At 37.7% G+C, this 72089-nt stretch overlaps 3 protein-coding genes and 1 long non-coding RNA gene across 10 annotated transcripts; 1 reads left to right on the top strand and 3 right to left on the bottom strand.

Annotated features, from left to right (window-relative positions):
• Positions 1-47038: 47038 nt before the first annotated feature.
• Positions 47039-51904, bottom strand: LOC111893797 (disease resistance protein RPV1). The gene is made up of 5 exons (XM_023889881.3): positions 51133-51904; positions 49799-50900; positions 49412-49729; positions 47778-48790; positions 47039-47392 (listed from the first exon to the last, which is right to left on the bottom strand). The coding sequence occupies exons 1-5, from the start codon at positions 51609-51611 to the stop codon at positions 47299-47301; spliced, it is 3006 nt and encodes a 1001-aa protein (XP_023745649.1). The 5' UTR covers positions 51612-51904; the 3' UTR covers positions 47039-47298.
• A 1748-nt stretch (positions 51905-53652) lies between these two features.
• Positions 53653-55102, bottom strand: LOC111893809 (uncharacterized). 2 transcript variants are annotated; one of them, XR_002850960.3, is made up of 3 exons: positions 54372-55099; positions 54148-54264; positions 53653-54074 (listed from the first exon to the last, which is right to left on the bottom strand). XR_002850960.3 is itself a non-coding variant. In XM_023889893.3 (3 exons), exons 1-3 carry the CDS (start codon positions 55016-55018, stop codon positions 54150-54152), a joined length of 342 nt encoding a protein of 113 aa, XP_023745661.1. In that variant the 5' UTR covers positions 55019-55102; the 3' UTR covers positions 53653-54149. The 2 variants fall into 2 exon arrangements, 1 of the variants encoding a protein (XP_023745661.1); XM_023889893.3 differs by having other exon boundaries at positions 53653-54264; positions 54372-54489; positions 54910-55102.
• A 7171-nt stretch (positions 55103-62273) lies between these two features.
• On the top strand, positions 62274-64963 carry LOC111893808 (uncharacterized). Of its 6 annotated transcripts, XR_006187890.2 has the most exons (8): positions 62274-62696; positions 62908-63006; positions 63121-63241; positions 63331-63711; positions 63789-63993; positions 64144-64316; positions 64440-64517; positions 64661-64963. It is a non-coding gene; the product is annotated as an uncharacterized LOC111893808 (long non-coding RNA). The 6 variants fall into 6 exon arrangements; XR_006187889.2 differs by lacking the exon at positions 64440-64517 and having other exon boundaries at positions 62274-62808; positions 64586-64963; XR_002850959.3 differs by lacking the exon at positions 64440-64517 and having other exon boundaries at positions 62275-62696.
• Positions 64964-67167: 2204 nt separating this feature from the next.
• On the bottom strand, positions 67168-70845 carry LOC111893804 (delta(14)-sterol reductase). Its single transcript, XM_023889888.2, has 13 exons — positions 70732-70845; positions 70304-70421; positions 70002-70072; positions 69649-69705; positions 69412-69503; positions 69200-69247; positions 68976-69096; positions 68844-68890; positions 68636-68717; positions 68487-68563; positions 68245-68364; positions 67783-67857; positions 67168-67640 (listed from the first exon to the last, which is right to left on the bottom strand). The coding sequence occupies exons 1-13, from the start codon at positions 70777-70779 to the stop codon at positions 67487-67489; spliced, it is 1110 nt and encodes a 369-aa protein (XP_023745656.1). The 5' UTR covers positions 70780-70845; the 3' UTR covers positions 67168-67486.
• Positions 70846-72089: the final 1244 nt, after the last annotated feature.

Below are 72089 nucleotides of genomic sequence, written 5' to 3'. Positions count from 1 at the left end.
TATCGCCAAGGCGCCATACCGACTGGCACCGCCTGAGATGCAGGAGCTATCATCTCAGTTGCAGGAGCTGCTGGGCAAGCAGTTTATTCGTCCGAGTAGTTCACCCTGGGGAGCACCGATTATTTTCGTCAGGAAGAAGGACGGCTCGCACAGGATGTGCATTGACTATAGGGAGCTGAACAAGTTGACGGTTAAGAACCGTTATCCACTCCTGAGGATAGACAATCTTTTCGATCAACTGCATGGTGCATCTTGGTTTTCCAAGATTGATTTGAGATCAGGATATCACCAGGTCAGGGTGAGGGAGGAGGACTTGGAGAAGACTGCATTTTGGACTCGTTATGGTCATTACGAGTTCATGGTGATGCCGTTTGGGCTCACCAACGCGCCAGTAGTGTTCATGGATTTGATGAACCGAGTCTGCAGACCGATGCTTGATCGCTCAGTCATTGTGTTCATAGATGATATCTTGGTGTATTCCAAGACTCAAGAGCAGCATGAGGAGCATCTTAGGGAGCTGCTAGAGGTTCTGAGGTGAGAACGACTATATGCCAAGTTCTCGAAATGCCAGTTTTGGTTACGAGAGGTCCAGTTCCTCGAACATCTTGTTAACCAGGAGGGGATTTTGGTCGATCCGACCAAGGTGGAGGCGGTAATGCAGTGGGAGACTCCGAAATCTCCCTCAGACATCAAGAGTTTCTTGGGTTTAGCAGGGTATTATCGAAGATTCATTCGTGATTTCTCCAAGATTGTCGTACCCCTCACTCGTCTAATGAGGAAGATGGTGGATTTTCGGTGGGGCCCTGAGCAGCAGAGGACGTTTGAGACCCTCCGGCAGTGTTTATGCAAGGCGCTGGTGTTAACACTCCCCGAGGGAGTGGAGGATTTTGTGGTATTCTATGATGCATCCATCACAGGCTTGGGGGTAGTCCTCATGCAGAGAGGACGAGTGGTAGCCTATGCATCACGATAGCTGAAGCCGCATGAGACGAGATACCCTACACACGATCTTGAGCTGGGAGCGGTGGTCTTCGCTCTCAAGATTTGGAGGCACTATTAGTACGAGATCCGTTGTACTATATACACGGATCACAAGAGTTTGAGACACATCATGGATCAGCCGAACCTGAACATGAGGCAGAGCAGGTGGTTGGATGTGATCAAGGACTATGATTGCGAGATCCTATACCATCCTGGTAAAGCGAATGCAGTTGCGGATGCTCTGAGCCGCAAGTCAGCTGGGTCCTCGACCCCAGCCAGATGTATGAGGATAGCAGTGGCTTCCCCACTGGTGGATTTGATCAGAGATGCTCAGATTGAGGGCATGAGGCCAGAGAACTGGAAGTTAGAGAGGATTAAGGGCGAAAGCGCCCGGTTTGTTCAGGATAGTCGCAGATTGTTGACCCGTTACGGTCGGGTTTGGGTTCCGATGTCTGGAGGGGTCCGGAAGACGGTGATGGAGGAGGCTCATAAGTTTTGTTTTTCGATTCACCCGGGAGCCACCAAGATGTACCGTGATTTGAGTTCGAGTTATTGGTGGCCTGGCATGAAGCGAGATATCACTTGGTTTGTTGAAAGGTGCTTGACCTCTAGGATGGTCAAGGCCGAGCATCAGAGGCTGCATGGTAAGCTGCAGCCTCTGGAGATTCCCATGTGGAAATGGGAATGAATCGCAATGGATTTCATCACGAAATTGACGAAGACGGTAAGGGGGGTCGATGCAATATGGGTCATCGTGGATCGATTGACCACGAGTGCCCATTTCCTAGCTATACGGGAGAGTTCGTCGGCAGAGAAGTTGGCCGACCTGTACGTCAGAGAGATTGTCTCTCGCCATGGGGTTCCAGTTTCTATCGTTTCCGATCGAGATGTCAGGTTTACTTCCCGTTTTTGGCAAAAGTTCCACGAGGAATTGGGTACGAGACTGCATTTTAGCACGGCGTTCCATCCGCAGACTGATGGGCAGAGTGAGCGGTCCATTCAGACCCTCGAGGACATGTTGAGGGCGTGCATCATTGATTTCGGTGGGAGTTGGGATTCCCAGCTACCGCTTGCAGAATTCGCCTACAACAATAGCTATCATTCCAATATCGGCGCCCACCTTTCGAGTTGTTGTATGGGCGGAAGTGCAGGACCCCAGTATGCTGGGATGAGGTTGGGCATAGAGTGATGGGTCGGACAGAGGTAGTTCTGCAAACTACCGAGATGACACATCAGATTAGATAGTGGCTACAGACCGCTCAGAACCGGCAGAAAAGTTATGCTGACCGACGCTGATCTAAGCTGGAATTTTAGGTGGGTGACATGGTTCTTCTGAAGGTCTCACCCTGAAAGGGTGTGATCTGTTTCAGGAAGAGGGTAAAATTGGGTCCCCGTTTCATTGGGCCGTTCAGGATTGTTGCCAGGGTTGGCAGGGTGGCTTATAGGCTAGAGCTTTCGGAGGAGATCAACTGGATCTACAACACATTTCATGTTTCGCAATTGCAAAAATGCATTATTGATCAGGAGGCAGTGGTATCGTTGGATGACATTCAGGTCGATGAGCGCCTAAACTATGTGGAGAGGTCTGTGGCTATTTTGGAAAGGAAGAAGAAGATTCTGCAGAACAAGGAAATATCTTTAGTAAAGGTACAGTGGGAACATCGGAAGGGATCTGAGTGGACATGGGAGCCGGAGGCGGAGATGCACGAGCATTACCCGACATTGTTTATTCTAGCGGACTTCGAGGACGAAGTCTAGTTCAAGTGGGGGAGAGTTGTAACGCCCCGATTCTCAAGTATTGCTTAAATAAGATTTATTGGCTTAAGCTCTACTCGACGAGTTGGTTGACCTACTCGTCGAGTAGCAGCGGGGTGAGATCGCGTGTTAAGTGACCTACTCGACGAGTCCATGTTGGGACTCGGCGAGTAGGAGCTGGCAGTGGAAACCTTAAATCCCAGGGTTTGCACCTCTATTTAAAGGAGTCGTAGCCTCCTTTGTCCTCTTTACAGTCTTTGAGAGCCCCTTAAAACCCTAATCCGTGTGTGTGTGCCTTGGTGTGGTGTTGAAGCTTGGAAAAGAGAATATTGGAGGAAGAAAACTAAGAGTGCAAAGGAAATTGAAGAAAGGAAGGAGTGGGAAGCAGGATTTACCTCAGCTAGCATCCTTTGGAGGTATCAAAGTGCCATCCTTACTTCCCTTTTTCCCCTTTTGTTGAGTTTCTAGGGTTTTTATGGATTTTCAAGTTGGTATGATGAGCTATGGGCTAGATCTGAAGTTGTAACTTCAGATCTGGACCCTCCTTGAATTCTAGAAGCATAAAGTCATAGTCTTGGTTGTGATTAAGGTCCTTCTTGAGCATGGAGTTCCATTAAGAACTTAAAATAGGCATTTGGAACCTTTATAGCCATGCATGCACGTAAAGTTTGCAACTTTACGTGATAAGCATGCCCTAGAAGCTTGGATCTATGAGTTGTAACCATTGCATGGCTCAAAACAAGTCTGTGTGGTAAAAGGACTGAATGGACTCGGCGAGTCGCAAGGTTGACTTGGCGAGTCACATGAAGATGGTCGTGAACTCGACAAGTTGGATGAACAACTCGGTGAGTCCGATGAAGATCACCATCAGACTCGACGAGTTGAAGAACAACTCGGCGAGTCGGATGAATTTTATTTTGGATGTATACGAAGGTGTATCCGTCGAATTACAAGGAAGGAACTCGACGGGTGGCCTTAATGCTTGATCGAGAATCAAAGGAACTCGACGAGTCACTCCGATGACTCGGCGAGTTGGAATGTACTCAGGAAACTCGGTGAGTAGTCGAGGGTACTCGGCGAGTTAAGGTCAACATGGACTATTGACCTTCACTGAGGGCTTTGGCTTTGACCAGGGGTTGACTAGTGGGTTGTGGAGTGCCTTATAAGGTTAAGGACTTATGAGTATGACGTACTATGATGATAGGTGGTGGAGCCTGTGTCAAGTGATCCGAGAGTTGGAGTTTACCTTTCGTGTCGACATCTGCAAGGTGAGTTATCTCACTATATCGATAGGGTCTACGGAACCAAGGCCGACCCTTTAGTTATTATTGTTATGGTATGCTACATGTGGTTATGATATGTTAGAGCGGTATCTAGATAGACAGTATATTGTCATGCTCTTATGATCCGTTAGGATTGATATGTTAGTGACCTGGTTAGGTCGGTGTTTTGGTTATAGGAGATCACTATGATCGTTGATCTGTGAGATAGTTATATCTGATATTTGTATATGTACGGGTTGATGTGCTTATTGATCTGATTAGACCGGCGTCCTGGTAATTAGGACAGTATTATGTTAGTGACCTGGTTTAGGTCGGTATCCTGGTATATTGGATGATGCTATGTTAGTGACCGGTTAGGTCGATATCCTGGTTAGGATGTTGCTATGCCTTATGACCTGCTAGATCGATTTGTTTGTCTATGGATTGTTATGTGATTATTTGTTATATGTGCACATGGTTATTTGCTTGTGGTGGGGTTGAGGTGGTCCTGCTTTGTGCTGAAGGCCAATATACCCTATGAGTGGACCGAGGAGACTGTAGGCCCACATGGCAGACCAGTCATGCCGAAGGCTCGGGATAGATTCAGACAGACTGTAGGCCCGATAGGGCGGTCCAGTTAGGCCAATGGCCCAGTATGCATGTTGATTGATTGATTATTACTGATATGGTATTGTCAGCATGGTATTGGTATTTTGAGGGTAGCTCACTAAGCCCTCGGGCTTACAGTTTTCAGTTTACTGTTTCAGGTACTTCAGGAGGTCATGGAAAGGCGAAGGCGTGACCGTACTACTCCTCATCCTTATGTTATGATTTTTAAGACACTCTAATGGGAAATGATTTGAAAACATTTGTAAACAATGCTATTTGGTTTTTATTTATGAATTAAAAAGTTTAAATTTGGCGTAAAATTTATGGTTGTTACACCAGGCTACCGAGCCGGTACGTTGCACGTATTGACCCCGGACGGATTACACTTAGCGTACGAGCTGAGTACACCCCGCATACTCAACTGACGGATGTTTGGGCTTGGCATTCTAGGATTAGTCTTGGATGTATTAATGGGTTAAGAAGTTTGGGTTTTGGATGTTGAAGACTTAATAGCCATACAAGACCATAAAGTTGGAAACTTTATGGCTAAGGATATTATTTTAGGGTTAGATATGGATTTTGGACGAAAGAGCTTAAAGAATTAAGCTCATAATGGCTTGGGAGGATGGCACCCAATTAAAAATAAGAATTCAATCTATATCATTCAATCCATACTTAGGGTAAAAAGACCATTTTATCCCTTATCTAGTTTGGCCCAAGACTGTAACACCTGTAAATCCGGGCTAATCAATTTAGAGACAATGAGCATCAAAAATGAGTTTTCGATGGAAGATTATTTAGAGGGAATAATCTTAACCAAGTTGTAGAATACGTCACAAGGGTTCCATACATATAAAGAATGTCGAAATCTGAGTTATAATGAAGAAGTTATGACCCGTCGAAGTTTCGCGACGGAACCGACACAACACTGGGAAACGTAAATAGTGAATTTACGATAAAGCGATTTTTAGCCTTAGTGATTATAACACCCATAGATTTTACGCCAAATTTAAACTTTTTAATCATAAATAAAATCAAATAGCATTGTTTACAAAAATGTTTTCAAATCAATATCCATCAGATGTCCCAAAATCATATCATAAGGATGAGGAGCGGTACGGTCACACCTTCGCCTTGCCATGATCTCCTGAAGTACCTGAAACAATAAACTGAAAACTATAAGCCCGAGGGCTTAGTGAGCTACCCCCAAAACACCAATACCACACTGACAGTACCATATCAGTAATAACTAATCAATCAATCAACATGCATACTGGGCCATCCGCCTGACTGGACCGCCGTACCAGGCCTACAGTCTTTCTGGATCTATCCTGAGCCTTCAGCATGACTGGTCCGCCACGTGGGCCTACAATCTCCCCGGACCGCTCATTAGGAATGGCAAAAGAAACTGAACCCGATGGTAAAAACCAAAAACCGACATATTAGGTTCGGGATTGGGGTCGGTTAATCAAGGCCGAGATCGGGTTTGGTAAGCTTTTAGAAAATTTTTGTGGGTTTGGTTACGGGGATGGTAAACAAAATACCCGTCCCAATTACCCAAAACCAAAACCGAAACGGAAACCGAAACCCGTTACCTGAAACCGTTTACATGATTATATATATATATATATATATATATATATATATATATATATATATATATACACATATTTATATATACATATATATATATATATATATATATATATATATATATATATATTTCCTTGAGTTATCTTCTTTGTTGTGAACGATTTAAAGATCATTTCTTGAGATAGCATCCTGTTTATTTGTAGTGCTAGTGTTTTGACATTTTTTTTATTCATAGTACTTAGAGTAAAAATGATATTAGGGTTTATGAATGCTAGTGTCTTTATTTTTTTTTTTTGCCACTAGTAACCACTTACGTATCAGAATTATCAAAATTATTTAGATGGTTTTGTAAATTATTAAAATTATTTTGGATATAAATTTATGCTTGCATCACTAAGTCTAATGGTTTTGTATTCTCATTGAATCAAAATTATTCTTAATTTGAATGTTAAACGGGGATCTCCGTTACCCCATTGGGATACCCACAGACCCGATAGTGTTTGGTAAACGGCTACTCGTTGGTAATCGGGTCAGTGATGGGATCGGTTTTCATATTCGGGGACGGGGGCGGGATTACTAAAACCCGTCCCAAACCCGCCCCATTGCCATCCCTACCGCTCATAGGGTATGTTGGCCTTCAGCACAAAGGAGGACCACATCAACCCAACCAACAAGCAAATAACCATGTTCGCATAACTATCATATACAGGTGTACACAAACATCAAACATATCTATCTCGCTGATCATCAATCATAGAATTCTCCTATAACTATAGTACCGACCTAGTAGGTCACTAACATACCAATCCCTATGGATTTTAAGAGCATAACATACTGTCTACCCTGATTCCGATCTAACAGATCATATCCACATGTGGCGTACCATAACAATAACAACTAAAGGGCTGGCCTTGGTGTCGCAGACCCTATCGATATAGTGAGGATAACTCACCTTGCAGATGTTGACTCGAAAGGCAGACTCCAACTCTCAGATCACTTGACACATGCTCCACCACCTATTATCATAGTACAACGTACTCATAAGTCCTTAACCTTTGAAGGTACTCCACAGCCCACTAGTCAACCCCTGGTCAAAGTCAAAGTCCTTAGTCAAGGTCAACAGTCCATGTTGACCTCAACTCGTCGAGTACCCTTGGCAACTCACCGATTTCCTTGAAGCACATTCCAACTCATCGAGTCATCGGGTGATTCGTCGAGTCCCTTCGATTCTTGATCAAACTTTAAGGTCACCCGTCGAGTTTCCTCCTTGCAACTCGACGGATACACACACATACAAGCCCGGGAGAAAACTCATCCGACTCGCCGAGTTGTTCTTCAACTCGTCGAGCCTTATGGAAATCTTCATCGGACTCGCCGAGTTGTTCATCCAACTCGTCGAGTTCACAACCATTGATATGTGCATATTTAGTGTGTATTTAGTATAGTTTTTTATTCATATATTAGCTAAATATCGCATATTATGGACAAAAGGTACTTAAAAGTGTTAAATTATGTTTTTCAGTCCAAAGATGAAGCTCGGAAGCAAAAGGAAGCAAGAGAAGCGGTTAGGAGCTCGAGAGTGGAATGAAGAAGGAAAAACACTAAAAAAAGCTTCTACTCGTCGAGTCAGATAGCTACTTGACGAGTCCGGTCGAGGAATCAGAAGGATAATGACTCGGGATCCCAGATAGTTATCGCAATACGGGGAATGTGAGAGGGACTCGACGAGTCACCAATTGACTCGACGAGTCGGACCGCTTATTTATAGATAATTCCACAGATCGATGAGAAGGAGTTCTGGGACGATTCAGAAGTATCTTGCTACGATTGAGAACCCTGAAAAACCCTAGAAGACGAAGAAGGAAGCTAGAATTCAATTCCGGAGAGTAATTAAGGCAAAATTTCATCATTCCATTTATTCTTTTGTTTATTCATCATGACTAAGCAATTTGACTTTGATTGTTTGCTGTTATTTACTTTAATGATGAGCTAAACCCTTTAAACTTCTATTTGGGGATACGAAATTGGTAGTATGGTTTGATTCTTGGTAGGATTAATTCTATGTTGGTTAATTTAGTTATTTTAGCTTGCTAAAGAACCTTGTGTGTGAATGATAATTGATTTTCTGTTAATAGGGAGATAATTAATTAGCATGAACATCTATTAGTTATCAATCTCATATGCTTAGTGAACACTTTTTGTCATATGTCTAGTGTAGTGAACATGAAACTAGGATTAATAAGAAAATCAAGTAAATTTATGTGCAAGCTTGTGAGATGACCATTAAACAAGAAGTTAATTAAAAGGATAAATTAATTAGCTATTGCAAGTCTAACTTAACCCGAATATTATATCTAGTAAATTTAATTGAAATAGACAACTGGACATTGTTTAAATTGATTTATTTGCTAAGGATTAATGAAGTGAATACGGAACTAATCAATTGAATCGGTAACTAGCAAAAGAATTAATCCATTGCACTTTTACCTTGAAATCAACCATAGGACCAATTAAGTTGAACTAAATAGAAGTACTTCTCCGTTATTGAATCTAGTCAAAGTCTTTATTTTCTAGCTTAAATTAGTAATAATTAGTAAGTTTCTAGTCTTGTAAAACTAGAGAACAACCCCTGCTTTTTAATTAACTTAGATTAAATTAGTTTTTAGTTTAATTTGCCGTTCCCTGTGTTCGATACCCTGCTTATTTAGCTATACCACAATTGATAGGTTCACTGCCTTTTGTGTGTTATTTGATAATTAAAAGTAGGTTTAAAACTAGTGGGTTTTACACACATCAAGTTTTTGGCGCCGTTGCCGGGGAACGGTTCTAAAATTAATATTAAAATCTAGTTTAATCGATCCTTTTTGTGGGATTTATCTTACACAAAGTTATTTACAAACCAAATCAGTAAGTAGATTTAGTTTTAATAAATTCCGTTTTTAGAATAACTAGAAAATTTTCTTTTTTGTTTTGGCCTTGAACTCGCCGAGTGCATTCGAGCAGACTCGGCGAGTCCATCGCAGTTTTAGTCCCTATTTATTATTTCATTTTTATTCCTTTTACGCGTTTCGTTTCTTTTGTTTCGTTTTTTTTCAGCTGTTTCATGACCCGAGGATCGGACACACCTCTAGTACCACCTTTGGAAGACCCGGAATCCGCACTAAAGAGAAGCAAGGGAAAAGCCGTAGGAGAAACCGCAACTTCAAAGAACTCACCACTCAAGAACTTGAAATCCGTTTTCAGCAAGAAGAAAGGCAGCAAATCAGGAGCATCCAGTGCCTCATTAACAATTGAAGAACCAATTCACAAAGATATCGAGTACGAGACCGAGGAAGAAGAAGAGCATATTTCCGAGCACGAAACCGATTCCGAAGAAGAGTTAGCTATCACTATGGCTAACATCGATGAAGTCCCCATGGGGGAGTGGAAGAAAAGGATGCGTGATGACACCGGGCCGGGACTTGTGCAACCCGCAATTCCCGCAACCGCTACGTTTGAACTAAAGGGCCATATTCTCGCTCAACTCAAGGAGATCCCTTTTTATGGGAGAGATCATGAAGACGCTTACAAGCATTTGGACGAAGTAAATGATGTGGCCGATTACTTCAACGTGCCCAATGTGCCTCACGAGATCCAACTTCTTCGCATGCTTCCTGTCACATTTAAGGGAGCTGCAAAAGATTGGTTGAAGTCACTCCCTCCCGGATCGGTCACCACATGGGCCAAGATGAAAGAAGAGTTCATTGACCATTTCTGCCCACCTTCCAAGATAGCCAAGCTAAAGAAAGCCATTGCCAACTTCGAGCAACAACCCGGTGAATCTCTTTATGAAGCTTGGGAAAGGTACAAGAGCCTACTTAGAAATTGCCCACACCATGATCTTAATAGCCAACAAGAGGTCTCCATCTTTTATGATGGAGTTAATGTCACCACAAGGCAACTACTCGATTCACAAGGCCCGCTCACCCGAAAGCCACCTCCGGAAATAAAGGAATTAATTGAAGAATTCTCTAAGCATTCTAGAGAATACCACAATCCGAGGAATGAAGTGAGTCGTGGAGCAGTAAACTCGGTGAACGATGGCATGGCAGCGGTAATAGCTAAACTCGATAGCCTAGACCGAAGAATGACGAAAATGGATCAAACGATCCATGCTATTAGAGTAGGATGCGAAAATTGTGGCGGCCCCCATCTTACCAAGGATTGTGATCGAGACGATAATGGAAATAAAAAGGCTCAAATATTCTATTCCAGTGGCGATAGATACGATGAAGACTGGAGGAAACCAAAGAAGGAATGGCTCCCATACGAAGAGTATAAAAAGGCTAAGGAGGAGAAATACAAACAGAGGGAGAGGGGATTCTATCAAAAGGAAGAGCTGGTGACGGAAAAGAAGGCAAATTTAGAAGATATACTCACAAGGTTCATAACCGCGTCCGAGAAAAGACATAATGATCACGATGTAGCAATGCAAGAAACCAGAAACATGTTGAGGAATCAGCAAGCTTCCATTCTCAACATTGAGAAACAGCTGGGACAGCTTGCACATCAAGTGAATGAAAGAAGACCGGGTCAACTTCCGAGCAACACCGAGCCCAATCCAAGAACGGAGAACGTGAGCGTAATAACCTCCAGCGGTGAAGAAAAATTTACAGAAACACTAAGAGTCTCCAAGAAGAAGGCAGAAAAGGAAGAAAAACCAGAACCAGAAAAACCCGACCAGACTCGCCGAGTCACTCTCATGGACTCGACGAGTCCAGTCGGGAATGAAGATACTGCCAGTTTTCTAAAGCCATACAATCCTCCTTTGCCATACCCAACCAGAGCCATGCCTGCAGAAAAAGTTCAAGCCTATAGAACCTTCATGGAGCATGTTAAAGCTTGACAAGTCAATATGCCATTTGTGGAAACAATGCTCCAAACTCCTAAATACTTTAACTTGCTTAAAGGCCTTTTTGCTGCTAGGAAAGATCTGGCTGAAGTCGCGGAGATATTGATGAGTGAGCTGCCTGAGAAGAAGGGTGATCCGGGTAACATAGTAATTCCGTGCCAATTTGGTAATGAAGTTTCTACACGAGCATTGGCTGATTCAGGTGCAAGCATTAATTTGATGCCCTACTCATTCTTTAAGAAGCTGAATTTACCAGCACCAAGGCCGGTAAATATGAGAATCCATTTGGCAAACAAAACAATAATTCATCCACAAGGCATTTGTGAAGATCTCCTTATCAAAGTGGACAAGTTTATTTTTCCAGTAGACTTCGTGGTGGTGGAAATGAAAGAAGACCCCGAAATACCAATTATTTTGGGAAGATCATTCTTAAACACCGCGTATGCCCTAATTGACATATGTGAGTCTACATTGACATTAAGAGTGGGTGATGAGTCGGTGATGTTTAAAGCTAATCCAGAAGTCAAGCAAGAAGAAGAAAAGAGAGAAGAAATCTCATTTATCCAATTGGATGATGAGGTATTACAAAAAGAGCTTGAAATTTTACTAAAAGAAGACCCAAGTAAGTTCACGCTACATTCTGAAGGAGTTGAAGATGCTAACAAAGACTTGGAGGAGCTAGAAAAGCTACTGGAAGGAGCCAGCTCAGAAAACACTCCAGGATTGATGGACCCCGATCAGACTCGCCGAGTCACCATAATGGACTCGACGAGTCCAGTCAATTTGGATAAAAACTTGACCAAAGCTGATTTGTTTGTTGATAGTTCTTCACATACCCTGGGTTCAGTTACTGTTTTTGATTCTTTGGAAGAACAATCGGCAGAAGAAGTAAAAAGAATGGAGGTCCAACACGCCGATGTGGCATGCCTTGATACGATGCCATTTGGAGAAGAGTTGAGCACAAAAGAGGATGAAGACATAAAGGGAAGCAGAGTGGAAGCTGATCACCAATTCACCACTAAACCTAGAGCACGGACCATTATGAAATATGAAGTTATTAAATTTAAAGAGAAGGAGGTTCAAGAGTTGGTGAAAAAGAATGGGTTGAAAAAGAAGAAGAGGAAAAGAGAAGCCCAAACAGCTGAGGATGATACTGAGAAAAAGAGAAGAGACGAATTGAAGAGGGCTTACAAGAAAAAGATTCACGCCTACAAGACCAAGTATAAACCACAAAAAGTGAGGCGTACATTCCCGATGCTTGAAGATGACAAAACGTAAATGGGAAGGAGTCTAGCTAATGACTCCTTAAAAAGAAGCGCTTGGCGGGAGGCAACCCGTCGTTAGAGTTTGCTTTCTTTAAGTCTTTAGTTTTTTTTTAGTTTTTGTTTCGTGTCACAATTTTAATCTTCCAAATCATCGGACATGTCTGCTTGAGAGTGTGCCTAGCTTAAGGGTGGGGTGAAAAGATTTTGAATAAATAACAAAATTTTGAAAATCAGTAATGTTTTACAAGAGACTCGCCGAGTCTGCCCCTGACTCGACGAGTCGGTTTTATTTACAGAAAAAATAATTTCGAAATTACTTTTACATCTGGTAAATAGGGTTTTAACCCTAAAAATTCAGTTTCCACACCACACTCGCCGGGTACCTCTTTCTCAAACTCTCTCTCAAGCATTCAAGTTTTCTTCAAATTTTCTTCCAATTTCTCAAGGTTTAAACTCAAAAGGTAACAACTTTCTTCTTGATTTCTAGAAAGAATGTGATTATAAGGTCATCTATACCTGCAATTGCATGAAAAAAACCCGTTTTTGAAAAGTAATGAAATTCTAGGGTTTCGATTTTTCATGAATATTGTTGTTTTGAACGTTTATTTTGGCCTTATTACTTAGTAGGAAGTCCCTGAACAAAACCCTTGACAGAAATTACAGGTTTTATGGTCCAATTTACTGCGACCCGTCGACTGACTCGTGCAGGTTGCGAGACTCGTCGAGTCGGGCATCGACTCGACGAGTCCAATCGATTTACAAATACAATCCAGTTTTTAATTATATTCTGTGTTTCTGGGTTTTGTTTACATGTTTTGCAGAAATCATGTTCAGAAGAGGACAATCTTCAAGTGGTAGCCAAGGGGAGTTTCCATGGCTAAACTTCCCGCAAATTGAATCCGCTTCAACAATGAGGAAGTGGAAGAAGAAGCTCGCCGAGATTAAGAAGAAGGAGGTGTATGTGTCGAACAGAATTGATTGGGAATGGCTGCAAGGTGTTAGATATGAAGAAGAACTAGCTCATTACCTTTTGAAGGAGTTCCAACATGAAGGCGAGACAATGATCTGCGATGGGTGGAGCCGGGTCTTCCGCATACAAGAGCCGGTCTATTTAGAGCTTTGCTTGGAGTTTTTCTCTACGGTATCTTTTACCGGGGGAGTGGATGTCTTTCACCCAACAAGCTTCAGTTTTTGCCTTGGTGGAAAATTTCGTCAATGCTCGGTAGTGGATCTTGCCTGCCGACTAGGGATTTACGATCAACCCTTGGTTTCAACAAACATCTTTCGGGCCTTTTTAGCACAAGCACATATGGCATTTCCCGATGGAGTTACAAGCACGGGTTGGTGGAATACCATTGGAAATAAAGTTTACATCCCGAAGTCTGCACAGGAAGGGAGCATCCGATCCCCAACTCACCGCCTCATTCACCGCCTTATTTCCTCCACCATCAACCAAAGGAAAGACGATGACAAGGTCTCCAACCTTGACGTTTTATACTTATGGAGCATAATAACACCCGGCGTCTTTTGCAACATCCCATGGTGTATTGCTTCATACCTTTCCGAGGGTGCGGTCAAAGATCGCAAAACCTCCCATATCAATGGAGGAATGTTTGTCACTCGATTGGCTAATTCATTCGGGTTGATGAACCGCGGTGCCTGGAACTTAATGACATTGATCCCGACGCCCCCGTTTAATCCCATTCTTTTCCGAAGAGCACGGATAATTGAAGACTATGGTGGTGGCCATTATGCCATTCCAAATGATGACCCCGTTGTTGGTCCCGAAGCACCGAGAAGGAGGGTAAGATCAAGAAGAGAGCGGGATGTGGAGGACGAGCCGCCAGTGATTCCGGTCGAGAATGAAGACGTACCAATGGATTGGTACAATGTGGAGATGAGGCGGATGCAGGATCAAATGGCGAGGGGGCTGAACTTTAGCAACCAATCCCACATACGACTTTTTGACCACTTCAATATTCCACATATTGATGGTGGGAATTACCCATTCATTCCATCTTGGGATGAGAGGATTGGTGCGCGACGAAGCGGAGCCGGGAGAAGTGGAGCCGCCAATGATGATGAGGAGGATGAAGATTGATTTTGATGTTTTTGTGTTGTTAATCAAACAATTTTAATTTTTTGTTTTGTTTTATTTTTATTTGGTGTGTATGCTTTGAGATTTTATTATGTTTAATGGTTGTTTGCTTTAGTTATTTTTCAGGATTGAATTATGATTGCTTGCTTAGGATGGTTTAGAGATGTAAAGCATGGATGTTTTTGCGAGTGAGAGCGAGTCAAGGAAGCGGGTTTTTAAAGTCAAAGTGTCGAGTCCGGTCCTAGGGGTATGAGCAATTGAGTCCAAATGTGGGGAACAGTTAGAGAAGTTTTTAGAGGCTAAAACAGTTGCAAAATACCAAGTTTTTTTCGTTCAGTGGCCTACTCGACGAGTGCACTAAGCTGACTCGACGAGTCGCCTTGTATTTCTAAAAATTCTGAGAAGGCGCGCTGGTACTCGACGAGTCCACCATAAGACTCGACGAGTCGTTCAAATGTTATACCGACAGACTGCTGATTTGATGCTGCTACTTGTCCCATTTGCTCACTTATTCTTCCATATCCATTCTTGAAGATCTTACACTGATTTCCGCATATTTGGGAGCGACCCGCACGAGACGAGACACCCAAGGCATGGATGAGATGTTACCATGTCTAAAGTTGATTGAAGTTGGAGCTTAAATGAGTGTGATCGGCCTATCCACTACTATCCCAGGGGAGTTTGTTCCAATTCCCTCTTTAGTTTCTTTTTATGTTTTTATGCATAATATGGAATGAGGGCATTGCATCACATAAGTGTGGGGTAGGGGGTTGGTTACATAATAGTTAATTTTTAAAAAAATATATTGCATACCAAAAGTATTATTTAGGACTTAATTAGAAAACTTTGGTAAAAAATTAGGATTCGATGTTAGGATTGTGTTAATAATTGCATGATAACCCAAATGTTTAGTTGAGCCTATATACGTTCTAGTGCATTTGTGGCTTCCTTATTTCAGTGAAATCATGAGACAAAAACACGACCTTGCTTAGTTTGAGGGATGCAATATGTTTAGCAGCCTAAACCTGAAATGTATCCAGGAAAATTTTTATCTTTAACCAATAAAGGTTGAGATTGAGCGCCCCTGCTTAAGCATGTAGGGTTTTGAGTGAAAAAAAAAAGGTGAGTTACATGTAAAAAAAAACAGAGAGAGAATTACAAGAAAAGTTATAAGAATTTTGGAGAAAATAAAGTGAAGATCAAAAGATCAAAATTCCATGAAATCAAAAAAAGTTGAAGATGCCAAAAGTCAATACAAATTGGTGAATTCAAAGATATCAAATATCAAATTATCAAGGAAGTGAAGAATTCAAAGAATTCCATAGTGGTATCAAAAAATTGTAATTTTCTAGAATATGTATGCTTGGGTTGCTCAATTAAAAATACCTTGAGGGTAAAGAGGTTTTCTGCGGATGGATTCGGAGGGTTGCATAAAATGAGCATAGTTCGGGGTGAGTGGGCGAATGTTTATGAGGATTGTAAGTATTTGGAATATGGGGGGTTCTTTAGGAAAAATTTTAGACACAAATGCATGCGTTGCGGTCTTGGCATAATGGCTGGGTTAGATTGGGGTTGTTATACATAATTCTAATGTGTTAAAATTCAGTTTTGCTTGAGGGCAAGCAAAAGACAAGTGTGGGGTATTTTGATATGTGCATATTTAGTGTGTATTTAGTATAGTTTTTTATTCATATATTAGCTAAATTATCGCATATTATGGACAAAAGCTACTTAAAAGTGTTAAATTATGTTTTTCAGTCCAAAGATGAAGCTCGGAAGCAAAAGGAAGCAAGAGAAGCGGTTAGGAGCTCGAGAGTGGAATGAAGAAGGAAAAACACTAAAAAAAGCTTCTACTCGTCGAGTCAGATAGCTACTTGACGAGTCCGGTCTAGGAATCAGAAGGATAATGACTCGGGATCCCAGATAGTTATCGCAATACGGGGAATGTGAGAGGGACTCGACGAGTCACCAATTGACTCGACGAGTCGGACCGCTTATTTATAGATAATTCCACAGATCGATGAGAAGGAGTTCTGGGACGATTCAGAAGTATCTTGCTACGATTGAGAACCCTGAAAAACCATAGAAGACGAAGAAGGAAGCTAGAATTCAATTCCGGAGAGTAATTAAGGCAAAATTTCATCATTCCATTTATTCTTTTGTTTATTCATCATGACTAAGCAATTTGACTTTGATTGTTTGCTGTTATTTACTTTAATGATGAGCTAAACCCTTTGAACTTCTATTTGGGGATACGAAATTGGTAGTATGGTTTGATTCTTGGTAGGATTAATTCTATGTTGGTTAATTTAGTTATTTTAGCTTGCTAAAGAACCTTGTGTGTGAATGATAATTGATTTTCTGTTAATAGGGAGATAATTAATTAGCATGAACATCTATTAGTTATCAATCTCATATGCTTAGTGAACACTTTTTGTCATATGTCTAGTGTAGTGAACATGAAACTAGGATTAATAAGAAAATCAAGTAAATTTATGTGCAAGCTTGTGAGATGACCATTAAACAAGAAGTTAATTAAAAGGATAAATTAATTAGCTATTGCAAGTCTAACTTAACCCGAATATTATATCTAGTAAATTTAATTGAAATAGACAACTGGCCATTGTTTAAATTGATTTATTTGCTAAGGATTAATCAAGTGAATACGGAACTAATCAATTGAATCGGTAACTAGCAAAAGAATTAATCCATTGCACTTTTACCTTGAAATCAACCATAGGACCAATTAAGTTGAACTAAATAGAAGTACTTCTCCGTTATTGAATCTAGTCAAAGTCTTTATTTTCTAGCTTAAATTAGTAATAATTAGTAAGTTTCTAGTCTTGTAAAACTAGAGAACAACCCCTGCTTTTTAATTAATTTAGATTAAATTAGTTTTTAGTTTAATTTGCCGTTCCCTGTGTTCGATACCCTGCTTATTTAGCTATACCACAATTGATAGGTTCACTGCCTTTTGTGTGTTATTTGATAATTAAAAGTAGGTTTAAAACTAGTGGGTTTTACACACATCAACCATCTTCATATGACTCGCCGAGTCAGCCTTTCGACTCGCCGAGTCCATTCAGTCCTTTTTCCATTCAGACTTGCTTTGGGCCATGCAGCGGCTCCAAATCACAGATCTAAGCTTCTAGGGCATGCTTATCACGTAAAGTTGCAAACTTTACGTGCATGCATGGCTATAAAGGCTCTAAATTCCTATTTTAAGTTCTTAATGGAGCTTCATGCTCAAGAGGGACCTTAATCATGACCAAAACTGAAACTTTATGCTTTTAGAATCCAAGGAGGGTCCAGATCTGAAGTTACTACCTCAGATCTAGCCCATAACTCCTCTTTCCAACTTAGTATTCCCACAAAACCCTAAAACTCAACCAATAGAAGAGATCCACACGGAAAAAGGTGATTTGGTTACTTCCAGAAGATGATTACTGTGATAGGTGTTGATTCCCACACTCTACTTGCTCCAATCTCCTTCTTCTCCAAGCCTTCTCCCTCCAAAGATCCTCTTTTCAAGTTTCAACACACAATAGGCACATACATGCGTATTAGGGTTCTCAAGGGATCTCTAGCACTGTAAAGAGGCCCAAGGGAGGCTAAGGTTCCTTTAAATAGGGTGAAAAACCCCAGGATTTAGGGTTTCATCTGCCAAATCCTACTCGCCGAGTTCCAATATGGACTCGTTGAGTAGGTCACTTAACACGCGACCCCACCCGGCTGCTACTCGACGAGTAGGGCAACCAACTCGTCGAGTAGAGTTTAACCCAATAAATCTTATTTAACCAATACCTGAGAATCGAGGTGTTACAATTATCCCCCACTTAAACTAGACTTCGCCCTCGAAGTCCATTGGAATAAACAATGTCGGGTAATGCTCACACATCTCCACCTCCGGCTCCCATGTCCACTCGGATCCCCTCCGATGCTCCCACTGTACCCTTACTAAAGGTATTTCCTTATTCCGCATAATCTTCTCTTTCCTTTCCAAAATAACCACAGGATTCTCCACATAGTTCCGGCGCTCATCGACCTGAATATCATCCAACGATACCACTGCCTCCTGGTCCATGATGCATTTTCGCAATTGCGAAACATGAAATGTGTTGTGGATCCGGCTGAGCTCCTCTGGAAGCTCTAGCCTATAAGCCACCTTGCCAACCCTGGCAACAATCCTGAACGACCCAATATAACGAGGGCCCAATATTCCCCTCTTTCTGAAACGGATCACACCCTTCCAGGGTGAGACCTTCAGGAGAGCCATGTCGCCCACCTGAAATTCCAGCTCAGATCGGCGTCGGTCGGTATAACTTTTCTACCGACTTTGAGCGGTCTGCAGCCACTGTCTAATCTGCTGTATCATCTCGGTAGTTTGCAAAACTACCTTTGTCCGGCCCATCACCCTGTGCCCAACCTCGCCCCAGTAAACTGGGGTCCTACACTTCTGCCCATAAAACAGCTTGAAAGGCGGGGGGCCAATACTGGAATGATAGTTGTTGTAGGCGAACTCTGCAAGCGGTAGGTAGGAATCCCAACTCCCACCAAAATCAATGACGCATGCCCTCAACATATCCTAAAGGGTCTGAATGGTCTGCTCACTCTGCCCATCAGTCTGCAAATGGAAAGCCATGTTAAAATGCAATCGCATACCTAGTTCCTCACAGAACTTCTGCCAAAAATGGGAAGTAAACCTTACATCTCGATCGGAAACGATAGAAACTGGAACCCCATGGCGAGAGACAATCTCTCTGACGTACAGGCCGACCAACTTCTCTGCCGACGAACTCTCCCATATGGGTAGGAAATGGGCACTCTTGGTCAAACGATCCACGATGACCCATATAGCATCGAACCCCCTTGCCGTCTTCGGTAACTTCATGATGAAATCCATCGCGATCCGTTCCCATTTCCACATGGGAATCTCCAGAGGCTTCAACTTGCCATGCGGCCACTGATTCTCTGCCTTGACCATCCTACAGGTCAAGCACCTCTCAACAAACCAAGCGATATCTCGCTTCATGCCAGGCCACCAATAACTCGAACTCAAATCATGGTACATCTTGGTGGCTCCTACGTGAACACAAAAACGAGAATTATGAGCCTCCTCGATCACTCTGGACCCCTCCGGACATCGGAACCCAAGCCCGACCATAACGGGTCAGCAATCCACGACCATCCTGAACTAACAGGGCGCTTTCTATTGGGTTTTGAGCATTCTAACACTCCTAAGCGTACATGCAACCCTAAATACCTTGGATCTATGTTTTCTCTATTATACATGCAAATAAGAACATCCAAGGTATTATCCTAATCTAGCATACAAAACAATGAATATAACAAGATAGAATACATACCTCTTTGGTGTAGAATGTTGTCACACCCCTGAACCAAGGATGGCGGAAACGTCCAGGGATGGAGGACTTCATGTGTAGTATCATAACAACAATGGTAATAGTGATGAAAGTAAACACAACCAACATATATATAATTGAAAAAGTTACATCATTGTATGTATTACATGTTTCAAATTCAATTACAATATGTTGACAAAATAAGATAAGTTTGACGCCTCAACGTCCCATCCTCAAAAGTATTTGGTTACCTGTCTAGCGATTTCCTGAGAATACAAGCAGTTTGAAAAAAAATGTCAACACAATGGTTGGTGAGTTCATAAGAGATTTTATTGGAGAATTAGACCGTTTTCCTTGTAAAAAAAATGATATGATATGTATTTAGAAAATCCGATATTTTCTTTATAGAGTTTATGTAATGTAGTCACATAACCTATGACCAAAATGAATAAGTAACCTTTCTTATTAAAGGAAAATGAAATGTGTTTAAATTGACATAAACGCACTTGAATTAAATGATGTCCCCGAAACTTCTATTGTTTGTTAATACTTGATGTATAAGTAGTCCTAAGTCTTAGGACCGAGAAAATAACAAGTATCGTCTATACTTAAAGCTATATAAGTGGTTTCAAATGATGTGTAGTCGTAAATACCAAAAACCGAATGTAACAGTAACATCGGTACTTATTGAGATAAAAGTGATTTTTATAAACCGACATAAAAACCCATTAAAGTTTTATAAAAATCCCGTAAACTTTATGTATTGTTATATCCTTATGTGAGCCGCTATAATCATACTTAAGACTAATGAACCTGCCACGACGTTTCTCAGGCGTCGATTAACTGGAATGACAATTATCACCCGTAGACCTGCAGGTCCAACTGTAGCTAGCAGCAAGGTATGGGGTGTCAAACCCAATATAGATCTATATACAACTATCACGTTCTCCCTCCAGGAGACTCTGATTATAACGTACAGGATTTTATATTCCGCACTCGGACGTACGGAAAGAGAATGTCTCACAATTTAGGTTAACAAGTTTACTAGTTGTATGCGGGAGTGTAAAACCTTTCTGTATGAATGTACCCTTCTCGTACGTGTGTGTTAGGTGATGTATTGAAAACTATACTTATTATAGTTTTATCCAAAACGTTTGTAATATATAAGAACTCTTTTATGAAAAGGTGTTAGGATTATAAAATCCAATAAACTATGCGTATTATAGTTTATATGTATGTATACGTGTTCTAAATGAATGAATAATCTTATCATGAGTGACTTATTTTCAGTTTAAGATGATAAAATTTTCAACATATCACATTCAATACTTAGAACTTGACAATATACACTTTGCTCAACACAATACAAAGTGTAGTAAAAATTACAAGCTGTTAACAAATTTTCAGCCTTTCTACACTGTTTTTGAAACTTTATAGAAAAATCATACGAAGTCGAAAACTAAATCCGTAAATTCTGGGAGTTCCCAAAATGTGTCTAGTTTACTCATAATTTTTACCATGATTTTCAATGACCTGCAACTTAGGTGAAAAAGTCCATAATCACAGACTGGTTTGGATTGGTGTTTGAAATGATAGGCAGTTTTGTAAAAATCACCATAAATCGTAGAAAAATCGTATGGAGATGTGCAAGTAGTCATTTTAAAGCTAAGAAGTGGAACTACATGCACCTAAAACAGTTTTGAAAACTAAAATGTTTAAGGTGTCCAAAACAGTCCGTGAATGGAGTCCAACTTTTCTGATGAAAGCTGTTATAAAATTTTAGTTATGTTCTTGGTGTTTTAACTTGTATTCCCCCCCCCCCCCCCCCCCCCCCCCCCCCCCCCTAAAAAACTTAAGAAAACATGAAAATGTAGGGGTATGAACTCACCTTATGTGTTTTTAGTAGATGATTGTTGAAGAATGGAGGTGCTTAACTCGAGGACACTTGGAAATGTCTTGAAGATTTTGAGAATCTAGCATGATAGTTATGGAGTTTGTATGAGCTATCAATGATTTGAGTAGAACGAAGTGTGAGAATCACAAGGAGGGTGGATTACACTTACCAAGAGTGGAAGAACACTTGATGATTAGCCTTGAAATCGTGAGTGAGAGAGAGAAGTTGGAGAGAAAGTGTTGGAGTTCAATCTTGGTGAAATTTGAGAGTGTTTGAAGAGAATGAGGAGAGAGGGTGTATGATCAGCCCTTAGATTGTGGGGGGGGGGGGGGGGGGTGACTTGTGAATGAGAGTAAAAGGTACAAGGTATGGTGGGGAGGAGTGTGGGTTGTCATGGAGTGGGTGAGGGGGTTGCTTGCGTCATAACTAAGGTAAGGTCAACACTTCTTCTTTTTGTACTTTACCAACTCCTTTTTAAATAAGATTTTATCCTTAAAATGTGATTAAATCATTAATTTAGGGGTCTTATAATTAAAAATAAAGTTTTGGGTGAAAATCCCATGTTAAAATAATTAGAAATGGGTTTAAAATGCAAAAATATGTAAAAATAGGCGAAATCCGAGCTGCCCAGCGAGACCCTTCGGATCTCGGCCGAGGCTCGGTTCTCTGGGCGAAGGTTCGGTCGGATGGTGCCTGGTTCGGACGCGCTAGGCTGAGTCAGAAGGCGGGAGGCGAAGGCGAAGCTCGGTCCGAGGAGTTGCTGTCCGAAGCGAAGGCGAGAAGTGCAGGCGGGTGGTTGGGTCCGAAGGGGAGTAGTCCGACGCGAAGGTAGAGCTTCGGTCCGAGGCAGGCTAGAACCGAAGGTACTGTTGTGAACAGTAATGAACAGTACTTTCGGTTCGGACCCTTCTTCCTTGCATGGTTCGGTTCGGATGAACAGTACTTTCGGTTCAGCTCATGAACAGTACTTTCGGTTCAGCTCATGAACAGTACTTTCGGTTCGGACCCTCATGAATAGTGCTTTCGGTTCGGTTCATGAATAGTACTTTCGGTTTAGAGGGTTCGTTCCTTAAGTCCGTTTTTCGCGTAGACTTCCGTTCTTAGGCTATTTTCGCCAAATTCGAGGGTCGGGATGCCCCGAGTGATTATAGAAAGTTGGAAGAGATTTCGAGAGAGATTTGAGAGAGATTCCTCGTTCTCAGAGAGATTTGGGAGAGATTTGACGTACTTGGAGAGATTTCGCATACGAAGAGATACGTGAGAGAGATTTCACATACTTGGAGAGATTTGGGAGAGATTTGACATTCTTGGAGAGGTTTCACATACAAAGAGATATGTGAGAGAGATTTCACATACTTAGAGAGATTTGGGAGAGATTTGACATACTTGGAGAGATTTCACATACAAAGAGATATGTGGGAGAGATTTCACATACTTAGAGAGATTTGGGAGAGATTTGACATACTTGGAGAGATTTCACATACAAAGAGATATGTGGGAGAGATTTCACATACTTAGAGAGATTTGGGAGAGATTTGACATACTTGGAGAGATTTCACATACAAAGAGATATGTGGGAGAGATTTCACATACTTAGAGAGATTTGGGAGAGATTTGACATACTTGGAGAGATTTTACATACAAAGAGATATGTGAGAGAGATTTCACATACTTAGAAAGATTTGGGAGAGATTTCACATACTTAGGGAGATTTGGGAGAGGTTTCACATACTTAGAGATATGTGGGAGAGGTTTCACATACTTAGAGATATGTGGGAGAGGTTTCACATACTTAGAGATATGTGAGAGAGATTTCACATACTTAGAGAGATTTGGGAGAGGTTTGACATTCTTGGAGAGATTTCACATACAAAGAGATATGTGTGAGAGATTTCACATACTTAGAGAGATTTGGGAGAGATTTGACATACTTGGAGAGATTTCACATACAAAGAGATATGTGGGAGAGATTTCACATACTTAGAGATATGTGGGAGAGGTTTCACATACTTAGAGATATGTGGGAGAGGTTTCACATACTTAGAGATATGTGAGAGAGATTTAACATACTTAGAGAGATTTGGGAGAGGTTTCACATACTTAGAGATATTTGGGAGAGGTTTCACATACTTAGAGATATGTGGGAGAGGTTTCACATACTTAGAGAGATTTGGGAGAGATTTGACATACAAAGAGCTAGAGTGGAAACGATTAAGAGTGTTTTCGTGTGTGATGAATGAGAGTGTTCGGCTTCGCAATGCAAGGTCTTTAGACCCCGTTGTGCCATGATTTAGGATCTTACGCACTCCCTATGAGTATGCAACATTGTATTATTGTTTTTGTTCATTGTTTAGCACTAATGCTAAGAAAATTGAAACACATGAACTTTCCAAGTGGTGTTTTCTCATTAAAATAGTGAGTTATACAGTATTTACATAATATACACCCTGTCATACAAGGTTTTAATCGAGTTGACCGGTTTGACTCGTTGACCTTGACCGGCTTAGACTTGACCCGATTTTGACTATTGTCACAAATGTTCTCAAGAAGCTTGAGTTCCTAGTGCCCCAAGTGTGACACCTCAAATGGTTCACACAACATCAATTGCTTTTAGATTAACCTTGAAAGAAATGTAGAACACTTGAAAAATCGGCTAGCCCTTCTCTTCATCACTTAGTGCCGATTTTTGCCAAATAATATGATCTTATATAGTTGTTACAATTAGGGTAAACCCTACTTGTCATGGCTTTCCATTTCCTTGGATCCATGGGTTCAAATACACCATGGAGCATCCATGGACCATCCTATGGGTTTTAGCCCAACTTGATTATCCATGGAGCATTAGCCCACTATACAAGTATGGATGATTTACACAATCAACCCATATATTTAATTAGTCTTCTTTTGATCACTTAATTAATTCTAGATTAATTCTTGATCAATACTAATTAAATAATCTTATTAATATATTAGAACTTATAATATATTAATCAACCTTAAGTGTTATTTCTCTCATTATAGTCTATCCAAATGCATGATGTCATGCAACCCAAATGGATCATGCTGGGTCGTGTCAACTCTTACCAATTATAGTTATGGACTTAGACATTAATCCAACAGTCTCCCACTTGGATAAGTCTAAAACTATTATTGCGTATGACTTCAAGAACCGACTGGCAATCGTAACTCCCAAAAGCTTCCGTCGAACTCTGACCTTACCGATGATCTCTGACCTTTGTCAATGACTTGTCCATTAGATAAGGGATCATATATTCCTCCATTCTAGATATCATATGGATTGAGACATGGATTGTAAATCATTCTCTCTGTCCATTTGTTGTTTCCCGATTTCTGATTTATGACGACTGACTTATTGAACAAATCAAATCAGTCCTGGCTTGGCCAAGCACTCACATGTATCATCATTAAATCATCAAGGGACCCACATATATCGCTTTTATCCCGAAGGTAAAAGGAATGGATAAACTTCGACTCATATGGCTTGTTCTACTACTTGTTGAATCATACACAAAAACACGTTTTATAACATCGAGTTACAAATGCGGTTTCGTGCAATCAATGTATAACCAACTCATAGTAACAACTCATATCTCTAGGTTTGAAGAATATAAGATATTATCGTCTCATGATCACTCGTGATAAAATCCATGAAGTGATTCAAATGAGCGCGGGTTGAATCCAATACTCAGAACTTATGAGCACTCATGAGTGTTGTAGCACAACTTTGTCCACCAACTTGGACCTCTAGAAGCCAACCCATGACAGTCTTGATTCATATCTACTTCCAACATATGACCGACTGTGGATGGTTTAAATAACTTAGTCATTCCGGAAGAATAACCTAGTTATTATGGAAGTCAAAACATGCAAAGTGAAACACATGAATAAATGAATCAAATATGGTATCAAACCCTATGAATATAAATAGACCACTTCTATTTGTCACCATACTGATTACTCATTATTCATTGTTTCAGTTTTATCAACTTTATACTTGAATTAAAAACAGTAGTTGTCCCATGCTCCAAGCATGTACACTATGTTTTTCTAAACATTAGCTTTGCCATACACCTAGTATGCACTCTATGTTTATCTATGATCCTTACTTTGTGAAATAAACCAATTGACCAAACTTTCAATGATTCTAATTTCACACTCCCGAATTCTTATGGCAAATGCAGGAATTCCAAATTCATGCCATTTTACCTAAATCTGTTAGATTCTCAACTTATATGCAACGATTCTCTTGTAATGATTATGCACAAAGTCACAAAGATTTGACATCAAACATTACAGAGCATTCCAAAGGAGATCAACTCCTTGGAAACATCCTTCTTGCATTAAGTTTCTTAATCTTACACAGATTGCTTCCATCTATAGAGACAACTCTATATTCCCATTTTGACTACTACTTCTGAACAAGAGTTGCCTCTTTTCAGACTAGGTCAATATGGTCCTTCCAATATTAACAGTATACTTCCAACTTTCATTGAGCAACCAATCTTTGGTAAACTTTAGTCATATCCAATTCTAGACATTTTCCTCCTTAATGCCCCAAGGCATTTGGAAAATTCATAAAGAATAAATATTATAGCACATGTAATCGATCTTGTACCCAAAGTAAATGGGACACGATTCACGATGTTTCACATAAAGACATGGTTATAGACCATTCTTTTGCCATAATAATTTTTGTTTTCCATATTCTCAAAATTTTACTATGAAAAGGGATGCCGTAATCATAATCGAATTTTGAGAACGCAATATATAGAATTTTCTTAAGTTGAACCAATCCAACATGAAATTCATATATATATTCTTGACTAAAGGTGATTAAAATCTCAATATAAGTTCTTTAGAATGATTATAAACTCAATCTAAGCTTTTCATAATTGAAATGAAGTATAATTTCCTCTCCCTTAATTATAGCAAAACAACTTTTTCAACCCCTACAACCTCACGAATTGAAACTTTTGTTTTCTATAATTAACATTGCTAACTTGCAATACTTATCATAATTATCATGATCCTATTAACATGATGATTATTAGCATAACACTTATGCTCCCACTAGTTTTGACATGTACTCAGAAATAAGCTGGACTTCTAGAAATCAAAACTTTATTGACTTTCTTACCAAAGTTCAGATTTCTGATCCTAGATTGCTTTGATAAGACTTTATCAAAATCATACACCTTATCTTAGATAGCTCACAGGTGTGTCTAAACAATTTTAGAACTATGAAAAGGAATGTCGTAATCATAGTCTCAATTGGTTAGACCTTTGCTATTTCTCATAAGTCCATATTAGTGTACACTACTAACGACTTTGAGAATGCAAAGATTACTATCTACTTAAAAATCTACTTAGTGAAAGTGTTTCCTCACCATCATTTTCATGAATCGGAGAGAAACCTTATGACACTTAGATTTTTATGGTGTATGAGTTCCTACCCATATGAATTTGTCAAAACCATAATCACAAGACAAGGTTAGTGACAAATCCAAACTCATATGGATTAAACTTGTGCAATATTAAGTTCTTGCCATTTGGCAGCACAAGGGCCTGCCATAGCTTCCAAGTAGCTATGCAACCAATTGAGGACTCTAAGAACTCATATGCAAAGCCAACTTTCACTGGAATGGGCACAGAATGTGTTCACACGATAGGTTATAAACCTCAAGTCGTGTGCTAGTGAAGAACTTCAGGTTTTATTCTTGATTAGTTCTTGAGACTTTCAAGACCTTTAAGACTCCCACTGTCCTCTTGACATATAAGACTCTCTTGTCAAATATTCAAGGGATAGTGCAGATTCTTTATCAAGACAAACACTTCACACAATTGGTCTAAGTTGGTCTCTATTTTATCCAAAACATCACAACTTACCAACTTCAAATGTACAAGAGTAGGACACTTTTACTCTTACATTTGACACGTGTTTTAAAACCTTTCTTTAAGATATGTCACTCAAGTTACAATCTTAGAGTATAACCCTAAGGATTGTTTTGGAACAAAGTATGACTCATCTTCTTGATTTAACCACTTCAACAATTCATAGCTCCTCTTCTTAGCTATCAGAATGCACTTAGAGGATGGATTGTGATAAGGTCTCTTAATCATTAAGATGATCATATAACATGATACTAAAGTACTCTCCCATCTTTTCAGATTTGAGAAACTTTTATCCTTCTGCCTAATTTGATTCTTCTTATTCGTTCTGCCATACATCAAAATTTGTCCAATGTATCAGAATTATACTTAGACTTATAAGTATAACCATATTTACTAAACCTTAGTAAATCATGACGAATAGTCTCATCAACTATTTGTGGTGGGCTTGATCAGTGCACAAGAATGTGTACTCGATCCCTTAGTCTTTTACTTGACTCACACATCCATGTGAACAAGTAATTAGTCTTAATTTTCCAATGCTTGAAAGTTCTCATTCATCATAGTATACAACTTGCATGATTCCAAGTTCGGGTCCAATTGAAACTTGGGTGATGAGAATCTTTCCTTATTTGGTAAATTTAGACATTACCATAAATGAAAGAATCAATTTCATATTTCCAGTCTTGCTATTAATGGAATCTTATAAGCAACAAAAATTTCCACAGATGCCATTGTAAGGATATTTTAAAATAAATAAAATCAGAAATTTTCTTTTTATTTTAAAAACTTTGTGGAAAAACTTATCCTTACAATCCATATGAAAAACTTGTTGTTATCTATTCCTAAGCAATATCTCATAACTCCTAAGAAGTAGATCAAGAATCCGATCTTCAAACTATGCGATAGAAATCAATCTACGCGATCAGATTCAGCACATTCTTTCTTTAAGTTTCTTCACTTTTCTTTGATTCTTAAAACATCACCATGTGACCCAGTTACATCATGTATCAAGAATCTCAGAATAGAAACTTAGCAGAGTTAGATAGTGGACTTTACCTGAAGTAGAGTCAAACTTATTGACTTTATCATCCTTAGGTAAATCTGGCAGCTTCGCAACTAATGACCCTTCCTTTGGAAATATAAACATATGGACCCTTTGATAATGGTACATGAGAATATCTCAGACTTAGCCTTTCTCTTTACCATTTTGTCAACCAAGTTGACTATGGCCAATCCCTTTCCATTGGGAAGAGAATGTTTTTCTGGATTTCCTATGTCACTATTGTCAATGTCCATAAAGTTTTAGGAAGTCGATCTTCTAATCAAATTTGCTTTACTAGCCCTCCAAATCATTGCTGATTTAGCAGTACCAAGCAAATAGATAAGATTATTAAAGGTCTTGTCATAGTCTGTTTCATAGGAATCCCAAAGGAACTCACTATGTGACTTAGAAAGTGACTGAACCACCAACTTTCTCAAGACTTTGACACCCAACTCTCCCGGCTTGTCAATATGTGACTTCATCTCCAAGATGTGATCACACCTAGACCTTGCCTTGCTAATAGGGCTTGAGTGACCTTAAACTTTTCAAAAACTTATGGGTTAGGGAGAATAATTGGAGGAGGTGGAGGAAGTGAAGTTCCAAGAGATTTGGGAAGATCATAGATGTCTGAACTAGACATCTTTTGGGAGATATTCAAGTTTAGTTGATTTAAGACCTTAATATAACACCCAATATGAAATATTAAGGCTAGGACCCTACAAACTATTTTATAACTCGGAAGAGGGATGCCGTAATCCAAGCTATAAAATATTCGAAGGTAGGTAAATGACGATTTACCAATTTCCACCATGAAAAACGAAATATAATTAAGTTTTAATTGGATTTGAAACTCCTAGATCTTTTGAGATTCATTGAACTTTTCAATGGCATGTTTCAATCTCGAGTGTGCCCTTCAGGTTTTGTGACTGCAATGCCGAGGATCACAAAACAAGGTGTGAAGTAACCATGCAAATTACTTGGTACTCTTAAATGTTTATCACCCAACCGATGTGCCAGTAAACCACACACGCTCCACCGGCCTATGATTAAACTTTAAGAAACCCTTTGCCTACCTTGTTAAATCAAGCTAGTGTGCCAGTAAACCACACACGCTCAACCAACCGACTTAAGCAAAGTGCCAAGTGTAATTTCATGGGTTAGCACCTTATTCACATTTTCCTAAGTAACTAAGATTGGGAATTTATAAAAGGTTTAGTTACTTAGTATTTATCATTAATACTTTTAATGAAGGGAGAACTTATAGTCTTTGTCCTACCCATTTGGCTAACGACCCTCCACCAGTCAATGAAGCGGTGGGTGAGAGTGGACACCCATTAAACTGCATTTTTTTAAGCAGTAACCTTATACCCCTTATAGATCGGCTTCGTGAATGAGGCCTACTAACGGTAAAACTAACTTTTACTCTTATACATACATATATATATATATATATATATATATATATATATATATATATTATTAACTTATAATATTATAGAGTATAAGGGTTGAATTTTAACTCTTTAAAATTCTAAGGGCTTAACTTGGAATTAAAGTATTCATAAGAGAAAACTTTTCCAAATTCCAAAACTTGAGGGCAAGTTTTGAAACTATTCAAAACTAATTAATTCCATAACTTATGTGTTTAAAGTAGTTTTAATCCAAAAACTCTTCAAGTACCATAACTTGAGGACAAGTTATGGAAGACTTTAAACTAATAAAAGAATTAACTTATCTTTATTTTATAACTTATGGAATTAATTAAGGTTACACTTTTTTTATTTATTATTTAATGAAGAGACTCTTGAACCTCCATAACTTGAGGACAAGTTATGGAGTCATAAAACCATTTAATTAGAACTAGACTCTTCATTTTGTAACCTTTGCCAACTTTTATGAGTTTTATGATTCTTGAATGTGAGTTTTCATATAACTTGAGGACAAGTTACAAAAACACATTTTAGAATCAACTCTTAGATTAAAATGGATTGAAAACACATAATCAATTAACTTTTCTATTAATCTAAGCAACTCATAAGAACAAGATAATTGGAATCAAACTTATTCATGTAATTAGCATAACACTTAAACTAATACAAAACATGAATCTATTGACAATTATCTTTGAAATTGGATTAGTATGAACATTACCACATCAAAAATAAGTTTATAAGTCCAAAAACAGCTTAGGGTAATGTTCCTAGTCCATTTCTAGCCAAAAAAAAAAAAAAGCCGAATATATGCTATCTGGGGCTCCTACTCGTCGAGTGCAGCAACCTACTCGGCGAGTAGGATGATTTTACTCATGGACTCGGCAAGTTCATTAGTGGACTCGGCGAGTACAGTGCCCAGAATGCCCGAAATTCGACTTTTTCAGCATTTTTCAGCAATTTGCATCAAGTATAACTGAAAACAAGCCTAGGCTCTGATACCACTGTTGGGTTTTGAGCATTCTAACACTCCTAAGTGTACATGCAACCCTAAATACCTTTGATCTATGTTTTCTCTATTATACATGCAAATAAGAACATCCAAGGTATTATCCTAATCTAGCATACAAAACAATGAATATAACAAGATAGAATACATACCTCTTTGGTGTAGAATGTTCTCAAGAAGCTTGAGTGCCTAGTGCCCCAAGTGTGACACCACAAATGGTTCACACAACATCAATTGCTTTTGGATTAACCTTGAGAGAAATGTAGAACACTTGAAAAATCGGCTAGCCCTTCTCTTCATCACTTAGTGCCGATTTTTGTCAAATAATATGATCTTATATAGTTGTTACAATTAGGGTAAACCCTAATTGTCATGGCTTTCCATTTCCTTGGATCCATGGGTTCAAATACACCATGGAGCATCCTATGGGTTTTAGCCCAACTTGATTATCCATGGAGCATTAGCCCACTATACAAGTATGGATGATTTACACAATCAACCCATATATTTAATTAGTCTTCTTTTGATCACTTAATTAATTCTAGATTAATTCTTGATCAATACTAATTAAATAATCTTATTAATATATTAGAACTTATAATATATTAATCAACCTTAACTGTTATTTCTCTCATTATTGTCTATCCAAATGCATGATGCCATGCAACCCAAATGGACCATGCCGGGTCGGGTCAAGTCTTACCAATTATAGTTATGGACTTAGACATTAATCCAACACTTTTTCCCTTAATTCTTTCCAACTTCCAGTTCTCTGGTCTCGTACCCTCAGTTTGAGCATCCCTGACCAAACCCACCAGCGGGGAATCCACTGCTATCCTCATGCACCGGGCTGGGGTAGAGGACCCAACTGACTTATGGCTTAGAGCATCCGCAACCACATTCGCTTTACCAGGATGGTAAAGGATCTCACAATCCTAGTCCTTGACCACATCCAGCCACCTGCGATGCCTCATGTTCAGGTTCGTCTGATCCATGATGTGTCTCAAACTCTTTTGATCCGTGTATATAGTGCAACGGACCCCGTACAAGTAATGTCTCCAAATCTTGAGAGCGAAGACCACCGCTCCCAACTCAAGATCGTGCTTGGGGTATCTCGTCTCATGCAGCTTCAACTGTCTCGACGCATAAGCTATCACTCATCCCCTCTGCATAAGGACTGCCCCCAAGCCTGTGATGGACACATCATAAAATACCACAAAATCCTCAACTCCCTCGGGGAGTGTCAATACCGGCACCTCGCATAAACATCGCTGAAGGGTCTCAAATGCCCTTTACTGCTCAGGCCCCCACCGGAAATCCACCCCTTTCCTCGTTAGACGAGTGAGGGGTACGACAATCTTGTAGAAATCACGAATGAATCTCCGATAATACCCTGCTAAACCCAAGAAACTCCTGATGTCCGAGGGAGACTTCGGAGTCTCCCACTGCATAACCGCCTCCACCTTGGCCAGATCGGCCAAAATCTCCTCCTAGTTAACGAGATTTCCAAGGAACTGGACCTCTCGTAACCAAAACTTGCATTTCGAGAACTTGGCATACATCCGTTCTCGCCTCAGAACCTCCAGTAGCTCCCTAAGATGCTCCTCATGCTGCTCTCGAATCTTGGAATACACCAAGATATCATCTATGAACACAATGACCGAGCGATCGAGCATCGGTCTGCAGACTCGGTTCATCAGATCCATGAACACTGTTGGCGCGTTGGTGAGCCCAAACGGCATCACCACAAACTCGTAATGACCATATCGAGTCCGAAACGTGGTTTTCTCCATGTCCTCCTCCCTCACCCTGACCTGGTGATATCCTGATCTCAAATCAATCTTGGAAAACCAAGATGCACCCTGCAGCTGATCGAAAAGATCATATATCATCGGGAGCGGATAACGGTTCTTCACCGTTAACTTGTTCAGCTCCCTATAGTCAACGCGCACCCTGTGCGAACCGTCCTTCTTCTTGACAAAAAAGATCGGTGCTCCCCAGGGTGAACTACTCGGACGAATAAACTGCTTACCCAGTAGCTCCTGCAACTGAGATGATAGCTTTTGCATCTCAGACGGTGCTAGTCGGTACAACGCCTAAGCGATAAGGGCCGCACCTGGCTCTAGATCAATCCTGAACTCAACCTGCCTCACCGGAGGCACTCCAGGTAACTCCTCCGGAAACACATCAGCAAACTCTCTAACCACCGGGACCTCTGAAACTGAGAGCTGCTCTCTAACCCGCGTATCTACCACATACACCAAATAACCGGCACACCCGTGCTGAATATACTATCGAGCCCTGGCTGCCGAACAAAACCCTAATCCCAACCCAGTGCCCTCACCATATACTACAAGTTCTCCCCCACTTAGGGTTTGAATCACCACCCGCTATCCCTCACAGTCGATCATGGCGCCAAAATGGCTAAGCCAATCTATCCCTACAATCACGCACACTTCCCCCATGAGGATAGGAATCAAACCTATCGGGAAGGACACCCTGAAAATCTCCAACTCGCATCCTTGGTAGGTCGAAGAAGTGGAAACCCCGTGCTCGTTGGCGATCGTAACTCGCAATGGACACTCAAGATCATCTATTGGCACACTGAACCCCCTAGAGAAGGTCTGAGATACAAACGACCGACTCACCCCCAAGTCAAATAATACCAAAGTGGGCAAGGAATTTACTAAAAACGTACCTAATCACAGGTAGAATCAATAAGCATAACACAAAGACGATAACTTGAGACAAAGAAAAGAAACGTACCAGCAACCACATCTGGTGCTGCCTTGGCCTCCTCGGCCATGAGCTGGAAGGCACAACCCTGAGTCTTTGGAGGCTCCTCCTTGACTGGCCTCCCATCTCTAATCCTCGCAGTAGCTGACCTGGAACCCTGCGCCGACTTGGCGGCGAGCTGCGGGCAGTTGGTCTTTACATGACCAACCTTATGACAATGGTAATAAATCCTCATATCTGTTGGAGGGGTGGAATGACGGCAGTCCCTGGCATAGTGCCCCTCCTTGCCATATTTGTGGCACCCACCTCCTGCTCGACAAACCCCCAAATGAACTCTGCCACACTTTCCACAAGTGTGGCTCTGATGACCCCCAGACCGTGTATCAGCGGTCTTAGACCGCTTAGGCGCCGGCTGAGACTGTGCCGGTGCCTGACGCTGCTCCTTTAGCTGCAGCTCTATCTCCAACTCACGCCGCCTCGTGGCTTTCTAAAGATCCAGGAGGGTATCACATCGTTGTGTAGACACAAACTGTCAAATATCAGTCTTGAGCATACTTAGATAACGAGTCATCTGAGACTACTCTGAAGCAAACTCCGGGCAAAACATATCCCTCTCCGTGAACATATGGGTAATCTCCATCACAGACTTCCCATCCTGTCTCAATGTCAAAAACTCTTGAGCAAGCCGCTCCTGCTCAATGCGTGGAATGTAGCGGGTGTGGAACATATCTCTGAACTGCTCCCAAGTAACAGCAGCCTGCTGATCATTAGTATACGACCCATTCGTCAGCCTCTTCCAGTCCTTTGCCCCAAGCCTCAGCAGGTTCAGGGTACACATGACCTTCTGGTCAGCAGGACATGAGCACGTGAAGAAACAGCCCTCCAAGTCAGATAACCACCTCATATCCCTAATCGCATCCTATTTACCATCAAACATCAGGGGCTTCGTATTATCGAAGTCCCAGTACTGGAAAGCCCTATTGGCTCCTCCTCCAACCCTTGCCTGTAAGTCCCCAAATCTGCTTGTGTATAAATCAGATCCAATTGATGGTGCGGAATCCCAATCAATTGGATGATGTCAGATCAAATAGAAGAGAAGGAGAAGAAGAAGATGATGAATCTTGTATTATTTGATGATTAGAATGGAGATCCAATTACAAGATTCACATACAACACACACTCTTTTCTCTCTCTAACTTTCTCTCTCTACAATATGCTTTCCTCTTTTTCTCTTCTTCCATCCGTACACTCACATGACTCCTCACCCTATATATATGAGACACCAGCCGCACACGAGTGTACAACTGCACACGCGTGTGCGGTCGTACACAGGGTGTGCGGCCGCACACACAAGTGCAGCCGTACACAACCACAAAATTACAGAAAAATATATTTTCCTAGAAAAGCAAAGTATAAACCAATATTTAGACCCAACAATCTCCCCCTTGGTTTATAGCTTTCTTTTCTAATTTACCTAACAATCTCCCCCTAAAAATATAGTTGGCTTTTCTTGTCAATCTTCATTGGGAGCTCGGCTTCAGGTTTTATCTTTGATATCTTCATAGCTTCAAGATGAACATATGAATCTTCAATAAATGACTTCATCTTGAGCAGTTGGGATTTCTGCAGAATTTGACATTGAACGCACATTGGGTGAGGAGGCTTCTTGTAGAGATTCATGAAAGATGGCGCTTTCAGCTTGAGAATCTTCAGAGAGAACAGAGAGAACGAATCTTCTGGATCACTTCAGCAGGTTTATAGATAGCAGCATATTCATTGAGGAGGCTTCAATGCAATCTGTCACATAATCTTCAAGCGCAGCTTGACCTTGCTTTTGGGGTTGAAGGATTGAATGTTTAAAGAATAATCTTCATTTCTTGCTCCTTCGAATGAAAATTCTTCGATGCTTACGGATGAAGCTTCGGCTTAGAAATCTCGATACAAACTCCATGAGTCTCATCTACATATGAATTCATTTTTTAAGACAAAACAAAACTAAAAGAAAAATTAGCACACAAAAAATATTTTTGGGTTTTTTATATTTTCTGAAAAAAAAAAAAAACAAAAATAACACTATTTTTTTATTTTTAATTTTCTATTTTTTGTTTGATTTTTAAATTTTTCTGATTTTTGTTTGATTTTTGAATTTTTTTAATTCTCCCTCTAAATTTGTGCATAGAAGAAAACTATGAATAAATTTAACAAAAGCAAAAATATTTGGGATCAAAGTTGTTAGACAGTCTTAATCTGTTTGTCAGTACCTTCCCCTTCATGAATAGATCTGATCGATCGCCGGTATTGTGGTCCACTTAAGCACGAAAAATTATGACAAATTTTGGACATGCTATAAGTGACAAGACAAGTTGATAAAACTTCCTAAGGACCATTCATCTGACGACAACCAAGGATATTGTTGTCCACCTAAGTTGAGCAGCGAGATCTACAGACAATCTATAATTGTTCAATTTTAATTGTACTAGCCTGTGTTTCCCGCTTCCTGATATACCCCAACAATCAAGAACTTCCGAGATACTCCTTACTTTAGGTGAGCAGACAATTATTAGGAGAAAGAATTGATTTAGAATGCATATGTTGTACACCCAGGTTGGATCTCTTCCAATCACGTAGAGGGTGAAACATATAACTGACTAGAGTTTTAAAGGGATTGAGAAGTAGAAGGTTGCATATGTTGTGTACCAGGTCGGATTATTAATCACGCAAAGAGACATCATATGACTAACAGACAGAAAGAATTGCATAGATAGAAGATGCAGAGAGACAGAGTTGCATATGTTGCAATCCAGGTCGGATGTATTTCAATCACGCAGAGGAGGCAACATATGACTAACAGAAAGAAAGAAAGAAAATAACTTTCTACAGACCTAATTTATCGGAATTCCCGAGTCGCCCCGTCAATATTGGAATTAAGGACAAAGTCCGTACATCAAGGAAAAGTTAAACCACAGTTCTAGATACGGGTTCCTTTAATGTGACTAGATGATTCTCATGTATATCTCCCTGCTCAACCTATCCAAACGTCGTATAGTAAGGTTAAATGGAACTATCTAGGTCAAGATTGATCAAGTCTCTAGATCCCTTAAGTTCATCTGCACCTAGTCAAGTCCATTAAACTTTTCGTGCCTACCAGCACATCGAACTCAGAGCCTAGACAATTCACCTTCAGTCCTTTACTCATGTTTAGACTGCCCGTTATCACTTTCTTGATATCACTTCCCAAATCCCAAACAATACTTACTAATGAAAATATAAAAGATTGAAAATTTGTCTTTAAAACGAAATAGTGTTAGATAAACTCAGGAGTATAGAGAAGAAAACGCAAACCGTAATTCACCGATTGAATCTGCATCCAGAAGGTCTGAGAACAGCACGTATAATCTCAGAACAGATTCGAAAATTCTTCACTTTGTTAAGCACTAAACCCATGTGTGATCCTCTCCTTCCTTCCTTTCCCGCAAAGGACACATACTCTCAAACAAAGTTCCGAGTGTTATACAGTTGAGAGATGCCTCCTATCATGTGCCTGGAACAGCCACTATCAACAAACCAAAGTCTGATGATATGCCTCCATAGCTACTCCGACACAGAGCGGGATCAATTGGTCTTTGGAACCCAGTCCATTTTGAAACTAGGTCGACCTTTGTCATCTTTGCACAATACTCTCTCCCATGACATATCCTACTTATCACAAACAGAAGATGTAAAAATATTAGAAGCATTAGATGATTTGGGAGATTGAGCCTTCGGAACCCATTTGTAGTTGGGTTTAACCCATTTCTTTTTTGATCTGATGGGTGGCTCAGCCCTTGATTTTGAACTTGAATTCGACCGTTGAGATGACTTTGATTTTGGCTTCACGGGAGCATCTCTTGGATCGGACTTCTTGGCCGACATTCCCTTCTTGCCCTTGGGAGTTTGATTCTTGTCCTTGGGAGTTGAACTCTTGCCCTTCGTGGCATTCCAGTCACCATTTTCTGAGCGTGACCTCGAAGGACGTCTTTTGTAGAATCTCCCACTTTGCGCATTTTTCCAGCCTTGTACATACTAGGGAACGTATGCACGATTAGGACAATTTCTGGCAATGTGTCCAGGTGTTCCACAGTGAAAACATGTCTTTTTCTTCACTGTGAATTTGTTTCTTCCTGCCCCTAGTGGCGTGTCGTTGCCTTGTTTCTGGTTGCTCCTACAAGCACAATTACAGCAGGCACTCTGTTCAGCGTGAATTGGTAGCCTGTATTTGATGGGTTTTGGCCATATGAACATTCCTATGTGCACATATAAACCCTAATGCTTGGATCTAGGTTTCTCTAATTGAACATGCATGAATCCAAGACTTCTAATGGTTATTCTACCATAATAACAATAAGAAATCAGAGTTATAAGTTTACCTTGAATCACTTGCTTGATCTTCTTGTCCTTGGAGCTTTAGAGTCACAATTGTCACTCCTCTAATGGTTTACAAACACCAACTAGCAAGAGGATGATTTGAGAGAGTGGGGAGGGAGATGAAATTCGGCCAGGGTTCTTCCAAGGGTAAGAGTGCCGATTTCATCAACCCTATGGGTCTATTTATACTTGTAAGGCTCCTAGGGTTTCACCTTTAAACCCTAATTGGATAACTTAGACCCTAAGCAATCCTAATCCCTTTCATGATAAGCCTTGGACGATTTTAAGGCCTATCCAAAGTCCTCAAAACCGTCCACTCCTCATCTTTAAGGAATTACAGCCCAAAGTATAACTATCATACACTTGACAGTTTATGCCCTTATATTTAATTAATCTCCTTAAGTCACCAAATTAATTCCTAATTAATTTATGACTTATATTAATCAAATAACAATATTATTATTCCTTATATTATTCTTATAATATATTAATAATATTCATTCTCTCATTATAAATCATCCTGTCAAGTTGCTATGGTGAAGGCAACCCAAAAGGACCATGCACAACCGGGTCAAATACTTGCCAAATATAGTTGCAGTCTTAGACACTATTCCAACAGTCTTTACCAACAACAAGTTGATCAGAAGTAACTGAGTTAGAAACAACAGATTCAGAGTTCAAGGAGACATTGGTTTGTTCAATAGTGTTCTCCTTGTTCTCATCTTCCGCTACTTTACCTGCACAGGAAGTAGAAACATCAGTATTCTTCACCTCAACAGCCTCAGTTGGCCCTGATTGTTCAGTCTTAATTGGAGCCGGTTTAGGGAGTGGGCCAAACTAAGCAAGTGTCTCTTCCTCATTGGTCTTAAAGGGTGGGTTATAGTTGTCATTAAAAGGAGGTGGCACATTGTGATACCCTAAACCCTTGGTTTGATTATCTTTAAAACTCAATTGTTTTTCAACTAAGAACTCGACTGTCTTACTTGACGCAGTATAATTTTTGAAACTAACATCTGTTTTTTCACACTTAATTTTCAAAGCGTCAAGTTCTTCAGTTACAACAACAAGTTTTTTCTTAATGTGATCGTAATTTTCACACTTGTTGCTGTAATCTTCTTGTAATTTCCTAAAGTCGTTAGTCTTGGCCTCTAATTGTGCTTTTAAGGGTTTTTGACCTTTCCTTAGAGTATAGCATTCATATTTAAGGTCCTCATTTTCTCTTTTAAATAAATCGATTTCATCTCGGAGAAATTTAATAGTAGTTTCACAAAATGGAGTACATAAAACTTCATTGACCGGAATGATTGAGGAATTCATTTTTTTTTATTATATTTTATATATTTTGATTGCCCTTTGACTTAAAAACCGAGAAAGTCAACCTTAAAAGTCAAATCCGAAAAGTCAAACTTAAAAGTCAAACCAAAAATCTAAATTTGAAAATTTAAAAGTCAAACGAGAAAATCAAAATTTAAAGTCAACTGTCAAATTTTAAAGGTAAAAAGTTAAAAATAAAAGTCAAAAATTAAAAACAAATTTTTTTTTTTTTTGTTGAAAATTGAATTTTAAAATAAAGAAAATTGATTTTTGGATTAAAGATGTAAAAAATGCGAAAGAAGGGTCGAAATAAAGACGCCTTATGAATTAAATTGGGAAGGATTGTATAACTTGCAGCCTAGAAGAGTTGGAAGGGGTGATTGTTGAGTTCGGAGGAGACCTGGGTTCGAAACTTGCAACCCTCGAATTTCTTTTGATTTATTTTGTGTTGTGTAGACAATAAGTTTAAAAGGAATGAGATGTTTAACGAGTTCCTTGGTAGATCAACTGGTAAGAGGCGTGTTTACTGAAATCGGAGACCCGGGTTCAAGACTTGCAACCCTCAATTTCCCCTAGCTTCCTTTTTAAATGTACGCTGAACGAGATGTGAGACCAAGGACGAGGCTGCTAGCCGCACACCTTCAACATATTCGACGTTTTTCACCATTTTTTGCTCCAAAACTTGATCAAAAACTCGTTTTTATGAAAAATACAAAGAACAAACCCCCCTTATTTTTCAGAGATCTATCAAAAAACACAAATATCTTTTTAAAATAAGATCAAGTAAGCTCCAGATCTGACAAAATTGACTTATACAATCCAAGCTCTGATACCAATTGTAAGTCCCCAAATCTGTTTGTGTATCAATCAGATCCAATTGATGGTGTGGAATCCCAATCAATTGGATGATGTTAGATCAAATAGAAGAGAAGAAGAAGATGATGATGATGAATCTTGTATTATTTGATGATTAGAATGGAGATCCAAATACAAGATTCACATACCACACACACTCTTTTCTCTCTCTAACTTTCTCTCTCTATAATATGCTCTCCTCTTTTTCTCTTCTTCCAGCCGTACACTCACATGACTCCTCACCCTATATATATGAGACACCAGCCGTACATGAGTGTACAGCTGCACACGCGTGTGCAGCCGTACACAGGGTGTGCGGCCGCACACACATGTGCAGCTGTACACAGCCACAAAATTCCAGAAAAATATATTTTCCTAGAAAAGCAAAGTATAAACCAATATTTAGACCCAACACTGCCACAGTTACAGCCGAAGTGGCTGCAGCGATAACTGTCTCTGCTAGAGCTGCATATCGCTCATCAAAGTACTCAACCATCGCGGTCTTAATCGACCCAAACATCTATGGCAACTGTGATCGGAACGCAACAGCAATCTCGTCATGCATAATCTCTCGGATCCTGGCATCCAACTCCTCGGTCCCTATCTATACCACGGGCTCAGGTGCTACTGGCACCTCCAACCCTTCGTCTCCCGACCCCGATCCTGATCCTGATCCGGATCCAAAAGCAACACGTCTCGTCACCACCATACTGAAATATATACACAAGTCATCAGATGAATACACAATGTCGGGAGACCAAGACCCACAAACCGTAGGGGTTGTGATTTCCTTGCTATGCGTATGGGTCCTGTGCTTTCAGTAGTACGGGCCCATACTACCTTCCGCACCTACCCATATTTGTCTCAAGTATCACCATAACGCCCTAAAAATATCATCAACATAGAAATGCGCTCAACCCTCACTTCTAGAGGAATATCAACTATCTTGCATCTAGTCCCACCACTTCTCATGACTCACTCATCCATGAAACTTCCATCATTGCCTGCAGTGCTAGTGCATGCTAGCTGCACATAACGTTGGACCCAATAGACTTCCGAATATCCAATCCTACCCGAAGGCCGAATCAACATTCTCAGGCTATAAGGTCTTTATTATGCAAAACCGTGATGCATACACTAAACATCTACAGTTATGATGTCAATTCCACATACAGGAAACCCTAGGCTAATAGGCATCATAAATCAGGCAAATCTATCATGTGATTCCCGAAGATCCCTAGCCTAGCACTAGCATGTTGTTCTAACTTATCAGAATATCAAATAACTGTATGGTATTTTGGGGTTTACTTACAGGCTACGGCTGATCGTACCCTCTACATCCTCCATCCTTTATTTTGATTCCAAAAATCTCCTTGATTTGAGACTGGATTCACACGAGTGTTCCTTCAATTCGCTCAAACAAAGGCTCTGATACCAACTTATAACATCCATAGATTTTACGCCAAATTTAAACTTTTTAATCATAAATAAAATCAAATAGCATTGTTTACAAAAATGGTTTCAAATCAATATCCATCAGAGTGTCCCAAAATCATATCATAAGGATGAGGAGCGGTACGGTCACTCCTTCGCCTTGCCATGATCTCCTGAAGTACCTGAAACAATAAATTGAAAACTGTAAGCTCGAGGGCTTAGTGATCTACCCCCAAAATACCAATACCACACTGACAGTACCATATCAGTAATAATTAATCAATCAATCAACATGCATACTGGGCCATAGTTGTTCTTCAACTCGTCCGACTTGTCGACTTGCCGAGTTGTTCTTCAACTCGTCGAGTCTTATGGCAATCTTCATCGGACTCGCCGAGTTGTTCATCCAACTCGTCGAGTTCACAACCATCTTCATGTGACTCGCCAAGTCCATTCATTCCTTTTTCCATATAGACTTGCTTTGGGCCATGCAGCGGCTCCAAATCACAGATCCAAGCTTCTAGGGCATGCTTATCACGTAAAGTTGCAAACTTTACGTGCATGCATGGCTATAAAGGCTCTAAATGCCTATTTTAAGTTCTTAATGGAGCTTCATGCTCAAGAGGGATCTTAATCATGACCAAAACTGAAATTTCCAGCTTCTAGAATCCAAGGAGGGTCCAGATCTGAAGTTACAACCACAGATCTAACCCATAACTCCTCTTTTCAACTTAATATTTCCACAAAACCCTAAAACTCAACCAATAGAAGAGATCCACAAGGAAAAATGCGATTTGGTTACCTCCAGAAGATGATAGCTGAGATAGGTGTTGATTCCCACACTCTACTTGCTCCAATCTCCTTCTCCTCCAAGCCTTCTCCCTCCAAAGATCCTCTTTTCAAGCTTCAACACACAATGGGCACACACACACACACGCGTATTAAGGTTCTCAAGGGCTCTCTAGCATTGTAAAGAGGCCCAAGGGAGGCTAAGGTTCCTTTAAATAGGGTGCAAAACCCCGGGATTTAGGGTTTCATCTACCAACTCCTACTCGTCGAGTAGGTCACTTAACACGCGACCCCACCCCGCTGCTACTCGACGAGTAGGGCAACCAACTTGTCGAGTAGAGTTTTAAATCTTATTTAACCAATACCTGAGAATCAGGGCGTTACCGTGATCTAAACGAAATTCGTAGAATATGTTAAACCGAGAGCGAAGCATAAAAAGAACGCCTCTGACTTTGTATGACGAAGTTATGATTTTTCAAAGTTTCGACTTAGTGGGATACAGCCTGGAGTTTGAATTTTAGAACGAGCGGTATTTAGCCAACACAACCTAAACGAGAATCGAAGATCTCGTTAATAGTAGCGTAACGATAAAAAGACAAATGAAAACGGACGTCGAATGAAGAAGTTATGAATTTTTAACGGACCAATCCTGTCCCGGCCTGTTAAAAATATAACTTCAAAATTGAAGTCAAAATTAGCCAACGGAGTCTAAGCGAAAGTTATAAATCATGTTGCCGCCTACATGTGGATATAAATAACGTCAACAACGGAGCTCGTATGCGAAAGTTACGGATTCTAGAAGATAATTAGTTTTTGGGGTAATCTGTGAGTGACACGTGGCGCAATCTGGGCCACACCTTCTTCCCCACGGCATGGAACAAGATGGTGACACTTGGCAACGAATGCGCTGCGTTCGTCTAGGGAACACGCCGCATTTGCGAATGCTCTGCGTTCGTTTTGGGAGCGCGCTGCATTCGCACTGAACTCAGCCTATAAATAGAGGCGCAAATCACACCAAAAACTCACATCTTTCCAATTCTTTTTCTCTCAACACCCCCAATCTCTCCCTCCTAATCCCTAGCAACTTCCAAGTTCTAGAGGCAAGTCCCGGAGCGCCAGAAGGCTCCCAAAAAAGAGCTTTTCAACTCGGAAACAGTGCTCCAAGCGAAGCTCGGTTTTCGAGAAAACCCGTTATAAGTGAGCTACGCCTACGCTATTTTTAATATAACTTTTAATTAATTATAGTAACGTTATTAGGACCGTATAGTAATTATTTGGCCTATTATTGTGAGTTATATAAGTGTCGTTATACTATCTTTTTAACCACTCGCGGTATGGGGAATCGGGTTTAAAAGGCCGCATAGGGTTGTTGGATTTTAGAAGTGCTATATGCCAAAATGGTCCTGCCCTCCGGTGTTTTATGTCTGGCCCTGTCTGTACATAGTGGGTGAAGAGTATTGTTTAACACTTATATAATAGTAATAATATCTAGACCATTAATTAGTCTCGGTGAATATTAGACTAAACCCTAGAGGTAATGATACTAGGTTTTGTCAAAGGAAACTGTTTTGAGATAACGAACTGCTGTCCAAGTACCAAGTCACCACCTTTTTAGGGATGTCAAAAGAAACCAAACCCGATGGTGAAAACCGAAAACCGACATATCATGGTCGGGTTTGGGTTCGGTTAATCGGGTTTGGTATGCTTTTAGAAAATTTTCACGGGTTTGGTTATGGGGATGGTAAACAAAATACCTATCCCGATTACCCGAAACCAAAACCGAAACCGAAACTCGTTACTTGAAACCGTTCATATATATATATATATATATATATATATATATATATATATATATATATATATATATATATATATATATATATATATATTTCCTTGAGTTATCTTCTTTGTTGTGAACGATTTAAAGATAATTTCTTGAGATAGCTTCCTGTTTATTTGTAGTTCTAGTGTTTTGACATTTTTTTTATTCATAATACTTAGAGTAATAGTGATATTATGGTTTATGAATGCTAGTGTCTTTATTGTTTTTTTGCCACTAGTAACCACTTTTATATCAGAACAAATATGTCTGCTCTTAATGGTTTTGTAAATTATGAAAATTATTTTGGATATCAGTTTATGTTTGGATCACTAAGTCTAATGGTTTTGTATTATCATTGCATCAAAATTATTCTTAATTTGAATGTTAAATGGGGATCCCCGTTAACCCGTTAGGATACTCGCAGACCCGATAGTGTTTGGTAAATGGATACCCGTTGGGAATCGGGTCGGTGATGGGATCGATTTTCAAATTCGGGGACGGGGGCAAGATTACCAAAACCCGTCCCAAACCTGCCCCGTTGCCATCTCTACACCTTTTCAAGTGGATGCATAGTTGCTTTCATCTTACACATAGATATGAAGTATTTTATATAAACTATGTGCTATGTGTGCATATTATCTGTATACTTGCTATCTATGATGGATGAAAGATTTTATATAAGTTTTAAATGATTTAAAATGTATATGTATTTTATATCTACAACAGGAGATAAGACGTACATGGAGTGTGTGCCTTATGTCAGTGCAGTAGGCAGTCTGATGTATGCCATGGTTTATACACGTCCATATATTTCACAGGCGGTCAGTGTGGTCAACACGTTCATGGCGAACCCAAGGAAGGCACATTGGAAAGCTGTGAAATGTGTATTGAGGTATTTAAAAGGAACCACTGATATTGGTTTATGCTTTGGTGGGAATACATGTCGAATTACTGGATTTGTGGATGCAGATCATGCTGGTGATCTGGATAGATGTCAATCTACTATTGGTTATGTGTTCAAAATACATGGTGCTCCAGTTAGTTGGCGATTGATGCTGCAAGAAACATTAGGGCTTTTTACTACAGAGGCTGATTATATAGCTATAACAGAAGGTATAAAGGAAGCATTGTGGTTGTGGGGTTTTTTTAGATGAATTGGGGTTTAAGCAAGATTGTGTAGACTTGTGTTGTGATAGTCAAAGTCCAATTCACTTAGCTATGAATCAAATTTATCATGCTCGTACCAAACATATAAATGTCAGATATCATTTTGTATGGGATGTCATAGAGGATGGTGACATTTCTCTTATGAAGGTGCACACTTATGAGAACCCAACATACATGTTAACCAAGATGGTACCAGGTGGCAAGTTTAAGCATATTGCTTGAACTTGCTTCATATTGATCAGTGTTGATTGCCCTTTAGGGCAATGACATTGCGGGGACATGTCAAGGTGAGGTGGAGTTTTCACCCGGTAAAGTAAACTAAGGTGGCTTGAACCCAGATGAGGGTACGGCGTAGGCAACCATGGTCAAATGGTGCAGCTGGATTGAGTTTTACATATCAAGGTGTGCAATTTTTTTATTTGGTGTATCGTCCAAAATTTGAGGTCTATCAAATGTTGTTCGAGGTGAAGAATTGTAAGTGGTCGGCCCAAGTACTCAGCTTGAGTTGACTTGGGTTAGCCCAACCGTTTTGGGTTAAATGACCTAGTTAATAGCCCAAATGTTTGTAGGCCCATTTATTTTTGTTTATATGTTGTTTCATCTATAAAGAGAGATAGAACGTAAGTCTTGTAAGAGGGGATAAAAAGTGAGGTAAATTACTTCTTAACCTAATACAAAGTCTTCTCTCTTCCAGGTTATTGCTAAACCATGTTAAATCTGTTGTTCTTCATTCTCTATTTACTTTCTTTATCTTGGTTATTGTCATTGCTTGTTCTTGGGTCTAAGGGCAAAACGGGAATACAAACAAAAAAGTTAGCTACTATCAAGGTTCTAGTTTCTGCATTTGGTTTCTGTTTTTTCTGCATTGTTTCGCTGGAGTAACACCAAGTAACTAAAGAATCCCAATAATAAACCAACCTAATAAAACAAGCGGTTAGTGTTCTTCAAATCACGACACACAAATACATTTATTTCTAATATTTCGGAACATGATATAGTATTACAATGTAGTGCCCCAAATCAAAAGTGCACGAAGGCAAAAAATTAAACAATTTTGTGTGTTCCATCAAACACCAGAAACCCAAAATCTACACCAGTAGAAGTGGGTTATGCATTTGTCGAATGACCTGTCACGAAGCCCACATACAATTTCACTATATACAAGCATATCATTGTAGAAAATGGATCAATAATCTCAATGTGTGTATGTGTATGTGTAGAACGCCTGAGATTGTCATTCATTTGGAATACACTTTTGGATGATACGATCATGTTGATGCCTATATGTACACGATTCCAATTAACTAAAATTTTAACAAAACCATAAAGATGTAACCTATAATCTCCAAAATGCGAGATGCCTCTTCAAAACATTACGAATCCAACTTAAGGGTGATGTCACAATTAGAATCTCCAAGATGTATTTTTTTTTTCATTCATTTTTTATAGTAAAAAAAAAGATCACAATCAATTTCATATATGCTCTCTCACTACTTTTATATAACAAACTTACCTTTTATTTGAAATTAAACGTCTAGTTCCTATATTTTTACAACAATTTCTCCTTATCAACATAGAGTTTAGTAAATCCGAGTTGAGTTTACTCTTCACAATTAAGTCCCAAATCCTGTTCCACACAATATTATGTCTTCAGTTTCTTCACTTTCTCATTTCAAAATTGACTTTCTTCACTCGCATATTGTATCTTAGCTTGTGTCTCCTCTGTCTCTGTCTCTATTTCTGTTTCTGTTTCTGTCTCTCCTTCTCTGTAAACCATTGAATCATAAACATAAGAGAAAAACAAAAGAATTTCCCAACAAGATAATCATCCAGGTCTCAGTTAAGCTAACTGTTAATTGATAATTCAAAATACTTGGGTAGTGAGAAACAAAAAATATTATCCGTTTAAAATACTTGAATAGTGCAAAAAATATATTACAATGAAAACATGGAGAGCACGTTATATCATGGGTATTAGATAATAATGGAACGGAAAAGGTAGCTCATTTCGTGATACTTATTTCTGTTTTCTAATAATATTAACGCCATATAGTTATAGTATTTATTTTTATATAACTACTGATTATACATAAAACATATCCATTTAAAATTTAAAATTCAAATAAGAAGTAAGACAAATATGAAGAGCACCTTATATCACGGGTATCAATGTTTTGAAGTTTCTGCCGCAATGCCATAATACTCTTAATTCCAGCATACTTCTTTAGGACGCCTGAGTTATTATTATTCATTGTTGTATATGGGGCAGACGAGTGTATGGATGAATCTCCTAATGTAAATCCAACGATTTTAAGACCTTTCAACAACGAAATGCTCTCAGGGAGATTACTTAAACGTGTACCATGTACATTTAACCTTTGTAAACATTTTAAGTCTCCAAGTTTATCGGGCAATTTTTTGAGTTGATCACAGTAACGTAGGTTAAACTCTCTGAGATGTGTCAGCTTACAAATGCTATTCGGAACATCTCGTATCTTGGAACATGCTAAACTTAGTTCTTCCAAAGATTCTAATAGGCCAAGATCCTCAGGTAACTCCTTAAAAACTCTACACCTTGCAAGAAGTAGGGTTTTCAAATGCTTCAACATACAAATGCTATTAGGGAGATATCGGACACGTGTACCCCTTAAATTTAGCCATTCCAAGCTTTCTAAATGGCCAAAATCATCGGGTAGTTTCTTTATTGAACAATTTTCAAGGTTAAGAGTTTTTAGACGTGGTAAACCACATATGCTTCTTGGCAGACTCTTGAGGCTTTTGCACCAACTGAGATCTAGAGAAACAAGGTTTTTAAGCTCTCCAATTGATGAGGGCAGCTCTTTGATATTGTTCTTTGAAATTTTAAACTCCAACAAACTATTTTTGCAGCCTTCAAGTATATCTGGAAGCTCCATCAGATCTAGATCACTTAGATCAAGAACCTGAAGTGATTTCAGGTGTTTGATAAATAAAAGAGAATTGATTCCCTTGCAACCATGTAAGTTCAAGTAGACAAGCCTTCTTCGATATTTGGTGGGCCCATGAAAGACTACCAAATTACCACATCCTTTAAGCTTTAACTTGTTGAGTTTCGGAAGTAAGTCACAATCAAGGGTCGTCAATTTCGAATTACTCAAGTCAAGAAATTTTAGGTTTTGAAGAACCTATCATGAGCAAGAAAGAAAGAAAAATCTGATGAATTTGGGGAGTGTTTGGGATAGCTTTTTAAACTAAAAAAATCCTTTTTAGAAAAGGACTTTTTGATTTATGTCTTTTTCCAAAACAAAGTTTTAAAATTTGTTTGTATAAACTTTTAAGGGTGGAAAGGAAAAAAAAGCCAAAAGTTACTAAGAGTCACAGATTTATGACTTCTAACAACCTTCTTTTTTTTTTCTCAAAAAGTTAATTTAAAAGATATTTTAAAGTTACCAAATAACTTTTTAAAATTTTGACTTTTTGAAAAAGCCAAAAGTCTAAAAAGACATTTCAAAAGGAATGTCAAACACCCTCTTGGTAGTAATAAGAGGGTGTTTGGGAGTACTTTTTGAACTCTTAAAGTGCTTTTAGATAGAAGTCCTTATTTGCTTATAGTGGTGGTAAAAGAAATTTTTTAAAAAACATCTGGATAATCTTTTATAGTCAAAAAAATAATAAGTCAATAAGTTAAAAAATGTTTGTTTTAAAAAGTGCTTTTTGAAGTTATTTTACTTGAAAAGCCACAAGCAGTTTCAAAAAACTACGTTTTACATGCTTATTAAAAAGCAGTAACCAATCAGGCATTCTACCTTTCTTTCTCCATCTTCCCATAGTTGTTTTATTATGCTCATAGGCAATTCAAGTGCAACCAGCTGATTTGCTTGAAATGTTTTGGGTAGACAACAGTGAGGGTAACCTTTCCAACTCAGAAATTGTAAATTATTTGGGAAGTTTTGGCCGACTTGAGACACATAACAAGGGAAAGAAATCACGTGAAGAAATCTAAGTTTCTTCATGTTTCCAAAACCTTTTTTAAGAAATATAGAAGTGCTGTTATACTTGACACCCGACAGAAATGAGAGATCACTGAGAAACTCCTGAAATTGAACTCCTGTCGCCTCGGTAACCTGTAATCCAAGAATATAGTGACCATAAAACTTGGGTTATAACTAAATAAGCAAAAAACTCATCGTTACCAAGTCATTAGCCAACGTGTCTTCAATCTCTCTTCTAGTCCACAATCGGCTATGTCTGATGGGCTCATTAGGGTGCAAACGACGAACAATATTCCGTCCCATTTCTTCTATGCTATCGTGAATGCTTAACACCTGATCATGAGAAATAGTTATGAGGGATTTTCGCTCAAGAACTCTTAAGCCATTCCTACCATGAAATCCACAGCTTTCAAGTGCTCTAATTGCATCATCTTTCTTCCAACCTTTGAGTAAGCATGCAACATCGAGGAATATTTCCTTGTAATCATCCTCGAGGCTGTTGTAGCTTAATTCCAATTTTTCCAATGTTTCCTTTAGAGGAATTGTTTTTAGTCTGCGTAGTACATCTATCCATTCAACCTTTTCTTTACCACAAAGAGACGCACCCAAAACTTTGAGGGTTAAAGGAAGACCAGCGGCATACTGTACAACTTTGAGGGACAAGTCTTTGTACCTTTGAACCGGAATGTCTCTACCAAAAGCATACCTACTGAAGAGGCAGATTGCTTCCTTGTTAGATAACAAATTCACATTGTGAATCGGTTTCACATTGTGTGCTATAAGCACTTGCTCATCTCTTGTTGTAATAATAACTCTACTTCCTAGTTTAAACCAATTAATCCCACCAGCTAATGCGTCCAATTGGTCTAAATGATCCACATCGTCTAAAACAAGAAGAACCTTTTGGCCACACATCAAATTTTGCATTGTGCTTTTCCCATCATGAACACTCCCTACAGTGATGCTTCTATCATTTAACACATCACAAAGTACTTGTTGTTGCAATGATGGCAACCCAGACATAGATGGTTTTGAAACTTCCCTAATGTTGTCGACAAAGCTTTTGCCTTCAAACAAAATGCATATTTTGTCAAAAACAGCTCTTGCTAAAGTTGACTTCCCACCTCCTCCAATCCCCTTTATACCTATCATACGAACGTCTTCAACACCCATTTCCAAAGAGGAAACTATATCTTTTATCCGGCTCTCCATGCCTACTAATTTTTCCTCCACTTTCATATTAATGAAGTGTAATTCTTGCGATATCTTTTGTACAATTTTACTCACAACCTTAGCTTCATGCCTGTAAAATAAAGAAGATGAGTCGGTTAGCTTACCCAATATCGGACATTAAAAATAACTCAATGGCTACACATAAAAACATATGCATATTCACTTTTCATGTTTTGATATGAGATTCCATGGATGATCCCTTTAATTTGCACATAAACCAGAAATAAAATAAAAAAACAAAAGCAAGATATTGCTTAAATAAACTACTATTGCTGAAACATTATAAAGAATTAATTAATTACCCATCATCAGTTTTTCTCAAATCCCACCCAGACAGATTGGCTGCTTCCTTCAAAGCCCCTCTCCACTTCTTGACCTCTTTCATGTTGTTATGTCTTTTAAAAGCTTCTCCAACTGGGCCAAGTTGTTTGCGGATTTCAGAGGGATCTACATCGTAGAACACAGGGTAAGCAATCTGCTCGGTCTCCTTCTGGCACTCCATAATTTTCACCAGCTCATCCAAGCACCATGAAGAAGATGCATAGTTCTTAGAGAATATAACTATGTATAATTTTGACTCTTCAATGGACTTTAGGAGCTCGTGGTTGATCATTCTTCCTTTCTCGAGTTTTGGATCATCCTTGAAAGTGTGAATTCCTTGCCGTTGAAGAGCAGTAAAAAGATGGTCAACAAAGTGCTTACGGACGTCTTCACCCCTAAAGCTCAGGAATACATCATACCTATAGCTCTTACGAGTGGATGATGTTGAAGAAAACGCCATTGAAGTATGCTCCTCAGTTGCTATTGAATCAAGTCTTAATTTGCTAAACGAAGTCTTCGTGAAAGATTGGAAAACTAGGGAGTAGGGATCCTGTGTGGAATTAAATGTAAAAATGATGTGTTTGATTAGAGACTTGGGTGGGATAGGGACGCGTTTCAGCAATAGTTAATTTGAGCAATATTTTGCCTTGATGTGGATTCAAATGTGGAATCCTCTTCCCGGTATAATAGACAAAGTGTAAATAGGCACGCATTTCCCTTTTATATTCAAACGGTCAAACTTGGTGTTACTTTTCACACTATAAAATAATAGGGTTGTGACAATATTACAAGTAAATAAAAACGAAACTAACTAAACTATATGTATATATATATATATATATATATATATATATATATATATATATATATATATATATATATATATATATATATATATATATATATATATATATATATATATATATATATATATATAGAAAAGTGAATATACTCTTAAGGGTATATAAGATTAGGTACCCATTATTTAAAACTACATAGTAGTTTTGATTATTGGGTTAATTTTCTAAATAAAAAAATCATTAAAAAAAGTACGTAGTTTCCTTACGTGATCACACTCCTGAATCGTTAAAAATCATTAAAAAAAAAGTACGTAGTTTCCTTACGTGATCACACTCCTGAATCGTTCCATCATCAAGAAATCGGAATCAACTTAAAACGAATGATACAATCTGGAATCGCAATTCAAGGAGCTGAAAAAAAAATTGCAATTCACAACGAATTGAAATCAAAAAAATTGCAATTGACAAGGAATCGACTACTTCCCTGTTTTTTTCGTTCAACGACTTCCAAGTATGTGACTTCCCCTGATTCGAATCATTTGTTTTTTATATCAACTAATTGCGATGTTTCAAGGTTTGTGTTTTTGGTATTAATTGGAATCGTTTGCAACTCATACACATATATTAAGTTTACAAAGTTATTGGTAGTCCTTAATTTCAATTTTTTGGTCCTGTGTGCGGTCTGCAATGCTGCGTTTTTTTTTTTTTTTTTTGCTGAAGACATATACTTCATTGTTAAAAACAATTTGATTGGTTATAGCTAATTTAGGCAATTCATTATTCTAAAGAGCTAACTTCATGGTGCCTTCAAAAGTCTATATTTTGGATTAACTTGGATGAACTTCATCCAACTTATTGCAAACAATGAAAATTTGATAATAAAAAGCAACAAATGAATTGAATATGAGGTCATCGGTTGTAATGTATTTTAACGAATGATTTTTTTCTGTTTCGGGTTGTAATGTATTTTAATGAATGGTTTTTTTCTGCTCCGATTCCATGGAAGCCAATTAAGGTAAATCATACAAATTGTAATTCACATGAATTCATACAAATTGAAATTGACAAGAATTCTCACAAATTGCAATTGTTTGTTATTGTGTTTTTTATGTATAATGTTTCCATTATATTCAATATAAAACAATTTGGTGTTAATCTTTTATATGTGAAAAAAATTAAAGTATGAGAGTATTTTGTGAAAAATAAAAATATGAAAGTATTTTGTGAAAAAACGAAAAAATTAGGGTATTTTTTGAAAAAAAAAAAAACATAGCACGAGGGTATTTTGTTAAAAAAACGAAAGTATTAGGGTATTTTGTGAAAAAACTAAAGTATGTTGTCATTTTGGGTTAAAAATGTAAATTTGCTGCAATTACGGGTTAAAACTAAAGTATGTTGTCATTTTGGGTTAAAAATGTAAATTTGTTGCAATTACGAGTTAAAAACGAAAGTATGCTGTAATTTTGGGTTAAAAAGGTAAATTTGCTGCAATTACGGGTTAAAAACGAAAGTATGCTGTCATTTTGGGTTAAAAATGTAAATTTGCTGCAATTACGGGTTAAACATGAAAGTATGTTGTTATTTTGGGTTAAAAATGTAACTTTGTTGCTATTTCAGCTCAATCCACAAAATACATGGTTATATACTTTTTGTCAAAACATCCGTAAATCTGTTATCTCGATCCATAACACTTGTTGAGCGTGGGAAATACCATCTATTATGATCAATAATCACATACCATTCATGGATGTTTGGTTCATAAAAAAAATCGTATATATAAATACACAATGAGTAAAGTGACTTGAAATGACAAATAATTATTCTAATAAATTGCTAACAAACCATTATTCTAAAAATAATCATTTTTTTTCTCTTCAAGGTTCTCTCTTTGAAAATAGTTGATTTCACTTTACTTGAGAAACTCCCCCATGATATCTTCTCTCTTTGCAAGAATAAAGTATTCATAAGAAACATGGAGGTGATGAGTTACTTGAATGAATTCAGGGCACATGAGAGCCCAATCGCCAATCATCCCACCTCCATAGTAACACCTGATGTTGAGTTTCTCTCAGGCATTTCATCGAGCACCTTATGTGCACAACTTATCTTCTTCCCCAAATAACCTATTTAAATGACTTCAAGTCTATGAACTAGAAAGATGTTTGATACTTTTCAATCTTGTTAAGCATGTCTTACCATCACTGAACCATGAATATATCTATAATGATGCCAAGAATAAAGTTCCATAAGAGAATGGCGACCATGTTTCTTTCCCTGATCATCTTCAAAAAGCCAGCATGATTTTTCACCTTACTGAAGTCTCACAAAAACACATAATAGATGAATTAGTTAATTCATTAGAATCAGATGTTTGGACCATAATATTGTCCTTGTTCATTGATGTACATCCATCCACTCACATATGCAGGCTGGGCATACACAACATGACTTTTGTCGGTGGCATAGTAAAGGTGAAGAGCATTTTCTTTACTGCCACTTGTCTGGCAGTTTGTGTCCATTGCAAACTATATATATCACCTTGTGTCACAGATGGAAGAATATCATAACTGTTAGAATTCAAGAGCTCATAGCTACAAATTTTTGAATCATGTATGATAAAATTACACGTCTCCAAGAAAACCAATCTAACACTGATTTGGTTCGTATAGTACTTCTAACTTTCCCTAACAGGTTATGCTTGTAAAAATCTATGTTTATAATGCCCATTATCGATAACAACCTATGCTTTTAAGCTATATTGACACAAAATTTCACTATGGCATTTAATCAAGCACTTGGTGTACATTCCTAGATACAATCAAAAAACGACCTCAATTTGTGACGTGATTAACCAGAAAAAATTAATAAATATAGGATAATAACAAAAAAAAAAAACCTAATAGAAATAAGATGAATTTCTTTGTGATTAAATATGTTGGGAAGAATCGAAGGACTCACACTGAGTGTAGATAAATGCGATATCATCGAATCCATCTTCTGATTTATCGATAGATGTGATATGGAACGAAGCAGAAAAATAAGGCCATGTTAATGTAAACGGCGTCATGGTCGTTGATGGGAGATGATACGCGAATCTAGACTTGAACTAAAGGGTGTCCAATTCAAATAGAGTGACAAAAAAATTGAAAAAAATATATATTTTATTGGATCGGGTTGTCCGTAATACCTTGGTTATTACCAAATATCAAAGTTAATGATAAAACAAATATCGGTAACAATTATTAACTATATACAAACATTTGTATTAAATAAAAAAACTAATGACCTAACATCACATTTAAAATATTCTATGTTTTTAAGTTATGTATTAATACTCATATTTATAAAATTTAATATAAGTTATTAACATGAATTAACATCACTTCTTATTTCGAATATGTCATTGAGTTGAGATTTATAAATAATTTGGTCTAAACTTAAATTTAGTTTCGGTTTAAATCTTTATATTCTTTACATCAAAAACTTTTAAATTATCTAATAAAAATATGGGACATAGTAAAATAATAGGAAATATTAAACCCTACAGTAAAAGTATAGTACCTTTATCAATTGTCGGACAACATGTTTTTTCTCACAGTTTCCAATTTACAGGAAAAATGCTTTTCAAATCTTGTTCACTCCTCACTCAAAATCCACTTGCAATATTTCCAAGAGAAGAAATACTACTCCATTCTGTAGAACAAGCACCACTAACCGGAGAGGCGGAGAAGGGTGTTGAAGCATATGTTAGTAGACGAAGGAGACTATAGAGAGGTAAATAGGACAGCGACGGGATGTGGCGGCGAGCACCGGAGAGCAAGATAGCGGTTGATTGTGGAGGTCAAGGACGGCGGGCAGTGGTGGTGTACGATCCGGGAAACTCGATTTATATGAAAAATTAGTGAGATAGTGAAATTATTCGGTTGTTTGGTTGTTATTTATATTTTTTCTCACTTTCCGTTTCCTATTTTTTCTCACCGTTTCCATGTGATAAATTTTTATAATATATTACAATTATATATGGATTATTGTTATTGATTTGGTTTGGTTAAAAATTTCATGGGTGTCATTCCAAAATATTCAAGGGTGTCCTTAGAGAAAGTCTTATATACTGTGTAAATAAAATTTGAAAGTAAGGGGTGTCCAAGGACACCCTTTGAATGTATGTAGGGTCGCTCCTGATGATACGAAATGTGCCTCTTAGAATCCTTGAACCAGAGAAATAAAACGAAAAAAAAATGTTCCTGGGATTAATCAAGAACCGATGTTTTGGAAATAACGATGTTGAATAAGAAAGATTCTTAGCAGACGAAGGGGGTGTTTGTAAAAGTTCTTTTTCAAAAGGAAATGTTTAAAATGTGTTTGGATGTAAAAAAAAAATAAAATAAAATAAAATAAAAAAAATTACTCTAAAAGTATTTTGTGACATTTTGAATCATCTTCTTTTCCCTTTAACTAAAAGTTGTTTTCAAAATATCTTTTTTACTCTCTAAACAACTTTTTAATTTTTTGATTTTTTGAAAAAGTAAAAAGTCAAAAAGTTATTTTTAAAGCAATCTCAAACACCCTCGAAGTCTTAGAAAAATGAAGAAATAATCGGAATTGTGATAAATCATATCCCTTACCAAACGACGTAGTTTAAATGTTTGGGTACCTAAACTATATACCCTTGAAGATATATTCATTTTTCCCATATATATATATATATATATATATATATATATATATATATATATATATATATATATATATATATATAAGTTCAATTGAGAAAATAAAAAAAATTGAGAATTGGGGAATTATTCTCAGCCACTCATTTAATCTAACTTGTAAATATATTAATAACCTTCAATCGCAAATACATAACTATAGAGAATTCGATAACAGTTCGTTCATCATCAAAATTCCTCCTCCAACCTTCAACAATCATCCCGATGTCGTCAACTAAACCATTCTCAATGTCATCCAGTTAATCAATCATCGATATTCGTGGCTGGGAGGTTCGCTGTTCAAGACAGATTCGCAACCCAAATTCATCAATTTCATCGATTTCTTTGTTGAATACTCTGAATGTTCGTAGCTTGCAAGCATTTGTTAAAGTTCATAACAAATTTGGAACTGGAATTTCCCTGATTCGAAAACGAACTCAGTTGGAATCGGAATTTCTTCGTTGTTCGTAAATTGGAATCGGAGTTCAGGACTCGCAGTCACAGTCGACATTGAAGGACTCGAAATCAGTACTTACAGGTTCCTAATCGGATTTTCAGAAATCAAAATCAAAATGAGAAATTGATCAGACATAGGATGTCGTATCTGAAGTCAAAATCGGAAGTATATGATGATTTGGAATTGATAACTTGAATCGGAAGTATGATGTTTTTAACATTTTTAAAATAGTTAACTTGTATGCACTCCAACTGTTTGATAAAATGCATAAACTAAATTACCACGTTATATTCACATATGAATATGTTTTCTCACCTAAATCAGTATATGATTATTATAAACACAAAACAAATATGCAAGTTTGTATGTTATTCATATGTGAATAACATATAAAAATTACACATATTTGTGAAAATACCTTCTAATATTCATAAGTAAATATATTCACAAGTGAATATACCTTGTAATATTCATATGTGAATATATTGTGTAATATTTATAAGTAAAATATTCACAAGTGAATATACTATGTAATATTCACATGTGATATACCATGTAATACTATGTAATATTCACGTATGAAAATATCATTTAATATTCATAAGTGAATATACCATCTAATATTCACAAATGAATATATCATGTTAATATTTACAAGTGAATGCACCGTCTAATATTTAAATATGAATATATTATGTTTATTATATGTTATATTCATATATGAATGGTATTTAAATTGTAAAAAAAAAAAAATTAATCATATTTTTTATTCATAGGTGAATAACAAATGCACTGTAAGAAAATCTGATGCATTTTTATTCACTTATGAATAACGATAGCTGAAAATATAAAAAAAAATTATTTTATCTTAAAACTATATCAATATGGATGTCTATTTGTAGAGAATAAAAAAATCATGAATTTTGGTATATTTAAAATCATTTTTCGATAAAAAATAGATTCTTAAAAATTAAAAAAAAAAAAAAAAAAAAACGAAAAAAACTATGTTTTTGTATATATATAGGTAATGATTAGCATAATTTAAGGAAATATGTTTTGCTGGAAAACACATGTCTATTCATTTCCCATTTCCGCTGGTACGACGGAGGCTTTTGCGGCAAAAATAAATGAGTGGCTGAGAATGATTCCCCTATTCTCAACATTTTTTTCTTAATTGAACCCTCATCTATATATAGAGAGAGTGGTTCAAATGAGAACCAAAAAGGTTAAGAACCCTAAGAACCATTTTTTTTAATGTTTTCATTAAGAGTATTTTGGACAAATCAAACATTAATATAATATTAAACAAACTTTTCCACACCTTAGTTTACCACTAGTTGTCACTTGTCATATGACCACCACCGACGAACCACCACCGGAGTAACAAATGCATTCACAAATTTTTATTCATATTCACAGCTTAATAGGACAAACACAATAACTAATATTTCTCTAGTAATAACTTTTGACATATACATTTTTATTTTTGCAGCCAAATATATCAAATTTAATGAAAAAAATAGAATTATGCCATGATAAATTCTTTTTTTCCTGCTCTGCATTGTAAATCTCTTTAAAAAAAGTATATTGTCTAGAAGACATATTCACAGTTTAATAAAATACTAATTCGCTACTTCACATTCTCTTATTTTCATGCATGCATTTACTCATATTATAGCACAAAATTTAAATAAAATACACAATTTACAGTCCATTATCAGTTTAATACATAAAATTCACAATTTAATACATGCCATTATACACTAATTCACATATTCAAAGAAGTCAAACTCAAACTCGACCACCACCACCATCATCAACTACAATATACATGCGGCCCAGCTTGCCACGCTTCCTGAACCCAATGACACATTTACAAGGTGACACCTTCACGAGCACCATGTCCCCAACCTAGAATTCCAAGTCTGGTCACCTCTTATCTGCATAACTCTTATGCCGGCTCTGTGTCGTCTAAAGTTTACTGTGAACCTACTTAATCAATTTTGTCATCTTGAGTACTACCTCCATACTCCCCATGACCCGCTAACCGACCTTAACCCAACATATAGGGGTTCTACAGTCCCCCCCCCCCCCCCCCCTCGTAGAGCATCTCAAAAAGAGGTCGATCAATGTTGGCGTGATAAATGTTGTTATACGAAAATTCTGTCAAAGGAAGATATGTATCCCAACTACCACTGAAGTCTAGTACACAAGCCTGCAACCTGTCCTCCAAGGTCTGGATAGTCCTGTAACGACCCAATTTTCACGTCTAAAAATTTTGTTTTAAAAACATTACTTTAGAAAACACCAACAGTTAAAAACATTGTTTAATCAAACCATAACACAACGTAGACCATGTTTAAAAGTCAAGTTATACAACCCATCAAAATATCAGAGTACAAATCCCAGAGAATCTCGTAAATGCGGAAACCAGTGAGTGTGCATGATGTGCCGCTACCGCGCCAGCTCCTTCCCCTTCGATGAAGAGGCACCTGAAATCAAAACTGTAAATTGTAAACGCAAAGCTTAGTGAGTTTCCCCCATCGTACCACATACCATACAAACACATAACATATATACTGCCAGGCTATTCTGGGGTGCCTGACTACCCGGTACGGCCATTCTGGGGTGCCGACCTACCCATACGGCCATTCTGGGGTGCCGTCCTACCCGTGTCAAGCCATTCTTGGGTGCTGACTACCCATGTCAAGCCATTCTGGGGTGCTGACTACCCATGTCAAGCCATTCTGGGGTGCTGACTACCCATCGGTCCTAACAACCGATCCTCGGGGACTGGTCCCCTCCTACTACCTCTACCGCATAACATAACATACCAGCATGCAAACATATCATCACGTACTGTCAGACATTTCTGGGGTGTCTGACTACCCTTCGGTCCTAACAACCGAACTCTACTACTATCACATATAACGTATCATGCTAACATATAACATAACAGGTAGTAGCAACCAAGATGACATCACAAAGACAATCATCTAACATACGACTCCTACTGGTGGGTCGGCATTGTGGCCTTAGACCCACTGCTACTGGAAGGGAACTCACCTCGAAGTAGCTGCTGATCTGATCGGGAACTGATTGCCTACTGCTGCTGCTCCAAAAATCCTCCGGCTGCAATTCCCACAACGTACTCAATCAAACACTGCTAACTGCCCTTTGGGTAAAATGACTATTTTACCCCTGATCATGCCCTAAGCCAAAGTCAGAGTCAACTTTCAGTTGACCCGACTCGCCGAGTTGGCTCTCCAACTCGCCGAGTCCCTACCCAAACGTTGCCCTGAATCCTGATCCTACTCGTCGAGTTAGGCGACGACTCGACGAGTTTGCCTTCTAACCGATATTCAAATCCTTCATCCTACTCGCCGAGTTGTATGAACAACTCGTCGAGTTCATCTTCATCCGATGAACACTTATGCTAAGACTCGCCGAGTTTTATGAACAACTCGCCGAGTCTGTTCTTGATCTAAGGAGATTGCCTTGAACTCGCCAAGTCAGGGCATTGACTCGTCGAGTTCCTCCATAGATGAGTTCAGCTTCCAACTCACTGAGTCACGCCCCGTGACTCACTGCACACTCGACACTACGAAAAGGGGATAAACTCGGAGACTCGCGAGCAGACTCGTCGAGTCACATGAACGACTCACCGAGTCGTTGCCATGCACCCACTAAATATACAGATTTGCTCGATTCCAGTCCATGCCATTCACAGATCTGGACTTCTAGAACACGAATCACACGTAAAGTTTCCAACTTTACGTGTAGATATTCACCCATAAGGGTTTTAAGGTTCAAAATGTACTCAAGAGGGTAGACATAGGGTCTTCATGCAATGAGGGTCCATAAAGGCAACAGATCTGAGCTCCTGGAGCTCAACCATGCCTAGATCTAAGGACCAATCAGCCTATAACGAGATAATTTGCACATACAAACTTGGGGATTGGCTCAAGAATGACTTTCATGAAGTAATAAGCATAGAAACAGGGGAAAAACGGATTATACCTCAAAGGAACTGCTGAAAGAGTGCAAAGATGCCAGGATCCTTTCCTTCCTCTTGATCTACTTCCCCTTCTTGCCTCAACACCTTCAAGAACACACACAATAGCCTCAAACTCTCAAGGAACAAGCTTAGAACGAGGGTTGGGAGCTCTGGGGCGTGAATGGGGGCTGGCCTGGGAAGGTTATGCTGTTTAAATAGGGTGCAAACCCCTGAAACTTAGGGTTTCATCCAACAGCGGTGACTCGCCGAGTCCAGAATATGGACTCGCTGAGTCGCCAACTTAAAATGGTCCTGGGTCCCGTCCTTACTCGGCGAGTCTGACCTATGACTCGCCGAGTCCAAGGCAAAAAGAAAGAGAATACTCAAATAAGATTCACGTACCAGGAACCAGGTGCTACAAATCTCCTCCACTTATTTTAGACTTCGTCCTCGAAGTCTGCTGCTCGATCCTGAAACAGCTCGGGGTAATGCTCCATCATCTCGTCCACCGGCTCCCAAGTCCACTCCGAACCCTTGCGGTGCTGCCATTGCACCTTCACTAGCTCCACCCTCTTGTTCCTCAAATCCTTCGACTTCCTGTCGAGGATTGCAATTGGGCGCTCAATGTAATTCAGGATGGCATCAACCTGAATATCCTCCAATGGCATTAATGCCGAATCGTCCACTAGGCACTTCCGCAGCTGAGAAACATGGAAAGTGTTGTGGATCTGGCTGAGCTCGGCTGGCAGATCCAGCCTATAAGCCTACTTTCATCGCCCTTCCCTCAACGCGCTTATTGTAGTAATTTTTGGTATATAATTTGTATGCTGCTTAACGGAGATTTGCTGCTTCTCGCTTTTCCTCTAGCATGTCAAAATTTTGATGCAAATCTCTATTCGTCTCAGCTAGGTTAAAGGATTTCACAGTACTTGGAAGCTAAAGGAATAGACGTCACATCATATATAATATACAACACATCATATATATATATATATATATATATATATATATATATATATATATATATATATATATATATATATATATATACTATATTATTAAAGATATTGGACATTTCTTGAAATTTAAGAGGTACAAAACCCAATACATTGAATACAAACATATTATGCTTACCACTTACTTTTCATCGTATACACTTTTTGCTGAAGCTTACATTATGTAGATTTCCTTTTGTTAAAAAAAACCCTAAATTCCTCTGCACATCTGTCAAAGTCGTCGTTTCTCATATTTCACTTCTGTCTCCCTCCTTATTCTCTTCAATCTCCGGCAAGCCTCCGTAACAACCAGCCTCCTTAAGCCGTTGCCACCATCAATGCCAATGTCACACATCGTTCACAGGTACCACTAACCCTAATTTTCCTCCACCATCGCCACCAGAAACACACACTAAACAAGAAAAAAGTCCCCATTATAAACCGATTCTCACTTCCCCTTTCTCCCACACTACAATTACACCATCAGCCACCACCATCCATTTTCCTGCATTGCACCACATCTCCTACGACGAACCCCCAACACGATCTGTTGTTATTGGGTTAAAAGTCAACAAATACCTTTGAAGGTACTCCAAATACATGAATTTTTATAGTGTGGATTAAGTTTCTCAACATTTCTCATATTTCATAACTTCATCTGGTATTCACAAAATAGATTTTGAAGCATTTGTGCTTAAGGTATAGCTTGATAGATGTAATTATCAGGGATGTTTGTGTGTTTGTTAATACGATCAACAACCTTGATTTTTTTTTCTTATTTTCACTAATATTTCGTAGGTGAAACCACTAATTTGACATGAGGATCAAGTTGAAAGACTTCCCAGAAGTATCATTTGGGATGCTTGTAAAATCTAAAAGCCAATTTAGGGATCGAATGTATATGTTATACCTTGGCCTTTGTCTATTTTCAGAATTTGTAATCTTTTAGTTGTATGACTGCAAGTGAGAGGGTTTCATTCACTGATTTCTGCAATGCACTCCTTTGACCAGGTGTTTCAGGGCTTTTAAGGTTTACAACTATAACATCTGTTGACAAGGCTGAACATGGCCTAGAATGTCCAAGCTACCTCTACCCTCGCCAAGGAATTCTCAGTTCATATGACCATGCTTCGTAAGTTCCCTTTGATACAATACATGTTTTTTATAATTAATGTGTTGACCTTTTTCCTTTGTTCTTTTGACTTTTGACTTGATGCACAGGATTCGACATGGTCACCAAGTATAGACACAAGTTGTTGTCATTTTGCTCTTCACATAGTTGTTGCCAATGGCCCGATTGTGATGGGAAATTCAAGAATGACTTCATGTTCTTACTTTATTTTTTGTTTTCTCTTAATGGATATGTTCAAGGTTTCATACAATGTGTGGAATTTTGGTCAGATTGTTTCTATGCCGAGGGATGCATGGTAAAAAGTGAAGGTGCCCAAAAGAAGTCTTTCACAAATCAAAGCAAGTGCAAAATCGTTGTATCACATGGCCATCATTACTAATTCAGGGACATGGAGTTATAATTTTGAAAACAAATGGATCAAAGGTGCAGCTGGATACTTTTTAGTATGGGATCAATAGCAAAGATCTTAGGTACTTCATTTTTTTTTTTTGTTTTGGTACCATTTTTTGTTAGGGCATTTACCATTAACAAAATGTTGTTTATATAGGTCAACCATGTCGGTTTGCCATAAATATAATTACCTGTTGACATGTGTACTACCCATGACTCGGTTCAAAAAAATTGATATCACTGAGGTTCATTTTTGAACAGCCCAGTTGAATACATCGACAACAATGACATTGCAGCAATGGAGTCAATCGAGAGGAAAACATGCAGTAACCTAAACATCTCTGATCATGTTGAAACAACAGGTACTGATTTCAAGTAAGGCATATGCAGAATTTATATAAAACTGTTATTAAGGCGTATTCAAGTCTTAATATATCCCTTATCAATATTAAAACCTTGAGATTTCAAAATCTGATACGAAGGCACCTTACTTTTGTTTCTTTTTGTTTTAGGGGGATGTCAAACAGTTACTCGGACTTGACTAAGAAGTTTCAGGCATTGAGCTAAACCTTAATATAAATCTGAATCACTAGGCCTTATCTTCATTTAAACTATCTGATTTTCACTAAAAATGGCTTCTTCAACACTAGATTCTCAAAGTTTAAGCATGCGAAGTTGAAGTAAGGTAAGACATGTCACTTGTTTTACGATTTATTTTATTATTATTATTATTATTATTATTATTATTATTATTATTTTTTCTTTTTTTTTTTTTTTATAAATGAGACTTATTTTGTGCTTTATCCAGAACACTAAACACTGACACCCAGAAGAATTATTGTGTACCATTATTGTATAGGTTGATTTTAAGCTTGGCATTTGCTAGGTAAAGTAAAAAAAAAAAATCTAACAATATTCTATTTTCTATGTCGATTTTTTTGGTTGGTGTTTAAGCTACTGCCCATGATATTCACTTTCATTGAGATCATCCTGATATGCATTGGGGTCATGTGATAAACTTATGAATAGGGATTTTGAGAGCATGAACCCATGTCAGTTCTTGTATGTCGTACACCAAAGACAAAGAAATGTCAAGGCAGAAGCGTGAAGATGAACAAAGAGTTTATTGCCCATATATTAAAAAAAGATCTAAGTATGTTGTTATAAACATAAGTTTTTACTTTCATTACCCAATAGTTTTGTTGGATTTATCCTTATATTAAAAACAAGTTTATGAGGTAGCCGTTTTAGGTACGTTTTCCGAATTTATGTTGGTTGATAAATAATAGTTGACATTAATTATGTAAATCAAAATTGAGGAACTTCACTTAATAGTTGGTTGATAAATAATAGTTGACATTAATTATGTTGGTCAAGCTGATTAAAGGTCTATGTAAATCAAAATTGAGGAACTTCACTTATGAGCTTTTGGTTGATGATAATTGGATTTTATCAATTAAATTTGTAGCTTTGCTCCTCTAAAATAGTGAATTTGGTGGGTCTTAATTTTTTTGGAAGGTATCCACGCACTAAAACATGTACATTGATGTAGTATTAGAAAATAAAGCAATATATGTGTTATAGACTTTGTGTGTGTGACATGTGGCAGGGTTGTAACATAAAGAAATGAAAGTAAATTACCATTTCTTGCTTATAAATGAAAGTAAGCTGCTATTTTGCACTTTAAGTTTAAGAAAATGCAAGAAATAGCAAATTACTTTCGAAGTAAAGTGGACTAAAGATGGAAAAAATGTTAGTTTAATCATTGTTTTGGGTTAACCGCAATAGGATGGGAAAATAGATAGATTGTATGAAAAAGATTAAAGGTATGTTGCTATTAGTTATAAAAAATAAAAATACCTAATTTAATTTTATAGCATCATATTATTGTTCGTTTTGTGTTTGTGAAATGAAACTAAAAAAAAATCCAAAATACTCTAGCATATTAATCCACATTTCAGAAATTAATATACTTTTGTTATAATTCAGTTAATTGTTTCAGTTAATTATTTTTTTGTAATTTTTTTGTTTTGTTCAAATGAAAGTTTTCGTGTGGAATTTTAAAATATGTACCGGACATCTTGTAGATGTAGATGTAATCTGCACTTGCATATATTATCATCACAATAAATATTTTTTTAAAAATTATATGACCAAAAGATACATGCAAGATTTCCATGTCAATATTTATTCTTCTATTAGGTTGGGGGTTGTCAATCTTGCCACGATCTACATAGGCGCTACCTAGGATTTGTCATACTGTTTCAAAATTTTGTCATTTACGGGACGTACATTTCCATTTTTGCATGTTAAAAAAATTGAAAAAAAAATAAGTCATCGTGATTGGTTGGTCAAAAAGTCAAATGGGGGTAACAGAGAAGAATGCTCAGCAATAAGTTGCCGAATAGAGTTGTCATTTTTGCCGTGTTGCACTCATGGTGTGGTGTGCCAAATGTCAAGTAGACAAATGTCAAATGGTTGGTGAGACCACTCCGCATAGCTTTAGTTCTCTTTCAATTTGTTGTTTTTCTTGAATACCTACCACGTTAAGTGATCATAAAGACATTTTATAGATATTAATCTAATGATATTGGTTAAATATCTAAAACACACAGAAAGTGGAAAACCCACATTATTTTAGGAGAACTATCAACAAATGTTTTTTTTTTTTAAATAATTAATTTAAATTAACATTTATATAGTTATAGTCAAAACATCTAAGTTTCTACAAATCATAATTATACTGAAAAATAAAGATTTAATCGGGTTTCTAATTAACAATGTGCATTTAAACAAAAAACATCAACATACTTATATTTTTAATCCAAAACAACAAATAAAAATGGAGATTTCTGAAAGACAAATAAACACCGAAAGGAAACGATTCATTGAAAAATAATTTGTGTTACTTGAATTATATCATGTTTCCGAATGGAAATAATTTCGAAACTAACTATTCGCCTTGGCAAACTTTATGTGCCATATACAAAAATATTAGTGAAACCTAACGAACAATTTAACGACACGAAGTTTGTACATCAAATATGATGTATAAAGAAGTGTTATACAATTAATAATATACAATCAATCATTTGTTAGTATATTTGTGAGGAATCCCATCTTTTCGTTTTTAAATTATCATTGATTCCATTTTTGCTAACGTGACTCTTATTTATATTTGTTTAGATGTACTAAACTACTTGCATAAAAGAACTAATCGTCTATAAAAACGAATTTATGAAAAAATTGTTCACATCCGTCGCTTGGCACGGGTAAACGGCTAGTATATATATATATATATATATATATATATATATATATATATATATATATATATATATATATATATATATATATATATATATATATATATATATATATATATATATATATATATAAAGGTAGTGGTAGTAAAAAATATGATTACCAAGTTCTTTTATCCAAAAAAGTTATTGAAAAAATATAAATGTCCGTTGATGTCCTTTTTTTTGTTCAAAATATGTATAAAAAAAAAAATCAAACATTTTATTTAAAAATGTAGCAAATTAAACGTTAAATTTTCCATAATACGAAACAAACTACAAGGTCTTTAGCCACTAAAATGGACAAAACATACAAATTGCAAACAAAAAACAAAACCTCAAATTCCGTTGCATCAAACACTTAGCCACAAAAGTTTTTCTTCCTTGCAAGAACACTACTTGTACCATGCACACCCTTCAAATCAAAATGGCTGACCATCCCAAACTTTTTTTAAAAATATATATATATCAAAGGTCTCAATCGGGGTTGACTTTCCGACAATTGAGGTTGACTTTCCAACAATTAAGGTTGACTTTTTGCAACTCAATTAACCTAGTAAACATATGGTAGAATTCTCCATGGAACAGCCTTGCGATATTCTGCCCAGACCTCTTTGTATTTGTGTGCACATCTGGATTCGTCTCTTCTCTCTCGCCAGATCAGCAGAATCAGAAGATAAATTGGATAAAAATATGGAACTGGAGAACTGCAATCACATGGTTCATATTTAAAACATCATAAACTAACTAGTAGTTGACTTTTCAAGTCAAAACAAATAAATTTAACTTGGATGCTATAATAAACAAATAAATCAAACTACAATGATGTAATTTAAGTAATAAATTTACCTGATCCCACAGGGTAAGCTGAAGGATAGGGCCAATAACAGATCTCCAAGGTAATTGCAGTGCCTTGCTATTCCCCTTCATAAATAAATAATTAAATAAAAAAAAACATGATTATTGTGAATTTAAAAAGGTAGTAGGAATGAAACAAATAATAATTAGAAACTAAAATACTGATTCAAACACGTAAACATGATGCATTATTTCATAAAAGTCCAAGAAATTTCTTCAAGCATTTCTCTGTAGGGGTATTTTCAAAGATGAGGGTATTAACGTCATTTTGATGATGAAAATGAGGAGGGCGTTAATCTTGTAAGCTTAGTTTTGACTTGATCGAGACTTAATACAGAAAACAATGGAAATGAATCGTGCCTCATTAAGCATTTAAGCCCCAACTTTTTACGAATTTGCCCTCATCTACTCATTTCTCAAATATTATTTAAACAGATTTATAAAGAAAATTACCAATAACCAGAAACCAGTAATTTCCCTCCAACAACTTTTGGAGGCCTACCCCATATCAATGCTTTTGGATTCTTCTTAAAGTCATGTTTTTGCTTATTAGCTCCTCTAAAAACCAGATACCTACAAAACATTTTAACCAAATTGCAAACTTAGCATATGAAATAGTAGGGGTAGGGGTAGGGTAGGGGTAGGGGTAGGGGTGAGGGTAATAAAAACAAATTTTCATCTTGGAAAATGATTACCCAATCACAAACACACAGCAATTTGCAATCATTGCAGCTGTTGTTAACTCCACCTTATTACTCAAAAGCCACCAACCCTAATCACAAAAACCATAATTTAAATGTTTTTTTAATTATTAGTTTTGGAAATCTTGAAATATGTTATATACCTGAATGCTAAATGTGAAGGGAATCCACACTAGATCTCCAAATACTAGCATGAATCCTAGCCTCTCTGCAATTATATCCCATCTAAAAAAAATGAAATATTAAAGAACAAAAATGATTATTACATCTAATACTAAAAGAATCATGTGAACATATGACAAACAAAATAACTAATTGGTTTCTTTGATTTTCATTAGGAGAAAAACTTACGTGGATGTCATGTATTCCTCATAAAAGAAGTAATCCATGATGTATATCTGAAAGGGTAAACAAAGAAAGGAATCAAGATTATATTATTTTAGAAAAATAATATCATAAAAATGAAAATTTAGACCTAATTACCACACAAAAAAGCTGGTAGAGGATCATTGATTGGCTCAAGTTAGCATCTTGGATAGATTTTGCAAGAACTGAAAGATTAATGAGAAGCCACCCCATCATTCCAGCTCTCACAAAGAAAAATCTACAAAAAGATAAGTGTTTTTGAGCCCTAAATAATACTTTGGAAATATCATAAATCTTGATCTTGAAAATAAGTTGAATCATTAGTTATGGTGATTACATACTTGAGGTCAACACCCATGAAGCTTGGATTCAACTGTATCCCAAACCACCTGTTTGATGAAATTGTAGGAAAGAAAAAATAAATAAATGAGTCTGCATTAAGTCAAAAAAGAAACATGAATATATAGCTTACTGAATTAAGTCAGGTCCCATTAAGTCCATTAAGTGAAAAAGAAACAACACCTTAATGGACTATAATGCCCCTTCAACTTACCAGTCATCAAGTATGTTTCCAGTGATGTGAGGCTTTAGAGATGCACTTTGATCTTTAGATTTGCATCCAGCAACATAAAGTAACAATGTGACCTAAAATTTACAAGGGTAGAAACAGGAAAATGGTTAAAGTTATATTTGGTGTAGGAGTTCATTTTACCATTTTACAATTTTACCATAATCCAATGATATTAAATAGGTCAATCAATGTAAGTTAAAAACTCAAATAGGAACTTACAATAACACTGAAGATAAAAGTTGTTGATAAGAGCTCAAGCCCTCGGTCTGATATTGCCTATAAAAATTCATATGTCAGACATATTTTTGGATGTAGAAAGATCATGCAAACCTAAACACATTATTTAAAACTAAAATGGATATCACATCATTGGAATCTGAACAAGTCATGCTTATTTTTGGAGTATATTAAAAAACTTTTGAAGGAAAAACATATATAAGGGTCAACGAAAATCTTTCTAAAGAAAGGCATGAAGCAGATTCAGATTGAATTATGCAGAGATATATGGTGATAGAATGATTTGCATAGTTTCCATATGATGACTTTGTTATACAGTTTCAGGGAGCACATACAGTGAGTGATACATAATCCATCCAAGCTCCAATGATAAGTAGTCCAACCAGCAAAAGAAGTGATAGCATTCCTGAAAGCAGAAATTTACCAGAGTGTAAGATAACTGCCTGAAAATTAGATGCAAAAGGTACTTTTAAGAAAAATTGCACTTGATCAGGATACATCCATATCAGCTTTTGTGATAGAACTTTGATTTTGATTACATTTTTCAATTATATGTCATTTCTTAAGGAATCAACTGTACATTACATAGATCCAAAATTCGTCTACTTGTAAAGTTTCAATTAGGGCAAGAAATTACCATTACAGCGATAATGAAGTCTAGTTCCATCAGATAGATTCGCTCCAGGAATAAGCTTTCCAGGTAAAATAGATCCAGCAATGCCCAAGTAACTAAAGAATCCCAATAATAAACCAACCTAATAAAACAAGCGGTTAGTGTTCTTCAAATCATGACATACAGATACATTTCTTTCTAAATTTTCGGAACATGATATAGTATTACAATGCAGTGCCCCAAATCAAAAGTGAACGAAGGCAAAAAAATTAAAAAATTTATTGTGTTCAATCAAACATCAGAAACCAGTAGAAGTGGTTTATGCCTGTGTCAAATGATCTATGGCGAAGCCCACATACAATTTCACTATATACGCTCATATCAGAGTAGAAAATGGATCGATAATCTCAATGTGTGTGTATGTGTAGACAAGTACCCAATTACTCACGTACAGAAGTCCATGAGGGAATGAAGGAGATGATAAGTGAAGTGAAGTCCATCTATGCAGATTTCCAAGTAAACTCCGTCACTGTGGAGTACTCCCTTCCTCTTCTCTATTTCTACTCTTCACTTTGGATTTTTGTAATTTTATTTACAGCCCTTTCATTTTGGTAATTAACGATTTCAGTCCCTCTACGTTAGGTAGCCTGCTTCACAAATATTTCCTCTAAAAATGGAATATCTTTACAAAACTCGCAAAATGCATGACACATGGTTAGGTCTTAGAACTTCCCAAAATATACGACAATGTTGGAGACAAATTATATGGTCTCCATGTAAGATTAGGGCTATATTAATCTTAAAAACTCTTTAAAATTATAATTTACCAACTTAAAAATTGTGTTTTGCGGTTAAATTGTATATGTACCACACAAGTTATAATACCTTGTTAGCAACTATTGTGGGTGATGCTATCGGAAATCGCCATCGAGCATATGGGGTCTAGATCTAGGAAGTGGAACCTGAATGTCATCGATCGGTTCCTTGTGAAACACATGTACCACTCATAAAATGAGAACTGTAAAGTCACTCGATGACATGTGGCATGTGAGCGACCTTCAATGCTCCCATTAGATTGTTACGATGGAATTGGCACCTCCAAATAGTAAAGAACCGCTTATGAGTATATATGATATAGTAAGAGATGGCACTTGGGATCCTTTTTTTATGTGTGTCAAGGGTGTATATATAAGAAAAAGATGAAGCTACATCCTACCTAAGAGGAGCTGAAATGTGATACATGTAAAGTCGGGATGGAATGTTGTAATAGAGGTACATGTAAAATTGGATGGAATGACAAGGAGCAGCCCCATCATCAACCTTCAGCACAAACTTGTGGAACATTATCGACTTGTCCTTCTCTCGTATGTTCTATTACCATCATAATGATTATCAGTTATACTTGTGGAAAAATGTTACTAAATGCATTTTCAAAAGAACTTTAATCACTTTTCTTATATAATTTAAAGATTGAAGGAAAACGAAATAAATTGAAAGACTATCTTTAAAATAAAAACTATGTGTCATCGATATAAACATATAGAAAAATAGCAAAACTCCGTCGCAATATACAATATCATAAAATATTTACTCAATAATTACATTTTTAAATATAATGATTGTCATGTGTAAAAAAACAATAATATATTTTTATTTTAAATTATGTCATTATGGTTTTATTTTTGGTGGAAACATTTGTAACATCCATAAATGAAATGAAAATTTTTAACTTTTAAAAACCAACCCAAAATCACAAATTGTTTACAACATAGTTTTTAAAACATGTATTATATCAAAGTTTTCCAAAATC

This window comes from Lactuca sativa, chromosome 2 (genome assembly GCF_002870075.4).
Source record: "Lactuca sativa cultivar Salinas chromosome 2, Lsat_Salinas_v11, whole genome shotgun sequence".
NCBI classification, from domain to species: Eukaryota; Viridiplantae; Streptophyta; class Magnoliopsida; order Asterales; family Asteraceae; genus Lactuca; species Lactuca sativa.
The sequence above is the reverse complement of the archived record's forward strand: the minus strand, read 5'-3'. Positions and strand labels throughout refer to the sequence as shown.

Excerpts from the sequence above, each read along its gene's own strand:
- LOC111893797 (XM_023889881.3), bottom strand. The coding sequence starts at position 51,611 with ATGGCGTTTTCTTCAACATCATCCACTCGTAAGAGCTATAGGTATGAT. Across the intron at positions 50,901-51,132 it reads TTGAGAAAAACTGATGATGG|GCATGAAGCTAAGGTTGTGA; the intron begins GTAATTAATTAA and ends TTTATTTTACAG. Across the intron at positions 49,730-49,798 it reads ACACGTTGGCTAATGACTTG|GTTACCGAGGCGACAGGAGT; the intron begins GTAACGATGAGT and ends CTTGGATTACAG.
- LOC111893809 (XM_023889893.3), bottom strand. The coding sequence starts at position 55,018 with ATGACGCCGTTTACATTAACATGGCCTTATTTTTCTGCTTCGTTCCAT. Across the intron at positions 54,490-54,909 it reads CGCATTTATCTACACTCAGT|GTGATATATATAGTTTGCAA; the intron begins GTGAGTCCTTCG and ends CTGTGACACAAG. Across the intron at positions 54,265-54,371 it reads TGTATGCCCAGCCTGCATAT|TAAGGTGAAAAATCATGCTG; the intron begins GTGAGTGGATGG and ends GTGAGACTTCAG.
- LOC111893804 (XM_023889888.2), bottom strand. The coding sequence starts at position 70,779 with ATGGACTTCACTTCACTTATCATCTCCTTCATTCCCTCATGGACTTCT. Across the intron at positions 70,073-70,303 it reads ACTTCATTATCGCTGTAATG|GAATGCTATCACTTCTTTTG; the intron begins GTAATTTCTTGC and ends TTCTGCTTTCAG. Across the intron at positions 69,706-70,001 it reads TGGATTATGTATCACTCACT|GCAATATCAGACCGAGGGCT; the intron begins GTATGTGCTCCC and ends GAATTTTTATAG.